Source organism: Pelmatolapia mariae, linkage group LG12 (genome assembly GCF_036321145.2).
Source record: "Pelmatolapia mariae isolate MD_Pm_ZW linkage group LG12, Pm_UMD_F_2, whole genome shotgun sequence".
Taxonomy (NCBI): Eukaryota; Metazoa; Chordata; class Actinopteri; order Cichliformes; family Cichlidae; genus Pelmatolapia; species Pelmatolapia mariae.
In genome coordinates this window covers 29,219,092-29,289,728 of record NC_086237.1, presented here as the reverse complement: position 1 = coordinate 29,289,728, position 70,637 = coordinate 29,219,092, and the positions used below count along the sequence as shown (strand labels likewise).

At 39.1% G+C, this 70,637-nt stretch overlaps 6 protein-coding genes across 7 annotated transcripts; 2 read left to right on the top strand and 4 right to left on the bottom strand.

Annotated features, from left to right (window-relative positions):
- Window positions 1–15,160: 15,160 nt before the first annotated feature.
- ptger4a (prostaglandin E receptor 4 (subtype EP4) a) lies at window positions 15,161–19,159 on the bottom strand. Its single transcript, XM_063490127.1, has 2 exons — window positions 18,071–19,159; window positions 15,161–17,703 (listed from the first exon to the last, which is right to left on the bottom strand). The coding sequence occupies exons 1-2, from the start codon at window positions 18,848–18,850 to the stop codon at window positions 17,134–17,136; spliced, it is 1,350 nt and encodes a 449-aa protein (XP_063346197.1). The 5' UTR covers window positions 18,851–19,159; the 3' UTR covers window positions 15,161–17,133.
- An 11,387-nt stretch (window positions 19,160–30,546) lies between these two features.
- mrps27 (mitochondrial ribosomal protein S27) lies at window positions 30,547–42,546 on the bottom strand. The gene is made up of 11 exons (XM_063489790.1): window positions 42,459–42,546; window positions 42,120–42,197; window positions 40,663–40,733; window positions 40,511–40,569; window positions 39,908–40,022; window positions 39,321–39,399; window positions 37,197–37,312; window positions 36,876–36,978; window positions 36,599–36,741; window positions 32,767–32,928; window positions 30,547–30,989 (listed from the first exon to the last, which is right to left on the bottom strand). The coding sequence occupies exons 1-11, from the start codon at window positions 42,544–42,546 to the stop codon at window positions 30,741–30,743; spliced, it is 1,263 nt and encodes a 420-aa protein (XP_063345860.1). The 3' UTR covers window positions 30,547–30,740.
- A 3,923-nt stretch (window positions 42,547–46,469) lies between these two features.
- znf366 (zinc finger protein 366) lies at window positions 46,470–56,828 on the bottom strand. The gene is made up of 7 exons (XM_063489541.1): window positions 56,657–56,828; window positions 52,232–53,263; window positions 51,678–51,845; window positions 51,210–51,360; window positions 50,532–50,723; window positions 47,908–48,082; window positions 46,470–47,814 (listed from the first exon to the last, which is right to left on the bottom strand). Exons 2-7 carry the CDS (start codon window positions 53,254–53,256, stop codon window positions 47,144–47,146), a joined length of 2,382 nt encoding a protein of 793 aa, XP_063345611.1. The 5' UTR covers window positions 53,257–53,263; window positions 56,657–56,828; the 3' UTR covers window positions 46,470–47,143.
- A 1,812-nt stretch (window positions 56,829–58,640) lies between these two features.
- LOC134638878 (isotocin-neurophysin IT 1-like) lies at window positions 58,641–60,221 on the top strand. The gene is made up of 3 exons (XM_063489812.1): window positions 58,641–58,760; window positions 59,035–59,239; window positions 60,076–60,221. The coding sequence occupies exons 1-3, from the start codon at window positions 58,641–58,643 to the stop codon at window positions 60,219–60,221; spliced, it is 471 nt and encodes a 156-aa protein (XP_063345882.1).
- Window positions 60,222–61,854: 1,633 nt separating this feature from the next.
- LOC134639243 (fatty acid-binding protein, liver-type-like) lies at window positions 61,855–62,560 on the top strand. The gene is made up of 4 exons (XM_063490356.1): window positions 61,855–61,921; window positions 62,021–62,193; window positions 62,328–62,420; window positions 62,510–62,560. The coding sequence occupies exons 1-4, from the start codon at window positions 61,855–61,857 to the stop codon at window positions 62,558–62,560; spliced, it is 384 nt and encodes a 127-aa protein (XP_063346426.1).
- A 1,291-nt stretch (window positions 62,561–63,851) lies between these two features.
- Window positions 63,852–69,131, bottom strand: smyd1b (SET and MYND domain containing 1b). Of its 2 annotated transcripts, none has more exons than XM_063490226.1 (10): window positions 68,989–69,131; window positions 68,012–68,188; window positions 67,596–67,809; window positions 67,227–67,357; window positions 66,998–67,036; window positions 65,973–66,168; window positions 65,078–65,170; window positions 64,824–64,987; window positions 64,522–64,690; window positions 63,852–64,062 (listed from the first exon to the last, which is right to left on the bottom strand). In XM_063490226.1, the coding sequence occupies exons 1-10, from the start codon at window positions 69,108–69,110 to the stop codon at window positions 63,898–63,900; spliced, it is 1,470 nt and encodes a 489-aa protein (XP_063346296.1). In that variant the 5' UTR covers window positions 69,111–69,131; the 3' UTR covers window positions 63,852–63,897. The 2 variants fall into 2 exon arrangements, with proteins under 2 accessions (XP_063346296.1, XP_063346295.1); XM_063490225.1 differs by having other exon boundaries at window positions 65,979–66,168; window positions 68,989–69,110.
- Between the last annotated feature and the right edge of the window lie 1,506 nt (window positions 69,132–70,637).

The following is a 70,637-nucleotide window of genomic DNA, read 5'->3' as shown; positions in this document are numbered from 1 at the left end:
GGTCATCACAAGCCTTTCACTTTTCTGATCCCAATTTATTTTACTCTTCCACAGATAAAGCCAGAAACCTCCCGACACAACTACTAATACTAATACCAATTTGTCGGCTCACCTGAAGTGGCAGCAATCATTGTTGAGAGCTCATATAATTACCCATCTGGTGGTTTACTAAATTCATTTTAGCAATCAATTCTACTTTGAGCTTAATCACTAACTGTCATTTTGTCTACAACAATTAATGCCTCTACACACTCACAGTCCACCCACACAGATGTTCTTGTTTAAAGTGGCTAATATTTTTATAGTAATGTAGCCCTCATTCCTCATTTCTCCTGGGGTAGCGTTGCCCAGTCTCTGTGGGCTGCGGTTTTAACATTGGACTACAGTTTCACTTAAAAATATCTTTAATAATAAACATCAACAAAGCGGGACTGTGCTTGATACACATATAAGTATATGTGGAAAATGATGAAGTGCTGCACTGCTAATGTACCGATAATGAAATACTTTCATATGCAATGAATTCAATTCTGCGGTCATTAAGTCATAACACTGCATAACTTAATATTGAGCATAACATGCTAACACAAAAGCTAAAGTTTACAGTAAAAACTTATCAAATGCTAGTTTGAAGACAATGTAACAGTTTAAAAGGATTAAAGGTTGATGGAGCACTTCAGTGGGTTTATTTTAAGTTAAGAGTGTTTACATTTGAAAAGTCTTTCACTGACTTGACTTATTCTTTTGTTATTCAGCGCTGTGTGCATTATATTTTAACCCAGTTGTGGCCCTTTGCTTGCTTTATCTGTCAGTTCACGCCCCTGAGAAATAATGTTTCCCACTCCTGGTCTAAAGTCATCAGTGGCACCAAAGCAGCATTCAGCAGCATGTTTGGATGTTAGCAAGTAAACAAACTGAATACTTATTATTAATTATGAACACAGTCACAGTATCTGAGGACACCAGATGCAAGCATTCGTGATAAAAACTGACTTAACTTCGATTGATTTGATTAACGATACCGTTCTACAGCATTTCCTCTTTTTTTGCATTGTCTTCACTGACAGACCGACAGAAAGAAAGAAACAAACCCTAAAACACTCAGTTGTCATGGTTACATCAGATCTCCTTCCTCTTGACCATCTGCACACGGCTCAAGTATATATAAACTTAAAAGTGGGATTTATGACTGAAATTGGGCGAGAACATTTTTGAGTACAACTCACATCAGGTTTTATTTTCTCTTTTACAATCCCACTTAGTATCACAATACAAGCTTCAATCAGCTAGAGTAATCAAGGACAGCAGTAGACCTGTATATGATTGATACTTTTCACAAAAGGTCATTGGAAAGGTCCATCCATCTTCCTCCGCTTATCTGGGGCCGGGAGCAGCAGCCTAAGCAGAGAAGCCCAGACCTCCCTCTCCTCCACCTCCTGCAGCTTGTCCGGGGGAACACCAAGGCGTTCCTAGGACAGCCGACAGATATAATTTCTCCAGCATATCCTGGGTCTGCCCCGGGGCCTCCTCCCGGTGGGACATGCCCGGAACACCTCACCCAGGAGGCGCCCAGGAGGCATCCGCATGAGATGCCTGAACCACCTCAACTGGCTCCTTTCAATATGGAGAAGCAGTGGCTCTACTCTGAGCCCCTCCCGGATGGCCGAACTCCTCACTTTATCTCTTAGGGAGAGGCGAGCCACCCTTTGGAGGAAACTCATTTCCACCGCTTGTATCTGTGATCTCGTTCTTTCTGTCACTACCCAAAGCTCGTGACCACAGATAAGGGTAGGGATGTAGATTGACCGGTAAATCACGAGCTTCGCTTTCACACTCAGCCCTGCCTTCAACACAACAAACCGGTACAGTGTCTGCGTCACTGCAGCCGCAGCACCAATCCACCTGTTGATCTCCCACTCCCTTCTCCCACCACTCATGAACAAGACCCCGAGATACTTAAACTCCTCCATTTGGGACAGTAACTCATCCCTGACCTGGAGTGGGCACTACACACTTTTCCAGCTGAGGACCATGGCCTCAGATTTGGAGGTGCTGATTCTCATTCCCACCACTTCACATTCGGGTGTGAACTGTTCCAGTGCGAGCTGGAGGACATCACCCGATGAATCCAACAGAACCACTGCATCCACGATAAGCAGAGACGATTCTGAGTCCACCCAAGTGGAAGCCTTCCACCACTTGGATACGCCTAGAAATTCTGTCCATAAAAATTATGAACAGAATCAGTGACAAAGAAAAGGTAGCCAACTTGTATTTGTACACATATAACTAGTCCTCTAAACAACTTCAAACATCTGAGAATGAAATCAGATGGTGGCGCTGATTTATTTGATAGCTATTAACTGTAGTAGTAAGCTAAATGTTAAGCCACTTCATAACATTCATATGAAGAAAGGTATTAATTTAACTTTATCTTTTAGTTTTGGTCTGCCCCAAAGTAATTGCCTTTTATTGAAAACTGTTCCAAATATTAGAAAAAACGATCACAAGTATGTTTTCATACTCTGAGCAGTTTGTGACTTCACCAGCAGAAACAAGAAGAATGTGGCGTTGTCAGCGTCAAAGCCCAGACAGAAAGACATCCTGGTCTTTGAAGAGAGTTACATAAGCTTTAGTATCTATTTCAAACTTTTACTTAATCAACATCTTTCAACCTTCAGTCTGGGCTTCCTGTTATTTTTCAGCATTTAAGATATGGGTACTTCAAGGAGATTACTTCCTCAGGGTGAGATGTGGCTTTTACGAAAGAAAATGATGGTGTTTTGTATTTATTAGATCTTACAGAGGTGAGTGTCAGAAAAAGAGGCGTACCAAAGAAAAGATCATGGAGCAGGAATACACATAAACATTTTTCCATTTTTCCAATGTAATGTCAAATATTTGGTCTTTCACAACTTAAATTATTAACCAAAAACCCCTTTATGAATCATTTAAAGTGCTGTACATTAGTGTTGAGGTTCAGGGTGGAAAAGTAAAGTGAAAAAAAAAAACTGTCCAGAAAAGTGAGCAGTTTGGTAAATACTGATTTATAAAATGTTAATAAATTATGTAAATAAATTATTTACTTCAAAATGAAATCATCATGCTTAACGTAATAGTTAGTATGAATCCTATGATGTGTGACTCAATCTGTTTATCTGCAAAAGCCTTTTTTGGGTTTGTATTTAAATGCTACAAGGAACTTGATCCAGTTTACAGAAAACTGTTGGACAACTGACAAAAAGGTTCTGTTTATTTGGCTTTTTTAACTATTTATTTAATGTCCTGAAAGGATATAAGAATTGCGTTACGAAAGCACTCCTTTTCCTCTGCGGAGAATGGTTTGGAAATTTGTGTGGGTGCAAAAGATAGTTAAAGAGAAACAGATTTGATATAAATGCTTCATGCCATCATTTCTTTGATAGTTTTTTTGGGCTTGCTGAAAGTGCACTTAGAAGCGACATCTGATACAGTGCGTGCAAATGAGCATGCTTATACATAGTCTCTGCTAAAGCACTTACACAAATGTTGACCCGTGCCATCAAAAATTAGTGGTCCCCGTTCCAGGCAGTTGAAACGAGGACACCGTTTCATTGCCTTTGGTGAGAAGAAAAGAAACTGAACCCAAGAATCACAAGAACAAGGAACCTGAGCAGTGCGGGCAATTCCCATTTACACACAAATGCACATAGAAACAAGCAAAAACACATGCAATACACACTTATTATGATTAATAACATGCCTATTAGGTACTCTTTTGAGAGTAATTTACTCATTAAATACAGAGGGGTGCACTTTTCCCACTAATTTTTTGCCCTATTGAAGTTGAAGATTGCATAAACCTTTCCAAACTGGCATAAAGTAGCAGATTTATGACCTGTGGATGTTGTTTTATTTCAGCAGCCTAAATGAACCATCCACTAAATCATGCTAGAATAAGCTACCTTTCATCAGAAGTTCCCATGCATGCTGCTGGCTCAGAAACACAACTTACTTCACCTACAGATGGTTTTCAAATAGTCGGCTAGTGCAGCAGCAACATCAGATATTTAAAGAGCCCATTTGCAGTGATTCAAAGTTTTAGCAGATTTTTTTGTGTGACTCACAGTAACCCGAAGAAAGCCAGATAAATTAAAAATCATGGTAAAATACCTCAAATCTGAATCACTTTACCCTGTACCATCATCTGGTAAAGCTCTAACCCAACGTTAATATATACTCAGCGATATTTAAGATGACTTATTGATCTTAAACTGAAGTATGATGTAGTGTGTTGAACTGACACAATTTGTTACATCTGTTAGCTCAAGGACAGGACCATTTACAAGGTGTGATCAGAAATGTCGGCACCCCCACAAAAATTCCCAAACCATGTGTTATTTAAATCTGGCCACTCGCCCTTACCACTAGTCTCCTTTGGGCGGCTTTGTTAAAAAGTTGCTGTTCTGACGACTTGCACATGAACCTCTGCAAAGTACTCTGAATTTTCTGAAATATGTCAAAGCAGCAACCTTTACATTTTCAGGTATCCAAGAAACATTTAGCTTGATGAGGCCCAAAAAACGTATGCGTGATATCACACACTGCAGTTCAGAAAATTTGCGTGTTCACAGTTTGACCCTAGGGGTCAAATCACATGGCTCTGCAAAGTGAAAAGTAGGAAAAAAACAGCAAACACGCTCCTGGCGGTGCTGTTTGTAGTGAAATTGTGGAATCATGACTCCTGGTCAAAGTCAAAAGGACCTCATGGATGTGCCTAGGTTTCTGAGACAGGGAGCTGTCTTTGAATCTGAACAGCGAAAGTTGTCTCCTATAATAAACTGAGACATAAAGATCAAATAAATCAGCATGAATAATACACATACAGGGGAGGATAGCAGGGATAATGTCTGTGTATAATGTCAGCACTGTGCACATGAATGAACCTGGGCTGTATGGTGGTGCCGTGGTGGTAAACCCTAGGTTTGCATATTCTCCGTCTGCCAGCATCTCCAAGATGTGTTAGGCAATTGATGATTCTAATTGGGCTGTAGGTGAAGAGGGAGATAAATGATGTTCTGTATGAACGGGTAAAGCATTTAGAGCAGTCAGTATGGCTAGAGGATTGCTCTACAAATTGCAAACCTGTTTTCATTTACACTATTTTTTCTGGTGCCTGCTATGTTGTAATACCCTTGACAGGCTTTAATGTGACAAGCACTTCTTTTTAAACCAAACAAATTTACAACAGTTTGTCATGTAAATCTTCAGCTTGTATCCAGCACAAAATAGCCATATTTTTAAATAACAACACTCAAGACAACTGTGAAAAAAACACCGGGACATTCATTCTCTGTGATTCATAATTCACATTCGCTGTGTCAGTACGTCTGCCTGTGATTAATAAATATGTTTAAATATTTATGGCACACTGTGCAGCTGTGCTTGAGTTATGAGACGTTGAAACTTTAAAACAAATCAGGATATAAGCAGGTTTAAGCTATCAACACTGTTTCAGAGCAACATTTATTTAAAGGAAAACCCACAGACAGAGATTCAGTAATTTGATTCCTGGAGAGCGAAGCAGTTCAGCAGTGAGTATCTAGTAAAGCTTTTGAAGTCGAATAAACATGTTTGTAGTGATTAATGGTGCAAAGGAACAATGAGGGGTCATTCCACTCAGTATGTAATAGGTGATCACAGGGGCTAATTATTATTTTAGAAAACAACAGAGAAATGTACTTATATTAGGTGACTTAAGAAAAAAAAATAGCTGAGAGCTGCAAGAATCATTAAGCGAGGCCCCAGAGTTGGCAGAAACAACGGTGAGAGTTGGGAAGCACTGCTAGCTTCCAGTATGTGAACATGTGACTTTCTGTTGGAGCACCTCCCTGATGACCTGAAGCGGTGAGCCGAGAATCTAGTATTGCATTTTTTGGGGTTAAACCACATATAAATATAGACACTTAACTTTGTCTTAATAAATCATTTCTCAATGATGTGGTGCTATTTTTATAGTTTGAAGGTTTTTACTGGCCATGGCAAAGATTTTACAATCTTTATGTTTGGACTACTGGGCTGGTTTCTATTGTTTCCCTTTTTAAGTTTCAAATTTAATAAATGACTACCTGTTTGAAGTTATTCATTAATTAATGTAGCGTTGATAAATCAGGATGACAGTTCCATGTTCTTTTTACTGCTTCCTGTTTTATTGTGAATGTTATTTCTTCATGTTGTATTTTTACTTCCTGTCTGTTCTCTTCCTGCCATCTTTATGGCTTATCTAGACTTCTGTGGTGAATGTTGTAGTGCCTATGACATAACCCATGTAACTGGTCAACACTGTGACAACATTGTTACCAGCATTCATGCTTTTGTGTGATGTTTTTGGCATTTTTTTCCCTCCTGGGATTAATCTTTTCTCTCTCTAGCCCCCCCCCCCTTTTTTTTTCACTTTTTTGTACTTGGCAATATCCTTCCCGGAATTTGGTGACATCTGTCACAGATAAACTCTAAAACTGTTGTGACGAAGTAGCTGGAAATACACAAGAGGAATAAATAGTACAGAACATCCTAATAGTTGAAGGCTGTATCAACACAACACGTGGGTTATGTTGTACATTTTCAGAGGGGTCTGTGAATATGATGTAATTACGGTATAGATTTAACTTAGAAGTATAAATCCCCTGCTAATGCCTGGTTCACTGTACCTTATTACTTATTGTGAAGTTCTCTGATGGCTTTAAACGAGTCTTTTGGTGACCATGCTCCTGTGACTGTCAGGCACATCATGGAGAGGATGTGGAGGTTTGGTAGTAGGAGTATGTGCCCTGAATAAGTGAATGTTTGTCTTGACAGTCACTTACAGCATTACTCTATGCTCTATGCTGTAATTACCAAAGAAAACAACACTTTTTGTCAGATAAATAACCCTACAAGTGTCGATGACTCACTTATTTTAACTGCTATTATTACATTTGACCCGCTTCAGCTAATTTCCTTAATAATATGACGTTTGCGCAAGCAATAAAGCAAATCTTGGGTGGTCTGTGACTCATTTGAAATGCACATTTGGAAATTACTGACTCTGTGAACTCTAAACTTGCAGGAATGACCTACTGTTCTTTGATAAATGTGACTCTGGGGACTACAGACAAACACACACACACACATGCACAGTCGTTTTTTCATATCTTTATGGGGACATCTAATTAATATAATGCTTTCTCTAGCCGCTTACCCTAACCCTAACCATCAAAACAGAATGCAGAACCCTAACCCTTAGCCTAAACCTAATCACGACCTAATTGTAATCCTGGCACTTAAACCACATTTTGAGTCTCAGGCTACGTCCACACTAGCCCGGATAGATTTGAAAACGGCGTTTTTGTCTGAATACGCTCTGCGTCCACACTATCATTTTCAGTCGTTTTCACAGAGTTGTGCATCCACATTGAAACGGCCAAAAACGCTTAAGTTCCAGTCCTGCGCATGCGTGAAATGCAAGACGATTGACCCGCCTCATTTCTGTCTGCTGTTTATTTACTTTGCTCTTTGAAATGTGCGGAAAAATGTCGAGGAAAAGCACAGAGTTTTTTAAATGAACTAACAATGAGATGGAGTTGTTGCTGCAAGTAACACAAATGTACAAAGTTGCAAAAGCGAGTGAGAATTACAGAATTTGAAGAAAAGCTATCTGGAGCATGTACTGATATTAATCTTTAATAGGGCTGTCAAAATTGAGAGCAAACAAAACTACTGCTGTATAATTCCCTCCGCTATCTTAGTTTAATTGGTCACTTGACTGCATCACATGACTAAAATGTGTCATCGTTTTCAAAAAGTCTCAGTTTTCACTGTCCACACTGGGAGGCAAAAGCACTGTTTTCAAATGTGTGCGTCTTCGAGAGCGTTTTCAAAATGCTGCGTTTTCCTTGAATGAAAACGCCGTCTCAGTGTGGACGGGAGGCCAAAATGGAGAGAAAACGATGCGTTTTCAAACGAAAACGCATTAATGTGGACGTAGCCTTAAAAATGCTTTCAAACCCGTGGGGACGGGGATTTTGTCCCCATAAAGGCTGTTAGTCCCCACAAAGATATGCAAACATGGTACACACACACACACACACACACACACAGAGGAGCAACAGTAACACATGCTGTAACACTTTCATTGTTACTCCACACTTATGTCTACTGTGTAAAACGTTTCCCAGCAACATTTATTGTATTCAGATAAGTAACTGCAGTAAGACTTTTCTTTTGTTGAAGTATTTCATTTCCCATGTAAAAACAAAACTGATTTAGAAATATGCTGAAGGACATACTGTGTTATTTTTTTCCACTGTCTGTTGCCTAACAGGTCAGCTCATGTGGTTAAGTTTTTCCTATTTGCTTGTATAACAGCAGAGATCAAAGTTACTAATTAGTTGCTGGTTTCATGGGAACTTGCTGTTGTACATAATTCTGTTTTAAAAAACTTTGAAATAAGTTGCCCTACATTCTGTATATTTGTGTGGGATTTAACACAGTCTGGAGCCCAATCCTAACCAATTTCTGCCCTGGAGCTGTTCACACTATCGTCTTCTATGGAATGATTGCTTGGAGATTGAAATTAAATGTGACAATAACAATCAGAATTTGGGGAAAAAAGAAAGAAATCTAAGTGGTCATTTAAGTACTAAAGTATTTCTTTATTTTCACTTATAATGTCTCAAGCAGAGATACGCGTTACTGTAATCTGATTACTTTTTTCAAGTAACGAGTAAATATTGAATATTGCAAAAAAGGTAATTAGATTACTGTTACTTTCCCGTAAGCACGCTGCGTTACTGCGTTACTAAAACCGTGATTTTTTTGCGAGAGTGTCTCATGACAATGACGTAAGCGAGTGCGACGATTGTGGCAACAGCTGTGTGCAACCAATGACTGTATAAAAGATGGACGACGCGACACCGCCTCCTCCCATTGTGCAAAAATGAAGCCAAAATATCCGCTTGTGGAGGCTGCCATCTTGCATTTTTGGAGCCAGAGTCTGCGCAGTAGTGACTTGAGGTGGAGCGACTGCTTCACGCTCCTGCCCACACACCGCAAACACGCCCCCCTACACTTTTTACGTAGCCCGGCTGCTCCATTTTTTTGCTGATGGGTTTACCGCGACTGACGACTTGTTAAATTAAGGTAAATACAACCACGTCACTGTTATGAAAAAGACACATAGCTTAACATCTTATAGTTCTACAATATCTAAAATCACTCTGTTGTTAATTTGTTTGCTAGATTAGCCGCTAGCATACGCAATGTGTTGGGGGCTTGTTGCTAGCTAGTTAGCGATGCTACACACCTGTTACTCTAATAGTCTGTATTATTGAATGATTCAGCACTCCTTAGGTTTTGTTATACATTTTTAGACAGCGATAAGATCAGCTACACACTCCACAGAGGCCCAGAGTTACTGTTAATATCAAAAATGTAATGCTGTCCTTTGAGATTTTAGCATTTAAGACTGTGAGTGTAATGGATCTAAAACTGTTTAATTCTTCAGAACCGTCTACAGTCAGGTAACATGGAAACTTTAAAAACAGCAGCAGAACGTTTCAGTAGTGTAGTCTAATTTGTTCTTTTCATTTAATAATAGAGTCTATATTATATCAACAGCTACATTCACCCTGGGGAGAAACTAGTGAGGCAGACCATGAGGACTTAGCTGGGTTTCTGGGTCCAGAGGTTTGGAGAAACTTCTTTCCTTTCTTTCATCACAGCTGTCCTGTGCCAGATGTTCTGTTGACCCACTGAGAGAGGCTTCATTTAAGAAACACCAGGAAGACTGAAGCTCATCGCATTGATCAAACGGGACTTATCATCTTCACCAGCAGCTCCCTCACAGGGAAATCTTCAGCACTCCTCTGTAGGCCCGCCCCAGGAGATGGATAAACCCAGCATTTCATGAACACTGTGATGGAGACCTTTGGTTTGTGTAACGTGTAACGTTATAAATACTCTGATACTCCCCAGAGTCTCCGGACTTTTACATAAAGATATTATATTCAGTCCTGTAGAAAGTTATATATTTAAAAATATATTATCCTCTCTGGTTACTCTGGTATGAATAACTCTGAATCACTTTATGGTAAATAACACAGTATCTGCAAAAAACTGTAAAAGAATTCCAGATCACAAGTTTATAGTTAAACATACAAGTGACGACCTTTGACCTTCATCAGGTTTTATTTAATTGTGTCAGAGAAACTCAAACGTGCTCTTCATGCAGCTGAGTACATAAAGTGTTTAAAATGGAAGCTGTGCAGGTCTGAGATCAGCAGCTCTCAGAAACACCAAACAGGTCCTGTTAATGCTGATGTATAGTGACACAGTTACAGGGGTGATTAATCCTTTTGACTTTTTGTCTTTAACTTTATCAATAAAACAGCTGCAGCTTTCACTGACAGCACATGTGGTACTTTAACCTTTGCACTGTTTTCATCAGTTAATTTTGCAGTTAACATGTGAACATGTTGGATGATCTGTCTGCTGTCACTGGGTGGTGCTGAGGTCCGAATCTGAGGGCAGCTCCTGTAATAACAAAGAGAACAGAATCATCACAACTGAATTATAAAGTTTATCTCTTAAATCTGAAATAAAGCTGATCCTTCTGTCCTCACACTCAGGATCTGAAGCTCTTCTCTTACATTTTTTTCAGTTCTACAGTTTAATCCATAGTTACAGATTAATGAGGAGTTACTGAGGTACAAGCTTAAAAAAATAAAAAATTGGTGTTACTCTTTACACATGTGGAGACTGAAAACATGCTGTTGTTTGCACATATTTAATAATCAGCTCTACACAGGAGCTGAAGCAGAGTGCAGCCTGTTGCTTTTACAGTATAACACTTGTAATAAAAGTATAGTAACGATAATTAGTGACTGAGCAGCCCGGGGCGTTTCTCTTGATTTCTTTAGTCAGGGTAAATTCATTCACCTGCACGGATTAGCTAAACAAACTTTACAAAACAAGTTTCCCCAACAGCCGAGTGCTCATCTTAGCTAGCTAGGTCCTGAGACCTAGCGCGGTAGTTACGGATTAGCTTACAAACACGTTTAACTTACCGAAAAAGTGCAGCGGGGCCTCGGGTCCTTCTGTCGGGTAGTCCAGTTTACTGAAGAACACCTCAGTCTGTCAGGTTAAAACAATAAGGCGTGTTTTCGTAACGTAAACGCTGGCCGTCCTCTCAGAGCCTACGCTCTATCTGCTATTCCCGAACAGAGATACGCAAGTTTCTCCGTGACTGCAGCTGTCAGTCAAAGCTGTTATGATGACGTTACACCCCAATTCAACATCACCACGGTAGGAATTAGAATCAAACTTATGGGAAAGGAGACCCCTTGGACATAAAGCAGCGTGATGAGAACTATTGATAACAAAAGAAAGAATCTTTGGAAAAAGTTAATCTTAGGAGAATAAATTTATTTTAGTCTGACCCTAGTCCCATCCGCTAACATGGAGGAGGCGGGGTTTATGACCTATACTGCAGCCAGACACCAGGGGGCGATAGAGATGTTTTGGCTTCATTTTTGGGGTGCTGTCGCGTCGTCCATCTTTTATACAGTCATTGTGTGCAACAATCAACAATGGATGATATATCGAGTGCGGAGAGAGTATGAGCATGCAGCGTTTAAAGCGTGTAAGTACTGACCTTACTTTGAGTTTGATTCTGTAAAAAGTGACGAAAACATTAGCGTCCGCTGTTCACTCCGTGGGAAGAAAACTTCTTTTTACAGTGAAAAAAACCCTTAACCTCCGAGCAAGCACCGAGTACGCTACCACGTAATGGGAAATTCACAGACAAACTCGCGGATTCTTCCACTGACCGCTGCGACACACCTGCACCAGGGCAAACATCCGCCTGCTATACAGGTGAAAATAGAGCAACAGGACCGCTGAGTCTTTGATTTTATTTATTTTCTGCTGTGTTTCACTTGCATTTATTTGAAAGACTGAGTGTAAACACACAAAAAAAAAAATATTTTATGTGCTGGAATGTGCAGAAAATAGGTTTAAATGTTAAACAAATTTCTTCCAGTCAGAGAATGTCGTATATAATTTAAAGTTTGCTTGATGCATAAAGTTAAAAGATTAAAACTAATAAAACAAGTTTTAAAAAGAGACTTTTCCATTTGATTACATTTTGTATGATGGATTATGCAGAAAAAGTAGAATTGGGCTGAAAGATCTGTTGCTTCATTACCTATTCAGGTTGTAAATCGTGTTTTTAAAAAGTAACTAAGTAATTAATTACTTTTGAAAATAAGTAATCAGTAAAGTAACAGGATTACTTTTTGGGGGAAGTAATCAGTAACTTGACCAACACTGGTCTCAAGTATAAAAAACAAGGCTTTAGCTGGAAGTCAGTTCACTGATATCAAATAAAATGTTGTCATCTTTAGGTATACACGTGCAAACGTTTTGCAGAACAGTTACTGATTTGCTCTGAGATTTTTGCCACCACTCGAAAAAATCAAGCCCTTTATTTTTGCCATGGCAGGCAGTAAACCCCACAATCATAACCCCAGCCAGAGATATGAATTTAAAATGTTGTGATGTAGTATTAGCTAACCAAAGCTAAAAACCTGCTCAATCAAAACTGACACAAAAAAATTTGAAGACTGAAAGTTGTCAAGTTGCTTTCAGTTGTTAATATTTTTGGACCGATAATCCAGCACCTCCAGTATGTCTTTCAATTTCCACGTCAGCTGTTCTTATTAACTTAGATATTATAATACAGCCTGCAAATGATCGTGCCATCTCAAACGACCAACACAAGTGCTCCTGAAGTTACATATCTACTTTCAAAGAGCAATATGAATCAATAAAAGGCAGATAGGGTGGCACTAAAGACTCAACTGATCAACCAAACTGAGCGTTTGTGTTTTATCTGGTATCATTCAAAAAAAAAAAAAAAAAGATTTTCTTTCACTTTCTGTTTACATTCATGTTCATTCATGTTCACTCTACTCATGTCAGTTTAGGTTAGAATTAAGAAAACATCAAGGACTGTCACCACTGATAGCCTGGTTCACACTTCAGAAACATTTCTTCATAAGAACACTTAAAATGTTTTCACAATAAAACCTTCAGGTTTGTTTTCAGGGGAGGATTGTCTCCCTCAGAAACATTTCTTTACAGCCACAGGAAATATGTAATTTTTCACTGACTAAGTAGTAGAACTGTAGAGTTGGTGGAGGATTCATTTAATAAACTGGCATCATGACGGATTCAGGTTGTGGTGCTCTCAGCATAAAATAAATAAAATGTAAACAAGCAATCGTAAGACAAACAAAATTACATTCAACAAATTCCTGTTTAACTTTGGGACCCCTTCATAATGATAATAATAATAGTAATAATAATAATACCACATATATTCTCTCTTTTTTTCCCCACAGTCAATCGGGACTCTGAAGAAGATCCCAGCCAGGATCTTTTGCTTGTTAAGTGATTGTATAAACCTATATGTTATTGGGCCATAGCCTAAGGTAATGCAGACTGCAGTACTTTGTTAAAATATATTTTTGTATTTTTTTAGTAGGCCATTTTAAATTCTCGTGTTACTCTGTGGAAATTAAAATATTTTAATTGTTGTATATTATATTGTTACTTTATGTCTATGTTTCAATTTGTATGTCTTTTATTTTATTGTCCATATTTTGATGTCGGGTTAATTTTTACCTCATCAAAATATTGTTTTACTATAGTATATTTTTGTTTTGTATACCATTTGTTTGTTTAATCTATTTGTAATGTATTTTCCATGTTTAACTTTATTTAAAAAATGTAATTGCTGTAACAAAAGAGGAGATTAGCACTTAGCTTGTGTGGCTTCACTGATGTCACATGGAGAAAGGATGGTTGTCACACTGATGTGAAAAGAACGGCTCCAAACACACCACAGAGGATCATATTTTCCCTTTGAATTACATTTAATTTCTCTTTGACGCCATCACCCGAGGGATGAAGCGCCCGCACTAAGACCTGCTTCAACTCCGCTTTGGCTCTGACATATTTTCAGACTCGTCTTGTTTAATTTCCTCCTTAACCGAGGGCGACAGCAGACACTGTTGAGCAACAGGTGCTTTCTGTTGTTTATCAATGAGCACAGAGGTGACAGTGCACAGACTGTCACTAGAGGACCCCGCTGAAGCAGCATCACAGCTTTGCCACTTACACAACATGTCAAGTTGTGCATCACATGAGGTCAAATTCTCTGAGCATCACCGAGATCTTTTTTCGCTGCTGAAATTTAAAGCTGATGGTCTCACCACTTACTTCTCCAAAAGTTGATTCTGTCTTATAAACAGTACATTTCCATAATTGGGGAAACCTGCAGTCAGCTGAGACTGAAGAAGTCACTTAGATGAGTGACGAAACGTTTCTCCCACTGAAAACGTCCAGATGAACAGAATCAACTTTTGGAGATTTACTTGTCTGGATGATTGAGAATGCATCAAGACGTCACCACTTACTTGTTTGCCTGTTTGGGGTTATTGAGGCAATCCTGAACATTTGTACAGGCTGTGCTTGTGCACCTGTTCACCCAGACGGTTGATTTCAATCTTGTTGCTTTTCCATTTATACATTTAATTGGGTATTGCAGACTCTGGTGAACAAAGATGATCAAATTACTGAGAATCTTTATGAATGTTCCACGTATCACCATCTCCCGCTACGGTACAATCCTGATTTTCACAGTTTAATTAAATTAACGCGTCTTGTTCCCAGAGTCTGGAGGATCCTCTCACACTCTGTCTTGTAGTCGAGGTGTTTGCTTAAGCCACTGCAATGCTTGTTTAAGCTTAATTGCAGTGAACTGGAGCTTTCAATTGTGTTTATTGTTTCAGGAGAGAAGCGCTCTGGGGCAGCTCTACTTCCAGAGACCCCTGATTTTTCTTTTCCATCAGAGCAAAGACCTCTGATTTCCTCTTATTGTGTGTGTGTCTTTCACACAATCAAGATTCAGCAAGATTGTTGTAGACTAGCAATAATCGCATTTGTGTTTATTTATCTGTAAACTTCGGAAAAGTGGTAGCACGCTTTTCTCAGGGTCATTTGTCTGAATTAATGGGGGTCATGAGATGATCTCACTAAATATAAACAAGGAAAATGTGACTGTGAGAAAGAAAGCTCATATTAAGCAGTTCTGCTTTATGGCAATAAAATATGACAACATGTCAAAGGCGATGTTTGCTCTGAAACAGTTAGTGTTCATTTACAGCTGCATCATAAATGTAGACATATATATTTCTTATCAGACAGAAGTTCTCAGTCATTTCCACTCAGTTTTTTTCTTGTACATCAAGTCATATTTACAGATATAATATATTACCACAGCAAATGAATTCAAAGCTCATACAGTATATGCATGTACACAGATTTCACTCTGCAATACAAAATGAACCACAACTGAGCATAAAGTGCATAATTTAATGACTCAAAATAAATTAAAAGTTTTCAACTTGTATGTCAATCCCTAACTTTTGCCCATACTGTACAATGTTTACAATGTTCATCGTCAGTCATTATCTGCATTTATACACACAAATGAGCCTATTGTAAATTAACAGCAAGGAGAGAAACAAGGAAAGCAACAGTCTAAGACGGTGTGATAAGGAAAAGAGGGACAATGTGTGCTTTGATGGTCTTGAAACTCAGACAAAAAGATAATTTGAGTGAAAAACTTCAAACCAACAGGAGTTCAAAAATTCAGTCTGTATAGTGTTACAATACCAGAAGGTTTAGCTTTTAATATTAAAATGGAGAATTTGCCTTATGAACGCAACAGAGAGGAGGATTACGCTGTATACTCACATGAAACTTGAGAATAATATTTAAATCTAGACTTGTGATCTTGGATAATTCATATTAGATCGGATATTGGGTGGTATCTGGTCATTTTCAAGGAGGAAAAAGGTGCTGGTACCATCTTTTTAAATGTGAGCATCATCAGACTTTTCCTGATTTTGTTTCACTGTAAACAGCATGTCTTCGACAAGAAAAACTTTGGTTTCCTGCAAAACTGAACATCTCACTTTAAACATTACACTCAAAGAGAAGTGTTACTCCTAAAATTAACCTTTAGCTTCAGTCCTAACTAATACAGAACATTTTTCAATAGGTTCTTTGATGTTTTGAGTCCTGACTTTATATATAGTGATGTTGAAAGACAACAATTTGTGAGTGTAAATACTGATCAAACTGCATGACTGATACAATTTATAACTGCACATAAATATGTCTTTTGGACGAGTAATCCTTTTGGAGCTGGAATTTATTCATTTTGACCTTCTCATAGAGAAGAATAATTATATATCACACAAAAAAATTTTTTACACAAGATCGCTCATTTAGAACTCGATTCTTCTCAAGCTGACCAATTAATGCATCTCATTAATCAGCATCTATCCACTGATTTCTAGAACATTTTCTGTAGCTGTGGAAATTATGCTGAAATTTCCCAGTCTACTGTGGAACAAGAGCCTCTGTGCCCTCGCTGTATTTTGTTTTGTTTTTTAAATAATTTGAGACAATATCTTTGTGTGTTTTCCGGGCTGTAGAACAAAAACGTCTGTGTTCACAACCTTATAAACTCTACTCTACATTAGTCATGGAGCTAACGTGACTGTGCCCTTCAAAAAGCACTGTACAGTGAGTTTCCAAATGAATCAATCCTAACAATAACTATATGAATACTCATAGTGACTACTCACAAGAAGCACAATCAGGACTATTTCATTTACTACACTGACCACAAGCTTGTAGTCAGCACAGTTTGGAGACAGTAAATAGAGCTTTACAGTAAAGGTTTCCACAATGGTTGAACAAAGTAAATGAAATTGAGAATGATAAGTTTTTTCATCAATGTTATGTGTCTAACATCTTTCTTAGGCAAAATGGCAAAATCTGCTCACACAGTCAGTCATCACTGAGGTTGCTGGGTGCTGAAACAAACAACGGGACGATATCACTCACAGCACTTATCTCTTTCCCACTGCATGGGCTCTACTAGATAGAAGAGTTACTTATTATTTATGTGCTACCTCCATTTTTGAGTTCTTCAAAAGGTCTGTTGTAGAGAAATAAAACAGTATTTCTCTGGTTGGGTCAGATGCATTTCTCCTTTACTGTCTCGGTGTTCAGCGTGACCTGAAGTGCTGGATCTTTAGGGCATGGAGATGATGGATGATCTGTGATTGCATTTGTCTCGTCTCTGGTCTGATCCTCAGCGCTGCCCTCTTGGGATGAGTAAGAAGCTTGTGAATTTCTTGCTGAAGGTGGTTGTGAAGCAGAGAGTTTGCTTGACTTAGGACATTTTTCAGTGCACATCTCAGTTTTATCTTTATAGTAGAGGAAGGTTTGACAGGTGCTGTTGCTATCTCGTTGGTCACTAGACACCAAGGAGTTAGAGTCCCTGTTAGAGATCACAGAGGAGAGCTGATAGGTATCAATACAGGGTAAGTTTCCCTGTCTCTGTTGCCTTCTTGCTCCCATTTTACAGAACAGGCACTTGATTTTCTCAATGAGCTTGATGAGAACAGCCTTGCGGAGCAGGATGTAGATCCAGGGGTCAAAGATGGGGTTAAAAGAGGCAAAACGTATTGCCCGTAGATCAGGGTTTTTGTCCAGCCGCACCTCCACTGGAGTCTTATAAAGCTGGTTTAAAAACACCTGAGCCTGCAGGGGAGAGGAGAATAGTGACTGAATGAAAAGATATGGATGTGTATGTTTGAGAGGCCACTAATATAAACATGAAAGGGAAGAGAGTCAGTTCACTTCTAATGTAAACTGTTTTACACTTTTACATAATCCTGCATACAGCAGATGTGCTGAGTAAGAGTGATTAATCTGGACTGTAAGTGTTGTGGCTGAAAAGGTGGAAGGAAAAGTTTATTCACTACAGATATTTTTTTCTTTTTCACATTTTTTTAACCTAACTAAACAGTTTTCTGCACTTAAAAAACATTTTTGTGTGAAAAAGAACCATGCGTAAATCGTGCGTAATGGTAACATGCAACCGAAAAAATAAAAATAAAAAACTTACAACAAGTGGTATAGAGCAGATGAGGACTACTGCCGATGTGCCTATGAGTAGAATAACCATCTGAATCTCTGCACCGGCCAGACGACCAAAGCTGCGTGCTCTTCTTCGCGGGTCCACGCTGCGTCCCACATCGGTGCCAAGCGACATCCTACGCACAAAGCGTCGATGCATCCGGATCAAAGCCACACACACCAGCACATTACAGATGACAGTGGCGAGAATAAGAAGAGAGCTGAAACCAGCATACATGTAGGAGTAGGCGGCATCGCTGGTCTTGTTGCTCCTCCATTCTAAAAAACACCACGTTTGTGGGTACTGTTTCTTCACCTGCCCAAAGCCCATAATTGGCAGGGCGCAGAAAAAAGCATTTGAGATGTAGATCGCTACTAGAGTCAGTCCCGCCAGTTTTTGGTCCACGTAGTCGTTGTAGAAATAGGCATGGTTTATAGCAATGTATCTCTCTACCGACATGGCACATATGATGCTGAGCCCTGCCAGCGAGAAGAAAAGCATGGTGAATCCAAAGTACTGGCACAGCGGGTCCTCTCCGGGCCACGCGCCTTTCACATAAATGGCGATGGTGACCGGACTGGCCAGCAGCGTGCCAAGCAGGTCCGTGATCGCCAGCCCACACACCAGCGTGTAAAACGTAGTTTCTTTCTGTTCTTTCCGAGATTTACAAAGGACCACGATGGCGATGAGGTTTCCAACCACCCCGAAAATGAACATAATGGACGGAATGGTGGGGACCATGGTCCTCCCTGTGGTTTGATTATTCATTGTGAAGTCCAAACGCACTTCAAGACAAGTGAAGCAACTCTTTTTATCGCCTGTATTTCCAGTCCTGAGCAAGAAACTTACCTACAAGTGAAAGAAGCCTGGGCAGCATTTTCAAAATAAGAAGGTAGCTTTTTCTTATCTGAAAACTAACCTTTAAAAAACTTACAACATCCCCCAAAGCATCCTCCGCATGCTGCCTCGGTGGTAACCAACAACTCCGTGGTGCTTTCTTATCAGATCCTCAGCTAGCTGTGCAAGACAGAAGCAGATTTCACTCACCAGGCCAGAGAGATAAAGCAGGCAACAGACACCAGTGACTTCATTGAAATGAGGCTCTGCCTTCAGGCGTCTTGCTGGGCTCAGCCCCTCCCCTTCATTTCACTTCACAGCCCTAATCAGCAGTTCAGGAAAAAGGTCTTGGGCACATTTTGTAACACAGAGATTAACCACAACTCACAGCAAATTGTTTACACCGTGGTATAACATTATTAGGTAGGGGAAAAAAGGACAAAACAACAGTGAGTCTGAAAAACAAAAGTTTAGTTTTTTGCTTTTAAAGTTTCCACAACAGGACAGAGAGAGAGGAAGAAAAGGCAAAAATCTATATTTTGCTTACATTTTAATCTGTTAGGGTGGATTCTACTTTGAGAAATGATTGATCGCAAAGATTAACCAAATGATTCACATGAAAACACGCAAGATTAGGTGATGGGAAATAAGACAATAATTCAACTAAAGGTTATACTTTGACAATCTGACTTTCTTACAGTCATTTCATATTTTGCTTACTGGTTCAAGAGTCTTTTTTGTTCCTTAGGTACTGATGAAAATCAGCAAAATGTGAAAAGGCTCCAGTGAGATCAGTTAGTCTCCAGTCTAATTCTGATCACATATGTTTATAAGATTGTCATAAAATGTCAAACAAACAGCCTATTTGAAAAAAGCCTCTGTAATAAAACTTTCTGTTCCTATGATCATATTTTAATGAGAACAGTTTATTAGTAACTTAAAATTCAGCCGCCAAACACATTTTATTTCAATTAAAGGCAAAACAAGCATCCATCATTTTCACTGTGGAGTACATAAACAGGATGTGCAGGTGAGAGCAGTAGTCTTCTTTTTATTTAATTCTTTTCAATAATTGTCAAAAAACACAAAACACATCAAAACAAAAGTGACATTTAAACAAACCAGCAGATGTACAAGGTAGTTAATCTGTAGAGATGAATTACTGAGGTAGTTAGTTGTCTAAGAACGTCAGGTATATATAATACATATAAATAGTGGAAAGTGTTAGTCATAGCTAAGTTTTAACAGTCTACAAAGGGTTTCCGGGGTTTCTGAAATTTATCAGATGAGCCACACAAACCGATTCTTCATTTCTAAAGATGAAGATGTTGTATTAAGTCTGTGAGTCCATCATGATCGGTGAAAGTTCTTCCAGTTTAGGAGAACCAATATTTATGCAATTATTATGTTTGTTTTCTGTGACTTAATACTACTACTTGATACACTGGAACATAATCCACAATCACATGCAATTCAGCCTCCAACCAGCTGCTATGTTAAACCTCAGCTGGCGAGTAAATGCCAGCTGAAGTGTACAATGTCTATGTACAGCGGCAATAAAGGAATCTTTATCTTACCTTATCTTGGAAAAGAATTGTACATGTTTTGAGTTAGCTGACTATGTAGGCATAACTGGCAACAGTAGGCCAATTTGATAGCCTTTTCTTTACTTGAAATAACAGAAAAATCAAAATGTTGTCATCTGTACTGGAAAAATCAAACAGGTTTGATCACTGTCAGTAGATGAATTTAGGATTCTACCAGCATTCTACTTAATGGCCAGCAGGGGGTGAGTCTTGGTTTCAAACAATCAGCTGTGCAGAAATCTATGGGAAAATAATCCCGTCCTCCTTCACGTGTCACCTCAGTAAATACTCTGTGATGGCTTTATAAGCTGAGTTGCAAATTTTAGGTCATACTGAACAGTACGTGAAGTTAAATTATGGTTGTTATTAGAGTAATTTCCAGGGTATGCTAACTGGCTAATGATTTGTCAAACAGAAGTCGTCAGCCAATGAGCATGCAGAGTCCCTTTGGTTCACAGTTCACTTGTCACAGTTTTTTTTAATATGAGGATTTTTACTGCAAAATGCTCGGCTTGAGGCTTCATAGCGGGAATTGCCAAGCAGTGCATTCATCTTTTATACCTACGATGAGTGTGAGCACAACAATATTTTTGGAGTATTTATAGCAATAACTTAAAAACTAGTCAGATGCACATCTAATCGCATAGTTAGTTAATGTCGTACCATTCAGTCAGCAAAAATACTGTTAGATTAAATTACTAAGGGTGTGTGTTTCAGTCACACATTTTTTTATGTATATTTGCTATTGTGCCATAAGTTACAACTGATCCTAATGTGCCACACTCAAAACTTCAGTGGCTCAAAGTAGAAGAGTGTCAGTATGGCGGCGATCGCTTTGAAATCTCTTTCATCTTTGCTTTGTGTTTTTAGCTTTATGTTCTATGTGTGTCCTGTAGATAGGGATTTGTGGTGGTGTGTGGGACTGTAGCTAAGGTTTATGTTTATAACTGGTAATTATGTGACAAAGCGTTTCAGTTTATTTTGCAGAGTAATGAGAAAGTCACATAAAGAGTGTTATGAATCACTTTATCCACTCAGCTTTAAGAATGCTACTGGATTACTTTCAAGAAAAGGAACAAGTAATGTGTAATACATTACTTTTTTTAGGTACCGACCTCAACACTGTATTTCCATGAAACACTAGAGTACTAATGGTACTGAAACACTTACATATCCCGAGTCAGGACAGTGTGTTGGAAATCACTGGTGTTCACTTGAAGTAAATGACAGCTAACCTACACTGCTGATACAGCAAGTCTGTCAGTAATCATTCCTGGGCGTGGCCAGAAAAACTGAGCTCAGCTTTTCAAAAATTTTCTTTAACAGCAGTTAATCCATGATTTAACAAGGGGCTAGGTCGCTTTAGCTAGTTTTAATTATTTAAACTTCAAAGTTTAATAAATCGAATCTTTTTACATTTTTTAGTTTCACATTGTGGATGTCTTTGTCTAATACAGAAATTAGTTCTATGATCTGAAACATGTAAGTAGGACATATGTGCAAACAACCAGAAGGAAAATACCTTTTCCCAGCACTGCATGTGAGGGCAATGAATGATTATAAAGGACCTCCATGACTGGTGACAAACAAACAGTTTCTGCCACTTAGCTTCGGTGGGTGGGGTCAGTCAGTGTGGGGGCGCACTTGTAGATGCAGCCTGACTGTCGCCTGTGCTGTGCTTAACCCTGAGCTACCCGTCACCTGTGCAAAACCAGCATGGACAAATTGTCTGCATGGAAGGTGTTTGTTTTTGTTTTAAGTTAAATAAGTAAAGATTACTGTGAATGTGCAAGTCTTTAAAAACACGCACACACACACACACACACACACACACACACACACACACACACACACACACACACACACACACACACACACACACGGGGAGAGTCCACAACTTCTGGCTGCTACTTCTTTTTAACTAGACTGTGACAGAACACGTTGAACTCTTGAGACCTTGAGTCCCCTTATCTGACGTCATCCTGTTATAGTGACCCTATCAAAACACAATCTGTTGCTGTCAAAGTTACAGACATTTTACAGCCTTGAAAATGTTTTTTTTTTTGTTTTTTTTAGCATGGCATTCATATGTAGTCCGTATTACATAATTGGCCTTAACACGTCAGCCCGTCGGAAAACACAGCTGTGTGCGTGAACATACTCATACCCTACAACCTCCAGTTGTTTGTTTCTCTGAAGTTATGTTTAGTTTCAGGGCTATCCGAATGTGCTGTAAGTAGATTGGAAAGATTAGGCTTCACATGAATGTGCTTTTCCTGGATTTGTGTATTGAAGTCAGATAACCTGCAGCATAGCTGCACTGTAACTTAGAGTAATAACCACCAACACTACTGAAATAATCAATTTTCCTCTAAATACAATTCTGTAGATAGTTATTGTAGATAGACCATTGCACAATGTGCTTTTTGCATGGGCTTTTATATTTGTACGTCTGTTTTTGTGTGAGCTTTGCTGTCTAAAGAAAGCAAATCACACACAAAAAACCCCTACTTCCCAAAAGCATTTCTTCTTGCTTTAATTCCTGTGCCAAACAATTACTACATTGTGTTGTGGAAAGGATTTATAGATTCCTATGTCCTCAAAGTATTATAATTTACGGGTGAGGGAATGCGCATTTTTCTCCCATGATTTTGTTTCCCAGAACAGTCATTTATAGAGAAGAAAAACAACAACTGCTATTACAGGTGTGTGGCACTCTGTATTTGCTACAGCATTTACAGTAGGCGTTGCTCTGGATTATTTTCCTTGCAACAATGCTCCTGTGTTTTGGTTTACTGTTAGGCTGGCTCTAAGATTATGACTGCTACCCGTAGAGCGGCATGATCGCTGAGGACAGGTAGAGACACATTTGATAGCTCGCGGGATGGGTCAAAGAAAACTGTCTTCATTCCTTGTTTAATTCCCTGTACGCAGGGATGAGCTGCCTACACACCCACCAGATTCAATGTTGTTCTAGAGCTTTGGAGACGCTTGAAAATTTTTTGTAAAAATGTGTAACCTCTCACTTTTGTCTCTCTCTCACACACTGCCTGAAGTGAAAAGCTCAGCAATTTGTAATAATGTGCTTATTCACCATTTTGAAAAGGTTTTGACAGGTTCTCAGATGTGCCATAACTAGCAGCTGTAAGTTTATGTTTGAGTTGGAGTGAGAGAGCACTCTGTGTTACTCTTTCTAAAGGTAACTAAATCCATTCAGCAGCCTTTTTATTGCTCGCTCATGTTAAACATGTTATATCTTGTTGTTAAATCTGTATGAAAAAACTTTAGCTGGGAGCTATTGTAAGATAATCATCAGAAAACGCGGCAAAGCCCGGGCTTTGTGCATCGTTAAGCTCCGGGCTCCAGAGAGTATTCTTAATTTCATTCCAACTCTATGAATAAGGGACATAACCTATTTCTCAAATTGTCAAACTATTTAAACGCTGAGTGGATTTATTGCTGAATTGAAAAAGAAATTCAAGTACAGTATTTTTTTGATTAGTTTGGAATACTTTCACGCGTCACAGAAGTGTTCACAAAAAGAGTTAAATTAATTTGAATAATGAGCAGTTAATGTGTTAAAATGTCCAAACACTGTTCCTACAATTGCAGATCTGTTTGTGAATTTAACACAAATGCTTGCAGGGAATATTTGAAATTAAACTTCAATCAATATTTTTTGCAGGTTGCAGCATGTAGCACATTTAATGAGCAGGCTACCTACAACCACTGCAAACCACCCAGAGCTCAAGAAATATCAACTTATTTCTTGAGCTCTGGGTGGAAATCTCACTAGGTAAGAATGGGTTTCTCTGGGTTTCTCTGACAAAATAATTCCCCAAATTTCTAATTAGTCATTTAAAAGTTGAGTCGAATTGTTCCTAAACTGAGAAATGAATCTTTTTTATTCTGTTTTAATCTGTTTACCATACAGCAATGTCATAGGGAGGAGTACAAAAACCATATATGGAAAATAAAAGCCAAACAAACCCACAAACAGTCAGCAGTAATGCTTATGACTCAGCAGTGCTTGTGTTAAACATTCAAAAACACTTTATCATTTCACGATCTGTTTGGTGCGATTCTTTTCTGCTGAATCAGACGTGTTTGGGCTGCAACCGAGGACAGAATAACAGTTATAAGACTGCAGTTTACTCTCCGCTTTACAGTCTTGGTTAGGCAGACAATTTGGCCTTGAAGTTCTGGAACTCTTATTGAATTACTTTATGATTTTCCCCCCCAATAATGTATCAACAAATAGCGCAGAGCTTAAGGGGCTGACCTGGTAGCTCTAAACAGAGCAGTTTACAGTTACTTTAAACCAGACGAAAGATTCCCAGCATCTCCAGGAATAAGCCCAGGTGGACTGGATTGTTGTCCTTGAGGACATTCTGCCTGCAGCTTGTTTTTAAATGTAAAGTTTAGAAATAGCAAGGATGTGTTTATCTTGAGGTCTGGTTGATTTATAGATAACATCCGTATGCGATCTCCTTCAGCATAACAAAGCCACGGCGCAGAGAATCACATGTAAACTGTTTGAACTGGCACTGAATTGCCAACTTGTAAACAGAAACAGGTCCCTTTTTTGTAGATTTTTTTATTTTTTTAGATCAGATTCTGCCAGTTTGTTTAGACTGTCGATGAAGTTGTCATAATTAATCACGTGTACCTTATAAAAATATTCATTCACAGTTCCTGAAAGCATGACCTTCAGTCAGATCTGAGACTAAAACATCCATCTAAAGTGAACATATCTCTTCATAGGGTGATTTATTCCTCAGCTGGTACGCACCACACCAGAGAAGGAGGCTCACTCTAGTTTATTCAGTCAAAATGACAAATAAGAGTCTGCGTTTTACACGTTACACAGCACTTCTCCTTCCAGAAAGTTTTTCTCCAAAGTAGATGTGACTCATCATAGCAACAGTCAAACAACAACATTCTGGGAACTTGAAGCGTTAATCCAGCCAATTGATATTCCTGGGAAAAACTGTAACTCCTACTTCTCTTAAGCTGCGCATAAGACATTATGATGGTAATCATTAGCAAGGAAAGCAAACTAAAGAGACATTAAGGAAGTTTTCTGGACCGGATGACTATATTTGGCCATTAGAGCACAGTGGAAAAAGTCTGCAGGAAGCTGTATTGCTGATGGAGCAAACCTATAGCCAAAGGGCAAAAGTAAGACAAATGAGGAACACTGCATCCCGTTTAATTAGCTTATTTATATTCCAATCCCTGAGTCTACGAATTAGTTTTGGACATGCTGGATGTTGTTTGTGAAATCCTGCTGTGTCATTTCTCTGAAATGCAGGTAACTGAATGGAAACCTTCCATTCAAATTACTGATGCTTACGCCATTAAGAAGCAGCTTTATCGAATCATTCAGACATACAAATATATATATATATATACACAATTTTATATAAAATATATAACATTTTTATTTTTTTATTTTTTTCATTTTTTCATTTGGCTTTTAATAACGTTTGCTGAAAACTTTCGCCAGCTATCCTCACATGGTCCTGTCACAGGAAGTGGGAGCATGTGAGATTTCTTTCCAGTATTTGAGGATTGATTCATATCAAAACATCCCGCTGCTTCTATTTTTGCTTCAACATCATGGCTGTAGCCCCTGCGCTTCTTCATGCTTATCAGTTCAGTGGGACAGCTGTGAGACATCTTGCCAAATAGTTATGTCATCACTGAACGCTCAGACGTGGTTAGTCCACCTCTGCTTGGTCAACGTGACTCTAAAAAGCTTTGTTGATTAAATGTTTTGGCCGCCTGTGATCAGACACTGAAATACCTAGCAACAACAGTCCTTATAAATAACAGGCATTCATCATTTGTCTCTGTTGTGGAGAAATGAATATGACTTTATTTGGTTTATAATTTGTAATTGTAATGATTTTACGACACAACTTGTGAACTCGTGTTTACCTTGTCATGTCATGTGACCCTGGAGAACCCATGGGGTCAGAGCCGACCCCATGGGTTTTCTAGGGAAACCATGGGGTCAAATTTGACCCCATGGGTTCTCCAGGGTTAAGAGAGGTGATTATCACCAGTTTGTCTGGGATTGCTGAATAACTTAGATCATTTCAGTTGCACTGAGGCCATTGGTGTCTTTGAACAGGACGCATGACAATTTTCACAAACATCAACAATTTAGATGCAGATAAAAGGAAAACACAAGTTCAAGTGCAGCTACATCTGATATTTAAAATAAAAATTTCCGATACAAGCAGCTTAATAAAAATCCAGATATTCAAATCTGGATTTTGAGGCTACTTACAGAGGGGCAAGAGCATATACATTACAAACAAATATACTAGATTACCACCTAATGAAAGGTGTATACCACAGTTAACAGCTACAACCACCTTATCTTTCTGTAATGGTTACTCCTTTATGTGCAAGCATGAAATTATACATTTTTATGCAAAAATATAATTACCGTTATCCATGACTTTTCAAATTTCAATGTTAAGCATTAATTTAATAAAGTATTGTATTAATTCTGGTCTTAAAGCCTTTTGTTTACTGTTTTAGCCATTGGTCTTTCTTCTTTTGAAACTGGAAGTTACCATGTTTACACAAAAGATCAGAAGTTAAGAGCTAAAGTTAGCACTATCCTGCAGCTAGTTTGATTAGCAAGTTGTATCTATAATCCTAACCCTGTTAAACAGGATGCAAAATTTGAGCAGTGAAAAGATGTCTAAAAACAGCCTACTTGTTGGACAAATTAAACACAATCAAACATTGGACGAGATCACAGGGCACCCACACATCACTTGGAGCAGGGTGCCTTTAATTATGCATAAATTTAAGCCTTAAAGCGGCAATTAAAAAATCCCCTACTCCCATCCTCTCAAAGCAATTTTAGGAAAAAATTATCATCTTAATGATTCAAATTAAAGCCAAGTGAATAGATTTGCAGAGGTGGGTTATATAAAACTGTATTACCTGTACAGGTGCATTGTAACACGCTGTAAACGTGCTAATTTCTACTGGGAATTTAACCATGAGCCTCTATGGGAACTGACTTGCTTTAGAGGCCAGTCTCATTTTGAGTAACTGCAATGCTGAAGGTTGCTGCTTCGTTGCTCATTTGCTTAATCCTGATTGTTACTTACTGAGATGGAAATTTCGCGTTGTTTAACAAAGACCCAAATTACACACTGTCAAAGTCTGGTGTTCAAAGTCAGAAAGTATTATTTTAAAGTTACCATGTAACTGTAGCTAATGGCTGAGAGCAAAAAATTATTTTGATTGCATTTTAATTGGCTTAAAAGGTCATATATTTCAGCTCATGGTGTCAAAATAACAGGTAAATGAATCAGACAGCAGATAAATCCAATGTCTAATTGCCGTTGCACATCACCTTAATTTATTAGTTTAATATAGGAACAATACGCCAGCGTCAGGGCACATAAAAGCCATGCATGCCCTCTAAACAAATGGACAGATGAATTAAACGTTATTTGTTTTCACTTATCTTTTTAAAGTGTTAAATATGAAGTGAGTGACCCTGATGAATAATGAAAGATTAATAAACATCTTTCTCTGGAGATTCAGTGGGAAGTCTTTAATAATAACCCAGCTGGCAGCATCTTATCTTGCATCTTTTGTGCTTTACAAGAGAAGGACCAACCTGTGCCCTCCCACCTTGGAGAAACATAGACGTTTATATCAAACTTAATCAATAAAAGGAGCAAAATATAAAAGATCAGATGGGGGGGGGGAAGCATGCAACAAGGAAAAATGCATCTGCAGGAAGATAAAACTCTCCCAAACGTGGATAAAATTAGAACATGGTGTTCAGAGATAGCACGTACTAAACCTAAAAGATTAAATAAGAATGTGTTGACTTGTTTACAAATTTACTGACCAACAAAGGCATTTTAATTCTCCCAAGGAGGTTTCTTTGTATAAGAAAAGGTTTGAATAGAAGCAAGTCCTCTGTATCCAAGCCCAGCTCTGATAATGTCTAATGCACGCGCTTTTCTCTTTGAGATTAATATTTACATCTCAAATAAACCATGACATCATAGCTAGCCACCGTCCTCCTCTCCTCCAAGAAAACAGACATGGGTGTTTTAACACACTTAAAAGGCTCTGGGCATCGGATAACCAGTGATGTGAATGTCAAACTTCCTGACATCTCACCTGTTTGACTTGATCAGCGGTGCTCAAACACCTGCAAAAGGCTTCTGGGACAACAGCAGAGAATGTAAATACTCCTGTCACTGCTGTTAACCAGCAATGTTTAACCTGCCAAAGAATGACTGATGGCCACCTATTTTTTTTTTTTTTTAATGCGGATTAGAGTTAATATATTTTCAACAGCTTTATCGCTATGAGATAAACATCACACACAGAAAAAAGGCCTGAATCTGTGGAAATAATCTGTGACTGTACAAAGATGAAAGACTTCACTGATAAGCTGGAAGAAGGACACTAGCACTTTTCTTTATGGTAATTACACTTTAGTGGCACATATTTCACCACTGTGCGACTTTGTGCAGGCATCCAAGAATCAGCTGAATTTCTCCTATAGTGTACACTCAATTGCCAGGTTATTAGGTGCACCTATTCAGGTAGTTCTTAATCCAAATATTAAGACGTTCTCCTGAGGTTTAAATCGATCATCAGAGAGAGAAAGAAAGGCGATTTAAGTGACCTTGAATGTGACCAAAAATTCATCTGTCAAGGTGGTCTAAGCATAGCAGGAATGAAAGTCAACTCTCAGACTGATGAAGATGGTTCATATACACTGTGTTGCATTCGCTAACACTTTGCAAGAGCTATATGTGCATTATTGACACTCTGTTGTCAGATCAACCCTCCTTCACTGCATCCATGAACCCTTTCTGTGGTCTGCAGCTCCGCATTCAACATCCTTTCTTCAGTATATCTACCATCCCTCTTTATACAATATAGTCTATTAACTTAATAATAACAAGTGCAATGTAAATAAAAGGAGATATTCTAATAAAAAGTCAGTGAATCCACCTCTTTAAGTTTGTAAATCTCCACTGAGTCCCCTCACATCATCAGGTGGTGCTAACATTTACACCACAAAACTGTAAAATCTTGATTTAGTAAACCTTTTCTTTTAAGAACGCAAAGTCTTAATTCATAATCAGTTATAAATCAGTAAGTGGAGCCAGAGCTGAAAGTGTGACTCAACACCTGCATGCTTTAATATTTCTCTAGGCGGTCCGATTTATGCAATAACACCATTAAGCAAACACCAACTATGACTGCAGAGCCACTCTGAGAACTGTTAGTGAGGTGCCTCGGGATCACAATGGTTCTTGTTTCAGCGTTTTGTGCTGCTCATTCATCCTGGACTGCATACCAGGCTGTTTCCCAAGCTCGTGCTCTGAATACTGAATAGCTGCAGCATAATGTAGAATGAATGCATTATCTGCACTACCACAACAGCATTTCCCCCCCCAAAGATCTATTATCTTATCTTTTGTGCAGAGTCCAAACTTCATTTGCCAGTGCCATTGCTATTAAGAGTGATATTTCTGTATTAGCTGACATTGAACTTTTATGAAGATTGTTTCCTAATAATTTAGCCTGATGTGCACTTTGTCTGGTCTAACATTTATCAGGAGCTATACAACATTATTGGCTTTTTCATGTGAACGGAAAGGTTTCTGGTCAAAACTGCATTCCTTTCTAGGCAAATAATTTGTTTTTCTCTAGATTTGCTATCAGCAAACTATCTTGTGTAATGTGGCCCGTGAGAAAAAACTCCCCAAAATGCTTTTGACAGACGTGCGCACACAGAAAACACACAAACATGTGACAAAGACGACTGCAGGCAAAGAGGAAAAGGAGTGGGAGGATGTGATGGGACGATCTTTCCCTAGCTTTTCCATCTTTTTGATTACATGAGGTCACCCTACGATCGGGCTTAACAATTGATGTGAGCATAAGTTCCAGTGATGATATCATCCCATAGTCCATGACAGACAAACAATAAATGTGAAATACAAATATGTGATAGAACTGAAGTGTGTTTTATTTTGACAGCATATTTATATTAGCTCTATTCTATAAAAACAGAGCCACAAACACAATAACTGATATATACAAAAGTAATAAGTGACAGAATCCGGTGCAATGATAATAATACACTCACAAGTATACACATTTTAAAGTACATACTCGACGGACAGTTCAGTGAGTCACAGTTGGCTCCATGTAAAAAGTTTCTACACCTGCTGAGCTGCAGCCATAGCAGCTAATCGCTCCTGTTTCTCCTGCTCAGCCTTCTCCCTCATCTCCTTCTCTCTCTGGATCAGCTGCCTCTTCTCGGCCTCCCAGGCCTGCACCCGGCTCTCATACTGCTCGAGGTCCGGTGTCTCGGCAGCAGCCAGGTTCTGCTGGGCCAGGCCGGTCACTAAATCCTGGAAAGAGGTTGACTCCACTTTACCCTGAGACTCCAGCTGGCTGCTCAATTCCTGGAGAGGCAGGGCAACAAAAAAAAGTTGAAAGCACAAAGGAATGATCTCATCACTTCATTTAAATAACTTGGGTGAAACCCTGTGACCCAGAAAAGTCACTTCCAATATGTGACGCACACCAAGAATCATGGCTGCACAGAAAAACAGTCAAGTATGATGCATTCAAGAACAACCGGACTTTCCAATAATTCCAGTGTTTATTATCTTAGCTTTGTGGTGTGAAATATCCCTTAAATGCCAAATACCAAATGTAGTTTGTTTTTTTATGATGCGCAAACGTCAAATAAACAGTTGCAGCTATTTTGTTCCAAATTTTCATCCAGCAAACATTTTGGCCATGAGGGGAAATCCCCCCCTGGATGCAGCCACACACATGCCTATAGGGGGCACCTGGCCAGTCAGCCAGTGAAATTTATCTTTACCCTGTGGCAATAATGCCATATGTATTGAGATCAATCAAAGTTTCTCTGTAAACCTACCTACTTTTATTCAGAAGGTTAATCATTTATGATTGTGGTATAAGTGCATATCCATTTGCATCATTACTACACAACAATAATTTGACATCTATGATTTTAAAATAAATAGAAAATAAAGACTGATAAATTAAACCTGGTTTTATGTGGATACATACAGCGCATGTCAGGATGCATAGTGCAGAAAATGAAATGTACTCTTTCAATAATGATTCAGATTCAGCTATTTGATAAAAACTAAACTGGCAGGTGCAGATATTTCATGTATCCAATAATAATTATGTGTGTGCACATATTCTACAGCATTTGATGTCAGAATGTACTGAAAGTCAAAGTATCAACATCTGAATTTGCAAAAAGAAGCTCTGACCACCACTTTACAGCAAACTGGACTCTGTTTTCTTTGTTCTCCTGTAGGTGCACCAGGAAGCATTATAAACCCTCATGCACGCAACTGATAAAATCCACATCCCAGCTAAGGCTTTTACACTGGTCCACAGATCTACAGGTGGTAGTTATGTTTCAGGAACGTTAATGGATCTAAAAAGCCAGGAAAGAAGAAGAAGAATGCCAGCTGAAACAATTTGGAAGAAAATGTTCTATGAGGAAGGAAATGTTTTCAGCATGGTCTCAAGAACATGCCCACTACACCTTAGTGAGTAACGACAAATGCAAACAGAAGCTTTGCTTTAATTTAAAAAGAAAAATATATATATAAATTATCGTTTAGAGAATCAACAACATAACTACCAATGTAAGAATCCCTAATTAACAGTCCACTTATTCAAAAATAAGTGGAAAATAATAATTTTATTATTTTTATTTTATTATCAGTTCAGTGGTAATACAGACAGTAGGCAGAATGGAGAAAAGCACTTCTGACAGTCAAAAAAACCCCATCTTATGCTGTTTGCAAAGGGGCAAACTTTTTAAAGTAGAGTGCAGTTGGAAAGTGTATCCTACAACCCAACAGGGTATTTTGCATTTTTGGAAAACAAAATGATTTGGATCCACATCAAATTTTTAATGGGTCTTTCCTTTGTCTAGGCTACACCTTTCCATCAGGTTGCAGCTTGGTGGTTGTTGTGTAATCTTGCTGAAAGATGGACAAATGGGAGGGAAAACATACTTCCGCCCCACCTCTTGCCTTAGAATTATATTTTAATCTGTCCCTTAAAAAAACCAAAGCATGCTGCTCACAGCAGCTTGACTTCTAAGATATAACCTCGTTTTTACCAGCATGCCCCTATAATTAAATTTGATGCAAATTTGAGCTGTAAGTACAAACAAACACCCACCTTGAATTTCTTGACATACTCAGGTAGCTTAGCAGCTTCGGCCTGATCGTCTTCATCTACAGTGTTTTCTTTCTTGTCCTCTTCACCTCCTGACTCTTCTCCAGAAGAGTCTGACTCTGAGGTCAAAGGCAGGTCGTGCAGCAAGTCATTCACATATCCCAGCTGAAAAATAATCACAAAAATTAATGTTATTTATGCAGAAAGATAACATTTTGTAATGAAGCATGTTCTGAAACAACTGTTTTCTGGTCTTTTTGCTGAAAATTACATTATGCAAGTAAAGTCTCTTACTGGAATGAAAACAGGCCAGACATTAAATGACGCAGGGTTATACACCTTACTTGACAAGTCACCTCTTAATCTTAGGAAAAAGTAAGATTAACTGTGACCTGAGGCAGCAGTCACCAGCACCTTCATTGAGATGTAATACTTCCTCTCTGTCCTATGGCGTTATCTTCTCTGTCTACGTTATTGCTGTGCTGCTGTGTGACGCAGGCTGTTCACTTTCTGTTGCAGTGATTGTCAAAGACAACCTCAGAGCTCCAGGCTCTTCAAAATCTCATTAGATGCAGACAAAGCTGAACTATTGAACTGGACAGCAGAGAGCGGATTAGAGATGCTACAGCCTGCGCATATATGTAAAAATTGCAAAATCATGACAGCGTGTGTGTCACACAATGCTGTCTGTGCCAAGCAGCCTACCTGGAAAGTAATAAGCAGCCTGTGGACTATTTGCAATGCTGCACGCAGTTTAATCCACGCTCATTTTACAACAGCAAACTAACACGTTAAGAAATACATCTGTTTGACATCAAACCCACAGTTAGGGGGCTGATATCAGGTGCCCAAATGAGAACAAAGAGCAATGCTGTCTGGTACGGCTCAGATAGGTGTTTGTTATGAACTATATAACTATAAACAGTTCTAGCATATTGTGCATGTGCATGAGCACAGAACATTTGTGTTGTATTACACAGCAGTTGTCTTACTGATATTTTTCTGCCTATATGAAAGAATAATGTATGCCATCATTGGCACCTTTTGTAAAGTTAATCAGACTCACACATGGGACATAATCAGGGATATCTGGGGTTGCATTATCAATGTTTTTGCTCTCTCATTACTGATTTTGATATTTAAGTATCTTTGAAAAATGTGCATTACCCTGCATAAACTCCAGAGGGATATTGCTGCATTCCAAACAGAGCTTGTTGCAAATGCCAGCACAAATGATTATTTTAATCCCATTGACAAAACATCAGTGCATCGGTCCCTCAACTCAATATCTGAGATGCTTAATGAGGTGAGTGCTGGCCCAGACACCAATTCAGGGATCGATACAACTTTGACATAAGAAGAAGAGTGTCCTCAGACGACATTATCAGCATGGACTCTTTTGAAGGTGGGAGAAACCAGAACTCCCAGAGAAAACCAATAAAAACACCACACCCTCTGCTCCCAATTTCTATGGGGGCCAGAAAGGCGCCAATAATTAATTTAGATGTGCTGAACTGAACTGAACTGCACAGGCCCTATTAATACCCAATTAAATTGTGAAATTAACAGTATAAATTAAGAAGATCTTTAAAATAAAGAAGTTGCACCATGTCAATACTGCAGGAAAGCTTCTCTAGTCTGAGGATATACTTATGTAAGACAGGATACGTACAAGGGTTAGGCAACTGAACAACTAAATCAGTTGTCATCAACTCATCAAGTCCATTTCAGTTCCTTTTTTGGGCCTTGTGCTCAAAGGAAATAGCATTTGGTATTTTTGGACTTAACTTGCCACTTGCACACAGAAACTGATACACTCCAGGGCTCTAGACTAACTTTTTGACATGGGCGCACTGGTGCGCCTAACTTTAAAAATTTAGGCGCACCGGCACAAAAGTTAGGCGCACTCAAATTTTTCAACCGCATCGCTTAACACCACAGTTTTACATGTGCACTTTCTTTGGGGGGGAAGTCCATACAGACAATATTCATTTCTAAATTATTAACTAACAAACTTGTGCTTAAAGTGCTTTGTCAATATTGTAGAAAATGTTAAACTTAATCATCATCTCGGCCTCCTCTGACGACCTGTTTGCTGCTGCCTGCTGCTGAAAGGCAGTGGGGAGAGGGGACACTTGAGCAGTGCATTTATTGCAGCATATAATGTGTTTTCTGGATACACTGTGCTTTTTCAGCATTCAAAGATTGATGGCACCGTGTCAGAGCACTGGCTATGAATTTCAGACGGATCAGGCCTTAACTTAACAAAAAAGTTATCAATAGTTCTTTTCATCTTTTCTTATTACCCACAGCTACATCCACTTCTCTCAGGCCTAGGCTGATCACTAGGGCTGGGTATCATCACTGATTTCTATAATCCATTCGATTCAATTTAACCTCAGACAGTCAGAAATATTATAATTCTGATCATTTATTAGTACTGATACATGTGAGACTTCATCAGAATTGTGAACATCACAGCAGATGCCTTTGTGTGAAAGTAACTGAGAATAAAACACAGAAAAACATGAAGGAGATTTTCCTGGTCTGGCTTTTTATAGCAGATAACCTTAAAAATATTCTGCAATATTCTGCAATTTTGCACAATTTTAAAAAGTTTAAATTTCTTCAGTATTGAACAGCAGAAATTAGGCTTTCTTGTCCGAGGTCATTTAAGTGAAAAAAAGAAAAAGAAAAGAAAAAGACCGCGCTGTAAACAACGGTAGACTGGTGGGTAATAAGCGAATGAATAATGCAGAAAAGATTTGAGACAGGAAACTGTTCTTGAAGTAGAGAGAGAGAGAGAGAGAGAGAGAGAGAGAGAGAGAGAGAGCTGTGCATGTAGTGTGATTTTTATCGTGATGGAAGCAAAACAGCAAAACTCAGAGCGAATTCATGACGACGTTGATCAAATGTGAAGCGTAGTTTGCTGCTTCTTTTGCTGCTGGCTCGGTGAATTTTGGTTGGAGAGACAAAACCTGCAGCTCAGAATCAGCGCAAAAAGACGTAAACACAGAGCGGACCCGACGCATTAGAATCGGTGAGCCCCGACAGCGTGTCCGTCTACGGGCCGTTGGGTGGGAAAGCCGAGAAAGACAAAGCTGATTCTGATGCGTCGGGTCCGCTCTGTGTTTACGTCTTTGTGTGGAATCCGTGTACCTGCTCTCATTTGCTGTTTGGTGGTTGTTGAAATAGTTTTGAGAGCTTTAATCTGAGAATCTGGCGTTTCTGGTAAAACACAGTTATATTTAAAAGTCGATTCAGGATTTAATGAATCGATATCGCTTTATTCAAGCTACTCACCTCCCTCTTCCACCTGCACTTTCAACTGGACCACGGCCAATCAGAGAGGTCCCGCCCCTGACTATCTCTGATTGGTTTAGTCCACGGTAGGGGCATAATGTGTGTCTGTTGTTGACCACACAGAGAGTTGCAGAGATTTTTTTTTTTTTTTGTTACCCGAACAGTTGGTCGCACCGGTGCGACCAAATATTTTTTTAGTCGCACCACTGAAAAATTTGGTCGCATTTGCGACCAAATTGGTCGCACTCTAGAGCCCTGCACTCCAAAAAAGGAGATTTTCTTTAGTTATGAGTTGGTGTCAGCTGTGAACCTTATGTTTTGCTGCTCAGGTACAAATCTGTACAATAAGACGCTGCAATGTGTCCTTCATCTCACTTCTTTCTATCATCTGTGGTTTTCAAGTCTCTTCCAGAACAAGCTGCACAAACTTTTCTGTGAATATACTAAGAAACACCAGTCAGGAAAAAAATTAATTTGTTGTTCAACCCTAACACAAAACACACACAATGAAGCACAATTTGTTTGCCCTTACTGTATCTTTGGACAGTTTGACATCACTAGAAGCAGCAGCCACTCTCTCCATAATGGCCAGCGCTCGTCCCAGATATCCTCGACCCCAGAAGAGAGGCATCCCTTTGAAGACGGCATGTATGCCCTTTAAACTTTCTACCTTGCCTGGATGATGAAGAAGGAGGAAAACAAATGAGACAAGTGGCATAATGAAAGGCTACAGGAGAAAAAACAAAACTATCAATCACAGCAAAAAAAATAACTTAAAAAAATGCAAGAAAAGAAACTCAAGCGCTTACCGAGGAAAGCATTGCCAAGCAGCTGAGCACTGAGGCCAATGGTGTTGTCTTGCTTCTGTCCACAGATAAGCAGCGATGCCCCCAGAGCCCGTTCTTCCGACACCTGATCGCAGCAAAGAACAAGTGTTTTATTGCTTCTACTGCAACATGCTAATTAGCATCGGGCATCTCTTTTTACAAAAATGTATAAAAGTTTAGAATGAAACCCCCCAAAGATGCCCCTTTTTGAATCGCAGGAAATTGATTTTGCAATTTCCAGTCATAAGAATATTCTAGAGTCATTAGTTGTCCTAACACCTTCAGAGCTGCTTATTCACTCACAGCGAGTTGTGGTCTGGTTGCTAGGTAACTGCCCAGAGCATACAGAGACAGGATCTGAGTGGAGGGAAGATCAAAAGCCTCCTGAAGCATCACCTCTTCAACCACAGAACACGCACCTGAACAATTATAAAAAGCAAACAAACAAACATTCTCAGATAACATTTCCCAATATCTCTATATGACAAACATTTTTTATATTACGGAGGTTTCATAATCTGGATAGGAGTAAGATTGTGTGTGAAAAACTGAGTAAACTCTTACTGCTTACATAAGAACTAAGGGGATAAGTAGCAGCCAGGTACTCATAATCAAATGCACACAACTATTTGATTATATGTGTGACCACCTCTATATTTTTTGGTCTAGAGATGAAAAAAAAAGAGGATTTGGCAGTTCATTCAGATGTGTGTTAACAGAATGCCAAAGAGAAAAGACATCAGCACTGATCTCAGAGAAGACTTGCTGTTGCCCATCAATCTGAGAAGGCTTATATGGCCATTTCCAAACAATCTGAACTCTGTCAGTTCACACAAAAGATTAATTACTTGTGAAAAACAGTCAAGACAGGTGCCAAACTTCCCAGGAGCCTCACCCCAAGCTAACACTGTGCAATGCTCAGAGAAACCCAAGAGCTACATCTCAGAATCTGCAGGCCCCAGCATGCTAAATGTTAATGTTCATGACAAGTTAAGTACAAAAAAAGAAGAAAAAAAAAGTTTGAGTTGTTTGGGTTGCTAGGAGAAATCTAAAACTTACACTGCACTTAGTTTTTGTTAAATAAATAATATCAGTGTAATATGTCAAATCAAATCACTTTTATTGTCACATCACATGTGCAGGTACACTGGTACAGCACATGCGAGTGAAATTCTTGTGTGTAAGCTTCACAAGCAACAGGGGTGTGCAAAATACAATACAATAAGAACAAGCAATATATAAGAATGGGAGAAAAAATAAAGGAAAAGGAAAATTAAACACTAAAACCAGCTGTTGCTTGAGGGAGCTCGCGATGAGGCTACCATACTCGGCGCCATCTTGGTGCCACTATGTGTCATGTGTGTATAAACTCTTGGAAGTGAAAAGAAGCTGTATGATAAACTACCAGTATATGGTGAGTTCGCCATTTTACAGTGGTGTCCAAATCTACACTATGATTATGTCCTGTATAGCAAAGAATCCTGGTATCCCAGAAAAAGGAGCATGAAACCAGTGGTCTATAGGACTATTGTAAACTGTGCATAAAGCAAAATGACACAAACAAGGTGTCATACAACTTGCAAAATGACAGCAAGGTGTATGACAGCAATGTATTGAAACATGAAGTTCCCCAAAGTATTTATTAACTACTTATTTATTAATTACACTCAGTATATTTGCAGGACATTGATTCATTTAGCTGATTTTTGATGCGTTGTGTTTTACTGTGCAAAAGTAATGACATTTTTTTTTCTAGGCACTGTTAACTAAGTTAAATCTTGGCTGGCCATTAGCTCACTATGTAGTCCTTTACATAGATGCCAACCATCAACTGGAGCGTCGTGGATGAGTACATAATTAAGGACACTGTAATTTTCTTTTATTGGCAAAGGATCCAAAACCACCCCAAAATTAGCTCTATGCGCCCACCCAGTTTTAATCCAAATCACTTGTTGTACAAAACATGACGGGGCATTGAGAGTTCATCTGGCAAGCCTGTAAGCTGTTGAGGTACGTCACAATAGCAACATTTGGGAACCACTAATAAAGGAAACTAACAGACGCAACCTAAAAAGTAATCCAACAACATCAGATCTGAGCTACTGTTTTGAAACTTTACAGCATATAAGCACTTTTATCAAATGGAATCAAAACTTTCACATTCAACTGAAACAGCAGCTCTGCAAGACAATTATTTACGGTCTAATGTTATTATAGAAAACATAAATAAATAGAAAAAACAAGCTTCCCTTTACCCCCGTCTTTTACAAACAAGGAAAGAAATGTTGAAATCAGATTTTGGTGATTTGAACATTTCAAGCAAACAAGAATGTGCTTGGAAACCTGCAAGGGGTTGGCCTTGTAGTCTGTGTGGTGCTTATGCTTCCCAAAGGTTAAATGAAAATTGATTTTTAAACTAAGTCTTACTTTTAAAGTCTGCATCCTTAATGAAGGAATCCATGAGGAGATTGAAGGTGAAGTCATCTGGGAATATTCCATACTGGATCTGCACATAGAGATATCAAAATATTTGTATCATGGAAAAACATCATTTTTTTTCTACATTATTTAATGACGAAGGTGTATATCACATGCAGCAATAAGACTGCTTCTCAGTGCATTAGTGACAATGAAAGCTCTTGCGTCAGAGTTGTACGCTGCCAATCAAAACAACTACAGCGGTGATTGCCTTTACCTCACTGTAAACGCGTCACTGGCTACCTGACATCTGTTTCTGGAGTAATTCAGGGATGCTCAGATACTATAACGCATTCAGGAACTGAAAAAAAGGGCTGGGCTGAAAATGTCAACCATGTTTAACATTATTTGTGCTGGTCAGATCGGTTTGAAAACACGCCTCAGTGCTTCACAATGAGTCTGTGCTGTCTCATGATGACAGCCTTGATCAGATTTCCTCTCCGATCGTTGAGATAAGGTTCATATGCAAGGCCCAAACAGTGCTCTCAGCGTAGTTTATTTCCCAAAGAATAAACTGAGTGAATATTATAGTGTACCTTGTTTTTAAGTGTGTGCAAGGCCTTATCTCTAGCCCCATATTTTAGACACTGTCTGATCCAGCCGTGAATGGTCCAGTCTCGCAGGTACCAACAGTTTGGACTGTGACGAAACCTTAAAGAAATTTACGGAAAAAAGAGTTGTTTCACATGCTTTAAAATAGAAATAGATACAAACACAACAACAAGAGGAAGAGAGGAAATCACATGACAAGTATACGGTAAACAGTTTCAGCTGCTGAACCACAACTTTATCCTGGAAATCAGAGATAGGAATAAGAATATATCAGCAGAAGCACATCTAAACTCGTTCAGTGTTTCCCGATTATGAAAATGAATGCGCCCTGAACTAGAGTGCAATTGGGAAACACACTAAATCTTGTCATCACAAGAATGGGTGCAGATTCCAGAGGAAGGAGTAAACAGGAAAGGTCTGGAGTTGCCCCGAACAAAGAAGAGCATGTGACTGAATATAAACCAAAACAGACAAACCAAACAGACAGCTCAGTCCAACAAAAACACACAGACTGGTACCACAAAAACCAAAAGCAGCAGCAGACATTTGGCACAGATGCAGAAGATGTAAAAATGATATCTGATTACTTATAAAGGTAGTACTCTGCTTGATCAATTTCTTCCCGGGATGATATGTTGTCCACAAACTGAAACAGAAAACAGTGTGCCATGAAAAATCAAGTTTACAGCAAATAAATAAAAAAATTAAATATGGTCCATTTAACGTAGACGCAGCTTACCCGTGACATAATCAGAGAGCTAACAGGGAGATTCCTGTCATATGTCCTGTCCATAGTGTTGGCGAGTACAGCTGCAAGTTTAAGAAGGATTTTAAAAAATACCAGAATTATAGTAAAATAAACTAGAGAATAAGCTTTCCAGAGTAGAATAAATTGCTGACACATTTTTTTTTTAAATATATGAGTTTTATTATGGTGATTTACAACTTTTCACAACTTCGGTATTATCTAATTAAACTGTATTTAAACTTTGGTAAACTACGAGTATAAATTATGTACACTTTGTGAAGCAGGTAAATTTCATCTGTGCACCATGAGGCTGCAGTGCTACACTGCCACCCTGTGTTGATGAAGTGTACACACAGTAATATTTGATGCTGGACTTCTGCAATGAGCATCAAATGTTGTAAATATGTCCAGAAAAAAATCTAATTTTTTTTCTGGACATATTTTCTGGTGTTCCCTTTGGGGGCCACAACAATGGATAATCTGCCTTCATCTCACCCTATACTTCCTCCTCTGTCACACCAACCCTCTGATTGCCCTCCATCACTACACCCATCAACCTTCTCTGGGGTCTGCACTTTTTCTCCTGCCTGGCAGCTCCTTCCTCAACATCATGTGTCTAATATATTCACCATCTACTCTTTTTACATATCCAAACCAAAGTCTCTAAACTGCTTGATCGGAGTTGTCTCTCTGATGTACTCATTTCTAATCCTGTCCATCCATACTGAAGCCAACCTGCTCCTGAGCCACAGAAGATAGTATCCTACGCACTCTGCCGACTCTAACTGGAAGGTCAGTGGCTGGCTTCATAACTCCTCCATTCACATTGAAGAAACCTTGGGCAAGATACTGAACCTCAAGCTGTCCCAATTGAGCGTGAACATGTGTGAATGTGTAGGGATCAAAATAAATAAATAAATAATAATAACCAGTGTGTGATTGGATGAGGAAAGTGCTAAATAGAGAAAAATATTAAATAAAATGCATTCTTGGTGGACCAGTGCAGTAGCAGCAAATCTATGTAAAGTTAAAAGTATTTCTAGAGTTTGACATGCTGTTTAAAGATGCGCTTGTATGTTTAAGTCCCAAAATGAGAAGATTTTGTTGTTTTAAAATGAAGACAAAAGCAGAAAAAACAACAACCTGTAAGTGCAGTAAACTGAATGTAGTGCCATGTTTAGTGGAAGTGGCACTTAGGTTTCTTTACACGTCTCAGGCTGCTTATGATCTGTTTTTTAAACAGTTTATTAAAGGTAATAAACTATTAATGATTTAATAATTATTTGGAATTAAGGGCATTATAGTCAGTCTTATTGCTTTATCAGTTTGACACTTCTTGACTTGGTGGAAAACGTTACGTTTCCCTGGATAATGATCCAAATCTGACAAGCCCTTTGTTTGCTTGTCTTTTTATTCTGTACTGTGAAATGTAGAGATATAACTCTTACCCAGGTTCTGAGGATCTTTCTCTCTCGCCTCCCACATTTTGGTGTCTGTGTAAGCCGCTGAAAGCAACCATCGTCGGGCTGTGAAGAGAAATGCACACATCAATCAAATATTTGGACAAATGAGTTGCTCGTGGCTTTAAAATGACAGGAAAACTCAAATGCCGCTTAGTTTAGCTTCATGTTGTTAGCTAACGTAACCATGAACTGAGGGCATTTAGCTCCACCGCCATGAACATTCAAATATTGACCGTAAAAACCAAAAAAAATAGACGTTAAACATGAAACTAAAATTAAATCATACTCTATATTGAGTCTTAACCAAATGCATGATGTGTCTACCTGAAAGAGACGCAGATAAACTTTTAACTTTGACAGCAGCAGTCGCACATCGCTTCAACACGGAGGCTGCCATATTAGACGATACCATCTCGTGGCAGGCGCCGGGGGAGTTTGATGACCGGCAAAAGTGGATTATACCAAAAGTGACGACAGGAAAGCAGAAAAGTTTTTGGTTTGGTTTTTGTTGTTGTTGTTGTTTGTTTTGTTTTGTTTTTGTTGCTGCCTATAAAAACAAAATAAAACACAAAATTTAAAAACAATACTAATAATTTATAAACACAATTCCTGCATTTTTATGACTCAATGAATTATTAATGAAGTTAAAATGAGATATTATTGATATTTAATTTAACTTAATCTAATAATTTTTACTGTTCTACCTTGCTGTGTGCACCAAGCAACAAAATACTTTACAGGAAATGTTTTGATTTCCTGAAATTTATCAGGAATGACTTGCAGATAATGTAGAGAATACTCACTTCCAGCCTACAAACCACAAGTTTCACCACAAGGTTGCTAACTTCCACTTTGGTACCAGCTTCTACCTGTAGATGAAAAGCGATAAACATTTCTTCTTCAAAATAACTTGAAAACGTTTTTATTTAACCAACACATAGTTGATCTATCTATCTATCTATCTATCTATCTATCTATCTATCTATCTATCTATCTTTAAATAATAAGCTATAATACTTTGCAGCTTGTTACATTTGGTGTGATGTATGTGTAATTCATTAATATTAGTTTATATTCCCCGAATTCTATTTTTGACATTTTTGGGATTTTTTGGATTCAGTTGTTTACATATTACTTGGTTGGCTTTGGTAATTAAAGTCACATCAAAATGAAAGAGAAGCTACTTTTGGTCACTCCCAAAATCTGTTAAACATTATTCTATGTTGCAAGCGAGAGTGAAATACTTGAGAAGAACCTGCTCTTTGACAATAGAGGGCACTGTTCATATAAGAAAGAGACAGAACAGGAAAACACACACAGCTGTAAAAGTGAAGGAGCTTCACTTTGCCATGCTGTGTTGCACATAAAGCCATGAAGAGTTCCATTGCTAGTTATTGAGCACCACTGCTTCATCAAGCTTTTCAATAGGGCTTACTAGATCTGTCCTCTCATGTTCATTAGACTGCAGGCAGCCCCAAAAATACTAGCAAACCACCAAAATTAAGCAGGAAGTTGGACATAAATGTGGAGTTGAGTTGTCTTACTTTGTTTACCTAAATGTGCATTAATTTGTCCGTAAAAAGCTGTTGCCCCCGTCACCTCTGTGTTTGTCAGCCAGTATTTTGTTCAGCTGCAGGAGGACAGCCCTCAGCTATTATTACAGTTAGCTCCTTGGCTGTGGGTCAAAGGAGGTGACAGGTTGAGACTAGGGTGGGACCACTCTGTTAAACAAAACATGGAAGAATTTTAGCACCATCTCATTTTCTCAGTGACCAGCAAAACAGGAAATTTGTACCTGAGATGCATTACAGTGTAGTCACTACAAGTAAACAAGAAGTGTACCATTCAGTTCCATTACTGGGATTTCTGATATCATCTTGTGCCTTTCTGTTTTGCCATTATGCAAAAGGCCATACAAAGTCTACAGAACCTTTATTGAAAATCACGTTTTAAAACCCACACTTCTCTCATCACGTTAAAAAAGGTATGTTTGTGGTCTAGAGATGAAAAAAAAAATCAGAAGTATTTGTTTTCAGGATCTTGCTTACGGGCATCCCCTTGCTGCTTCCCTTTTTTATTTCTCATCCATAGTGTTAGAGGACGTTGGTGCAGGTTGGTGCGATGTGATAAAAGAACTGCATTATACAGGGAATGACAAAGCATTTTGTAGGAAGGCTTTTTATGCAATAGATGTGAACTGTCATTGAACGCATGCATGCTTGACCAATAGTATGTCTCTGCAAAATATAATGGATAAATTTACAGTTACAAGTTACTAATTCTCTGTCTGGCTATCAACTCATCCTGAGTTCCTTCTTGAATGTGCATGATTTGGAAAACATTTATTGTGTAAAAAAAAACCCCACAAAACAACCCAAAACGGTTTGCTGTAATTTGCCTGCTTATGTAACAGTATTCAAATACATTCAGGATGAAACAGGATAGCAGGACAGGAACCACCCTGTAATATACAGCCTGACTTTCCAGCCAAGTGTTGTGACTCCTATTTTTTCACAAGTTTAGTTGAATTTTCTTTCCAAGACTTTTAAACTGTTGTCATTATCAGCCATTTGAGCTACAAAATGTTTTCCGAAACAGTCCTTGACTCAACTTTTTAATCACAGTATTATGAAACAGAAAACATCATAACAATAATTTATTGGACTTAAGACAGATGACAACCCTAGCACAACCTACAGTATGGTTTGGGAAAAATGGGAATAGGATTATCCTTATCAGGGTCATGGGGGGAGGGGAGCACTGGAGCCTATCCCAGCTACCATAGGCTGAGAGGCGGTGTCCACCCTGGACAGTGCTAGTCAGCCTGGCTAACACAGAGAGAAATATAACCATTTGCACTCACATTCACACCTATGAGTGTATTAGAATCACAAATTAACCTAACTCCACTAACTGCATGCCTTTAGACTGTGGGAGGAAGCCAGAGTACCCAGACAAAAACAGAGAGCACATGGAAAGTCCACACAGAAAGGCCCCGGCCTGGTGGTGGAGTCAAACTCAGGACCTTCTTGCTGGGAGGCGGTAGTGCTAATCACCGGACCACAGTGCTGCCCTGAATAATTTTCTATGTGTGTTAATTAGAATGAATATTTTCTTTGTTCCCTGATTGCAAAGACCTGCGAAAACACTTAAATTCTATTTTATAATTTTACACATTTATCTTATAGAAAAACTGAGATGTGAACACTGAACACTGACAGGAAGTGCAGTTTCACTCTTCCAGCCCGCAACAGATCAAAGTGGGCTGAATGCGGCCCTCAAGGTAAAATGAGTTTGCCATCCCTGGCTTAGAGGGTTAATTCCTGTTGGTCAGCTACTTTCTTCTTCAGTTTATAGAGCATAGCACAAAGGTTGTGTGATTTGGCTGTCTCTGAGTAACCACTGAAGGCATGATGCTTATGGTCAGTGTTTTCACAGAACTCGAGCTGTTTTTTTGTTTTTAACCACAAAATTCATTTTCCCACCAGAGACGTATTTACCTGTTCTCCCCTGTGTCTGATTCATCTTTGGCTTCTCATTGTCTCTCAAGTTTCAGTTCACAAAAAAGTGATGGACTCAACGCGATCAACATGCTTTTTCAGAGGAGATTAGATAAAGAGGAGCTAACTGCGAACAGGAGATGGTGATACGGCCGACTCTCTGTGGTTTCTCTTCAGGCAAGTGGCTGGGATTGAAACATGTAGGTGAGGAAAGGAAAGAAGAGGAGGATGTGAGAACTTCCTCAAACTGTTTGCAGTTTCGCTCTTTTGGACACGGTGGTCGTCGCTGGTCAAAATAGAGAAGCTGCTGTTCTGCATTTCATCTGACAAGAAATGACTGTTTACCTGAACTGGCATGATTATATGAGATGTAGCCCACAGCACATAGTGTGGACTGAAGCATAGTAAATAATGTTTATCCCACACAGCGCACTGTGCAATATTGCAACTTATTTAACAAGTATTCTTCCATTCTTTCATGTAGTATTTCTATTTTCAGTGAGACTTCTGCAACGAGGAGAAACAATGCTTTATTCTGAGTCATACAGACATATGAAGCCTTTGTCTGGGACACCCACTGTGTCCGTCACTGCTGTTTGATCACAACCTAAAAGAGAGAAGGGGAGAGGTGTTTTCTCTTCCTCTTCCTCTGCTTTGAAAGAGAAGCAGGAGGAGAGAGGCAAGCTTTCTGAAACTCGCAGCAATCATTTCTCGCTCGGTATGTGTGAGACGGAGAGAATCGAAATTTAGCATCTGGGCTCATATGCTTTAAAAACATTTGCAGCGATGTTTATAAGGCATTTAGTGAGAAAAAGCAGCAAGTTTGTGTATTCAAGCTTTTATTTCAGTATTTATTCATCAGAATCATATTCAGATCACCAACATTGCAATAAAACACAGAAATATCTCCTAAAAAGAGCATGTAGATAAAAAACAAATCAAGACATAGAATGTAAAAAAAACAAAATCATTTTAGGTTTTTTTCAATTGTGTCTGTCAAAAACATTTTTTCATCCAGTTTTTGCTGACTTTTAGAACAATATCATACAAACAAACAAACAAACAAACAAACAAACAAACAAACAAACAAGAGTAAAGCATGTACAATGGTGTGATCAGTAACACTTTTTAAATTTTAATATCACAGATTAGATTCCGAGTCAAAGCAGAGTTGCATATTTAAGAAACATTTCAAAATGATTCGTAAAAAACTAAAACATTAAATATCTGTTTGCATTTTATTTACATCGCACGTTTCCAGCCAAAGCTTCTGTCAGTCACTATTAATGATAATTTGATATGTTTTTTACATGCAATATTCTTCACAGCTTGTATTTATTCTTGATTTTTTGCTCTGGTAATAAACAACAAGTTCATTCGCTACTACTCACCACCCTCCCTAATCAGAGATGTTTGGAAGCATACATATTGTCGTTGCCCTCCAAAACAACCAATTAGTTTTAAACAAGAAACAATGCTACACATTTAATTATCTTCTGAGTCTTTGACTCACTTTTCTTCATGTTTGTCTTCTTCACCGCTTGACCCGTAAACCCTTTGAGAAATGCACTCGTTTTTGTTTGTCTCTTCCACATCGATGGCCTTGTGAAAGTTATCCAACTTTTCTTTTCTTTGTTTTGGTTCCTCTAGCTCTTGCTGATGTGCTTCTTCTTCTGAGTCATATTCATATGACTGTCTACGGACCATTTTTTGGCGGCACACCTGCTCACCTAATTCTGCATCTGATTCATAGGATGTCTCGGACTCCAATAGCTGCACCTTGTTACCTCTGGGAACTTTAGATTGACCTTCTGCTACTGACTCCCTCTCAAACGTCTCATCCTCTAAACTTTCCTGGTACTTCTGCTGTTTCTGTCTCTTGCCTTCCCTCGGTTCACCAGGGGATCCCTGCCTTCTTTCCTCCAGCTCAGGGATGTACTGATCACCTGCTGGCTCGTGGTGGTCTACTTCAGGGCTGTACTGGCTCCTTCTGTACAAACTCTCCTCATCCTCCTCCTCCTGACAGGAGCTTCCCGGGACACTCTCACCATCAGACTGGGAGAGACGGAGGCTGGGCAGACCTGGGGGTTTCTGGGAGAGGTCAAACGGTTCCTCTTGGCTGAAGTGGGTGAGGAGGTCCATCGGGGTGGTCAGACAGAAACGCCCTCTTTGCCTAAATACTGAAATCACAGGGAGAAAAAAAGTTACATTTAACAACAAATTTTACTAAAATACATAAACATATACATCATCAGCAGTGTGTGCACACTTACATCTCTCATCCAGGCCTCTGTCCATGACACCATGTTTAACCTTCATGTGTCTGGTGAGGTTCCCCTTCAGTGTGAACTTGCTCTGGCAGTATAGGCATTTGAAGGGTTTGCTGTCTGAGTGGAGATGCATGTGGCCCATTAGGTTGTGCATCCTGTTGAATTCTTTCCCACAAAGCTGAAAGAGAAGAGAGAGAATACATGTCCAGATATTAGGAACTCATTAAGACCTCGGGTTTAATTTGACACATTATTAACAGTGACGCATAGGCTATGCATCCTGAATCATTCGCAAGGTTTCTCAGGTAAGTACATTTTAATCTCTTGCTTTTATTTCAAGTCATTAAAAAAACACAAGTGAATATTATGTTAACAACCCATCCAGTTGCCCATTTTCTGGCTTGAAAAGTGAAAAGGCCAAGATATTTTTGTATTAAAATTTACATGTTATCAATACAATGTAAAATTCTGAATTTGAATTTTTGCTACAATTTGAATACTATTAACACACACAAGCATTAATACCTTACAAACCTTATAAACTATCTGCAATAAAAATAATATTTTAAGCTCATTTGTAACAGCTGCAGTGGTCAGATGAATTGAGTGATTAAAAACAAAGCATATTTCTCTGAAATGCAGTGAAAATTCAAAGTGCAAGAATCGAGTATTAAAGGTGATACTCTAGCTTTTCATCAGTGGCTGTAATAAACACTGTGTCCACATCCAACAATAACAGGCAAGCCCTAATTACCTGTTATTTTTCTCTCTCTACCAGATCTCCTTTGTTAGATGACTAATTTTCTCAGATGCTGAGTTGCAGAGTTTACACGTAATCATGAATGAATGCGAAGTCTTTCAGACATGCATACATACACACATTCTTTCTCCCTCCTTCTATAGTTATTTTCCTCATTTCCTCTCTGTCTTCCCCCCTCACACACAAGCAAGGACACACACACACAAGAAAAACAGAAAGAAAAAGACAGAGAGAGAGAGAGAGGAAGCAACACTGAGACAGGGCCAGGAGGAGAACAGGGAAGGGCAACTCCTGTGCTGTCCTTCCTCTGCATTCTTTTTTATTAGGGTGGTCCTTTCCTTCAGGAGGAGAGAGGGACTGTAAACTGTCCAAGAGGACCGTGAGAAAACAGGAAGCTGCCTCCAGCAGCAGAGAAAGCGAGATGAAATCTATTTGCGGGCTTGTTCTCCAGGGAGGCCGGCGAGCCATTGTTAGAGAGGCAGTTTGTGCGGCGATATCCTTCCTATGGACAAGGAGGCTCCCACTCCCATAAGCCTCTCTGCTATCTGGTCATCGTCTCAGTCCTCAAGTTGTACCAAAAAACCAAGGTCAAAACAGACAAATTCTTTAACAGCAGCTGCCACTACAAATTGCAAGTCTGGGTCCTGGCTGTGATTATCAAGACTTGGTTTGTGTAGCTTGCAAAAAGGGAGACACTTGCATTTTAGATGCCTTTATTTACTCCTTATAGTAAAATAACCTATATAGACCTGTAGCTAACAATGACCTGCTGCTTCTCATCTTACTACAGTTCGTGCCTTCTACTGATTACCAGTAAAAGTATGTATTTGCTTCATATGTAAATAAATATATATGTTTTACAGCTTGTATTTTTCTAACAGCTGTTTTATGTTTTTAAGGCCCATTTATGATGTCATGATTTGTGTATTCCTGTAAATGTAATAATAAAATAACATTTTGTGCATTACACACGTGTCTAGCTCATTAACTTAGCTTAGCAAGAAGAGTGGAAATAGCTATCCTCACTCTGCCCCCCAAAAATGTTCCACATCAAGCCCTTTGCTACATGGGATTACATTTCAGTGTGATAAGATAAATATCAAACTTTATAAGTCACAGTAGATGGATTTTATTGCTTTCAGACATACCTGGCAAGCTGTTTTGCTTCATTTTCTCTTTTTGTTGGAGGCTTAAACTGTGGTTTAGTGGTTGCTAACAGCAATTTCATAATGATATCCTACAAATGTGATGTTACACTTTTACCAGTTTGCCCTTTAGAGCAACACTGCTGAAAACTAGCTCAGTCATGTGGTGTAGAAACACTGTGGCTTGATTTTGTTGTGATAGGGCATGAAAGGGCTAGTTTTTTGTCATACTGATAATCCTGTCTTCACTTGGGTTGCCAGTTCTGTGGTTTTCCTGCTGAGGGGAGTGACTTTTTTCTGTGCAATTTACAGACTGTGGGTAATTTTTCTATAATTCAGGAAAAAATAAGAGTATCTCTATAATTAAAAAATCTTATTTAAATGAAATAATTGATTCCTGCCAAACCGACTTCATGGACGCACATATGGACACAAAATGTGCCATACTGACCTCCAACACCTCCAGTTACTAACTGAATACAGAGCAGGTTTTGACTTGCCAGGGAAAGATTCGGGTCATGTAAGTTAAATTACAAATTTATATTCTTCTTCTCCTATGGACTTTGTCACTCCATAATGAGATCACCTGACAGCGCAGACATGAGTCATACTTACTGAGGCCACTAACGTGCTTTGTCATTCGAACACGTGAACCTTTGGGAAATTTGCTGTACAGAAGGCCAAAAGAAAGAGCCACATCTCACATGCCAAACTCGACCAACCTTGCATTTATAGGGCTTGATGTCCGAGTGGACGATCATGTGAGCCTTCAGAGTCTGTTTCTGGACGAAACTCTTAAAGCACATGTGGCACTGGTAGGCCCGAATGTTGGTGTGGATGAGGACGTGACGCTTCATGTTGGCCAACAGGGTGAATTCACGACCACAGATGCGACACTTGTGCTCCTTCACCCCCTGAAGAACAAGATAACGTGGAAGTAGTGGTGTGAGAAAGATGAGTCATTCTTCTGGTTTGCTTTAGAGAGGCCAGATCGTCCCCTGATAACAAATATGCCAGGCAGTGCCAGTGGAAATGCATTTAAATTTATTTATGAAATATAAAATATCTATTTGATGAAACTATCGCTGCTACAGTTGTAAATATAATCGTATAAACAATGTTGTGCATTTTAGAGTTTGGGCATGCTAATACAGGACGTGTATAAACGGTTTGTGGAGTCAGGTGGTTTATCTAAACTCTAATGCTACTAAAGAATAAAAACTGGATGTTAAGCAGTTAAAAGTAGCTTCAGTCAAAATTCAAGAGGAAACTGCTTCATGGCTGACATTTTTACTATCCAAAATGTAAATTGGGCAAACTGATAATTCTTGGATGCCATTAAAAAACAAGAGAGAAAAAAACTTTCATTTCATTTTTTAATCCTTTTGTTATACACCTACTTTATGAGTGAGCGTGTGCTGTTTCAGGTGGTGCGACTGGATGAACTCCATCCCACACTCACTGCAGATATACGGTCTGATGTCTTTGTGTTTCATCATGTGGTTCTGAAGCTGACTGGGATACTGGAAAGTCTTCTGGCACTCTGTACACCTGCACACACAGCAACCAACATTTGCAGTTAGCCTGCTGGAATGTCTCAACAATGTGGGAAATGCCTATATAAAAATGCACTTTTGTGCCAGGAGTTCCACGAATAATTAATATTGCTCAGAAAATCTGAGGCCATAGCCAGCAAGAGGTTAGCCTAATTTAAAAAAAAAAAAAAAAAAAATCTATTTCTTGGAAAGAATTAGTGGATGTCCTCAATGGGTGGAGCTTGAGCTGCTGTGCTAAGCCAACTAACTGCTTACTTTAAACAATAACAAGAATATGAACATAAGAATATGAAAGGAAGGAAATGAGCTCACCTGTACAATGTGGGACCTCGGTGGACGGTCAGGTGCCTCTTTAGCTGTGCCAGTGTGGGGAAGTCTAGACCACACTCCACACATACATTCTCTTGACCTTTTTCATGCTTCAGCTCGTGGGCTCGAAGCTCGCTGGGATAAGCGAAACCTCGACCGCACACACTGCAGCTGGAGGTGCAGAAAAAGTGTGAATGAGCAGGAAATCTAGGCATTAAACAGCAGAAACTCTATATAATATATTGGAATAGCGGAAATGAAAGTAAAGCTGGTGTAAAGCTGGTAAAAAGTAGATTATAAGCCTAATTCTACACAGGAGGCCACTCCACAGGCTGAAAAATAGTCCAACTGTATAGAAGTCTAAGGGGAAGGGAACTCAGCTGCTAACGTGATTTGTGACCTCAGAATGTTAGGGTTAGCTTGCGTTTGACATCTGTTTGGTTTCACCCCTTATTCATTACCTCCAGCTTCAGAACACCAAGATGGTGACTGCCAAGATACTCAACATCACAATGGCTACCTCAGTCTTTGACATACCGTATGTAAAAATAATTTACCTGTATGGCTTCACGTCACTGTGCTGCATCATGTGTCTCTTCAGGTGGCTGGTCTGGGTGAAGGCCTTGTGGCACACCTGGCACTTGTGGGGCCTCATTCCCTGGTGTGTGAGTAGGTGTGTATGCAGGTGGCTCAGCTGCTTAAATAGCTTCCCACACAGGTGACATCCATGTGGTTTGATGCCGTTGTGACCCAGGATGTGTGTGACCAGGTTATACTTGGATGTGTAGGACTTCTCACACATTCGACACTTCCATCTCTTCTGGTCTCCGCCAACGTCCACATAGTAGCTGTCATCTACGTGAACATTGAGACCGAGCTTCTCAGCGCTGCTCGTACCACTTCGAGGAGCTCCTTCACGGGCGCCATGACTGGGGCGGAGGTCCTCTCTGGGGTAGAAACCACCAGGGGGGTGGTGCATGATAGGGCCAGGCATAAAGAAGGGGTAAGGGAGAAGGCTGTGGTGGAGAGGTGGGAAGTAGGGAGGGTGAAGAAGCAGAGGAGAGGGTGGCCAGATGGGGGAAGGACTGAGTGGCTCCTGTTTTACCTGCACAGGAAAATTCACATCTGGAGGTCTGTGTGGAAGCTGCAGGCTGTTGAGCTCGATCATGCCAGGGATGGGTTTTGAAGATTGAGACAGAAAAGGACGAGGTGGGAGGGAAAAAGGAATGTGCGGCAGGTCCACTGTCTTCTTACTGCTGCTTTCTTCTGCCTCCTCTGTCTCCTTCTCAGGAGATTCACCTCCCTCATGGCCATCCACTTTCAAGGGAGTCCTTTTGCGTTTTTGGGATCCTTCTTTGAGGGTGTAACTGGGGCCAAGCATGGGAAAGAAAACAGGTGGACTAAAAGCACTGTAGGCATCTCTGGTGGGTGATATGCTGGGATATCTAGCAGGAGAAAATTTGGGGGGCTGAATAAAGAGTGGAGCTGGGCTTAGGTAGAAACTGCGCTGAGATGTTTGTCTTAGCTCTGCTCGGAGAGGAGGACTTCTTCGTGGTGAGATGCTTACTCTATCTTTTTCCATCTTCTTTCTGCATGAAAAAGGAAAAGAAGTGGTTAAATATCTCCAGTAACAACAAGGAAATAAGTATTTAATCAAATATTTTACTAGAGGGAGTCCGTTAAATCTACTCGTGAGCTTACAAAGCCCACTTGATGATGCAGAAGGCAAGCAAGACATGACATAAAAATAAAGGGCTTTTTAGTTCTTCATATAAAATGTGGATCTTTGAAGTTTTCCTTTTAACTTTTGAGTGAGCCTGACAGTTTCATCATAATCACACAGAAAAACTGAAGCATCAAAAACTATCCCGATACTTTATCCAGTATAAAATGAATTTTCTTTCAGGAATTTACAAGAGTAAAAGTCAGGAATTGACTGGTTTAAGGAAGAGTAACAGTAACACGAAGCAAGTCCTGAAACCAGAACCAACTTTGAGTGATTACATGTATTTTCTTCTGCTGCCTTCAAATAATGTGCATTTAGACTTGCATCTATTCTATCCTCGCTATATGTTAGAAACTAACACGAACAACCAGTACTAATATCAATGTCGCCAACCACAGTAGAATGCAAGTCAGCAACATTGGTGTGACATCAATGATACTTGTAACATTTACAATTGCAGGCACTATGTCTGTCTGTGTTGATGACAAGGTTGATGAGAAAATAGAAATATTTGACTAAAACTACATTTAAAATGACATTTCAAAATTTCAAAAAACAATATTAGTCCAACTACTGACAGAAAGAAAGTGTCAGTTTTTTTGTGCAATACATGTGTCATGCATTATATCATACACATACATTTTTTATATATTTCACTTCTGGTCCTTTTAAATAAATATATAAATATATTCTTCACATGATCCTTTTGTGTTATTTTTGGTAGGATCTATTAATATCGGTGGTGTCTATTAATGTATGTCAGGTCAGAAATTGTTCTGTCATCGTATCGTCTGTGCATTTGAGTTAAATGTACTTTTAACTCAGTTCACAGAATCAAAATCTAGTTGGTTCTAGAATAGTTGCCAATGTTTCTGGAAAAATCAACAGAGATGTTTGCCTTGAATACACAGATTGTCTGATATCAAAATAAATTTGAAAGTACAAAGGCTGAACATTTTTTTAAAGCTACATTTTTAGTTAGTAAGGTGATTACTTTGAAGATTGCTTCTGTTTGAGATTTACCCAGTTAGTATGATGTATTTTTTCAGTGTTACATTTTCCTCCGCTTCTGTAACTATTTCCCCCATCAAGGGCTCAGTTGTAAAACTCTGGTTTCTTGCATTAAAATAGGTATTTTAGCCCTGTTCCCATTATTGACAAGATATCAGTTGTACTATTAGTTGGTGCACATTTGTGTTTTGTTTATCAGCAGATGCCAAGTGTATTTCAATTAGCCTGTGAGGAAAATGTTTAAATTTTTTTTTACATTTGTCCCCAGTATCCACTAGTTTTAAATGTTTCACACATTAACAAATATTTAATGGGACTCTTTATACACTTAAAATTTTATAAGAATGACACAATCAGAAATAACTGCTACTGACTACACAAAAATGCATCCATCTTATCATGCTTTCTTGACATTGATGGGGAAAAACATCATAAAGGTGAAGAAAGGACCTCGCAAAAACAACGTAGTGCAAAAACAAGCTGGTTAAACCTCAGAAATCTCAAGCAGGAACTCATATCTATGAGGGGCATTGCCATTTTGCAAAATAATACACTGTGAATGACTGGTTTGAAAATCAGTACTATACTTTCCATCATATGCATTTATTTTAATTCTTAATTTGAAAAATAGCAAGTAGCTACACCTGTCCAATAAAATCTATACAAATAAAACATTTAACGCCGAAAGGAAGTAAATAAACTATAAATACCTCACATTTGCTTTCACGTTCAGTTCTTGAATGTCTTTACTTTCCACCACTGCTTACATATACTTCCAGTTGTAACATTTGGAGAAATGTGCATCAAATGAAACTGCATCCTGTTTCTATTTATGACATGAAACCACTTCTCTGAAGATTCCTGTAGAAGGAATGCAAGCGGACACACGCATGCACGGTGTGGCGTTGACACCCACACCTTTCAGGTTTCAACCTGAAACCTTTCACTTCTTCCTTTCTCACAGATCTTCTCCTTGTCTGAAATTAGGAAGTTATCTGTGAGAAGTTCGCCTCTACCTCCTGGCCCCTTTTCGCTTCTCCATCTCTTTTTCTCTGCGCTCTTCATCCTTCTTTTTTTTTTTTTTGTTGGACTGATAGCCAGGAAGAGCTTCCTCTTTTCTCCTTTACTGGAGTTCAGTTAAGCAAAATCACAAAACTGCAGTTTGCATCTGTATGATATAGAAATATAGAATAGATGATTGTAATGGATGTAAAGATGAAGATAGTCAGAGGGGAACTATCTTACTTCTGCATGACATTCAAAATAGTGGTGCAGATTAATTCTATTCCTGTTAACACTGCAGTGCTTATCAGTGAGAAACTGCTGAGACCTGTACCAGTCCACTGCTTGCATGACTACAGTTTCCACTTCATGTCTGTCACAGGTTACATACCTGTTGGCTTTTTAAATGTAAACATTTTAAAAATACTCAAGGCTTCAATTTATGATTATCAAATTTTAAGAAAACACCTGCTGCAGTTTCCAGAAATTAAAGGAGACGTCTTACATTTTCTCATTTTGTCTGGCAAAAACTAAAAAAATTGTAGTAACGCAAGTCAAAGAAAAAAAAAAGAAAGCAAAAGCTCGTAATGTGGAGGTTGTAATTCCATCACGTTTTGGCATTTTTGCTTGACAAACATTTTAACTGATGAATTGAAAGCAAATGTTGATCTCAAATCAAGGATCAGCTTTCTAAGTATTTCAGCTCAACATCTGCATCCAGCTTTGCATGCATTCTTACAACACAAACCTCATAAAAAGTTATTTTGAAAAGCTAATGTGACGATGAAATGAAAACCAGTGAAACTCTGACATTTAAATCCACCTCAACAAATAATTAGCATTTTACTTCTGAAAAAACATTTAAATGACACATTTCTACCAGTAAATTTCCCTTTCACAGATACATGGATGGAAATTCATAAAAATCAATCTACAGGAATAAAAAAAACAACAACAACAAGATGCCAAATGCAAAAACTGGATTTTTCTGCCTCTTTCCAGGATTTTCAAAGAGCCCTAGACGCCTGCTGAAGTTTTGGGTCTCTCCTGGACATTGTCCTGCTCTTTTATCCTCTTCACTTCTCTTAGTTAAGTTGCTCTGTGCAGAGACCCCAGCCTGTCCTCGCCACACCACGCATTCCAAACAATCCATTAGACCCGAAGCCCCTCCTCATGTGCCAGTCAGTGCCATGTAAGTGTGCGCTGTGTGCGGTTGCAGCATATGTCTGCGTGTGTAACTTACCAGCTGAGTGTAGCAGAGTGTGTGTGTGTGTGTTTTTTCTCTGTGATGCTGGGGCTGAAGCGCTGCTGCAGTAGCTGCTGTTGTACCTGTGCCTCTCTTCTCTCCCTCCTGTTCGCACTGCAACTCTACTGACAATGAGCCGCCTGTCCACGGATAGCATTTGAACTGACTTAAGAAAGAGAACAGGAACAATCACTTTGTTCTCATTTTTCAGATGAGTACCTTCGGAGAGAAGGAAGGAAGGGAGGGGAGAGGAAGTCAACAAGCCTAGTGCCTTCCTGCAGAAAAATAAGGAAACACTAGATAGACATCTCTATTTCTCTATGAAATAGGGATTTGCATAGCCTTTGGAGGAATGTGGGGAGGAGGGTGCTGATGTTTCACTTGAAAACAGCACAATTTCTAGATTTAATAGCTGCAAAGTGACATGTCATGATGGAAGATAGCAATGCTTTCCATTAATCCAGCTCAAGGAGATGTATCTTAATACTGGCTGTTTTCATATTTATAAGCAAATAAGTATCAATTTTTTTTAGATAAAATAGAACATTTCTTGAGCTTATGAAATAAATATTGTCAAAAGTTCTTGATTGTTATGTACATGTTCATCACAGAGGGGCCGAGTGCCAGGGAGACACTGCAATGTGTAATATATCACACTACAGGAGAAAAACAAACAAACATGTGAGACATAATGTGTTTTATTCCCTTTTTTCTTTTTCTTTTTGAAATTGTATTTTTTCATGCATTGTGTGTGTTGCTCTGGTAATCAATTGCACGATCACCTTAATCAGTATTCCCATTATTTTCTCCACTTCCCACAAAACACGTGGCAGATGGAAACAGCAGCAATGAAAAATGTACAAATAGATGACATGCGTCAGCACAGCCACTAGGAGGCAAGAGTGGCCTGTCTGTCTACAATGCCACTTTATTGTCCTGTTTGTCATCATATAGCGTTTGTCGCTACCTGTCTGTGGTTGTGAAATCTGAGTAAATTAACATCCCACGCGGCTCTGTTGGCACAGAAGTTTTTGAACAATGACGATGTTAGCAGCTCTTTAATTGAGATGAGGTGGCAGTTAGTAAATCAGGAGGGAGCTGCAGTAATTGAGCTCATATCATTGAAACGGTGAAACTGTCTTTTATGAGATGTGGCCAATCATTAGCTGTGTTAATTAGCTCATGAGACCAATTAACCTCGGCCCTGGACAATGTGTGCATCAATTCCTCTGAGGAATTAAGGACTTTATTAATAGAAAGGGAAATTTCCAGGTGTGCGTATGTGTGTATATACGTTTGTGGGTATGTGTGTTTCTTGCTTTGTTGTTGAGTTTGTTTACAAGCACCCATTCTGCAAAAAGCATGGCTTACCGACATGGTGGCTCAGCAGGCCAGAAATGTTCTGTCAACCTTTAAAACCAGCTTTTTCACTCTCTCCTGACCTCCCAGGGGTAGTAATAAAAAGTTGAATCCTTAAAATTAACTTTTTTTTGTTCTTAAAAAAAAATTAAACTGGTGCTACACTCTTGTCCAGTCGTGCTTTGAATAATTTCATCGCTGCCTGCTCTTCTTGACCTCTCTGACTTTCCTAACATCTCTAACATGCACGGTCACGCAGCAGGAGCCCTTAACTAATGATCTCCAATAGGAAGAAGCAAACCAGGCCACACAATTACCAGGCCCTTTGACCTGGCCCACACAGTGGTCAGCTTCATCTGCTAAGGTGATTAAAAAGGCCTCATTAAGGATTTCTAAGTGGCTTTTAAGTTTCTGTGTCACTCTCAAATGGTGCTTTGGAAGTATATAAGACACACCAGCAACACCGTACGAGACAGAGAAGTCAGCAGTCATCCAAGAGCAACCTAAAGAGGAACTTGAGCTAACAAGTGTGTACATTTGCTCTCTGTGAAGCGTGGATTTTGTGGTCAGCCTTACTAAGTGTTTTTTTTTTCTCTGTTTTTCTCTTCCATTCTTAGCAGAAATGACCGGAGCTGCTGTGTCTGTGGGCCTGCTTTTTCTCCTGTCTGTATGTTCAGCGTGTTACATCTCCAACTGCCCTATCGGAGGAAAGAGGTCCATAATGGATGCACCACTGCGCAAGGTGAGCTCAATCAGTCAGCCAATAGGTCTTTAACTTTGCAGCTTTTGAAGCTTCTGACAATATTATTAGCAAACTGGCACATATTTCTCTTCATTCATTTATTCAGATAATGCAAAGCCTAAAGAGAGATTTAGGTGACATGCATGTGAAAAACTTGGGTCAGGGGCCAAAACCATCAGAAAGAAAATACAAACTGAGAAAGCCTAAAAATGCTTTATAAGGTATGGTGACGTTCAAAGCAACACCAAAAATAATCATCCGTTTCAACCTCTAGTGCATGTCATGTGGCCCCGGAGACAGGGGCCGCTGCTTCGGGCCAAGTATCTGCTGCGGGGAAGGTCTTGGTTGTCTGCTCGGCTCCCCCGAAACAGCTCACTGTGTGGAGGAGAACTACCTGCTCACTCCCTGCCAGGCAGGAGGACGACCCTGTGGTTCTGAAGGAGGACGCTGCGCTGCTTCAGGACTCTGCTGTGATGCAGGTCAGAAAATCCTGATGTAAATATGAGCAGTAGTAAAAGGAGTATTTTAGTCCTTTATTGAAGTAATCAATACCACTACCATTTGCAGAATACTTAGAAAAATAATCCTGCAAGCTAAAGCAAATAGCAGAGAAGTACTATATTAGCAATATTTGGTTAAAGTACAAGAAAGCAAAGTTTATAGTTTAAGCTGATCAGTCAAGCTGATTGTAATTATTATATTTACAGCTGGGTGGCTTGTTCAGTGTTCTGTGTAAGCATACATCCTATTTTATAAGCTTATTACATCTGACTTGATAAAGGCACAGTATCTAGAGTAAACAACATGAAGTAAAAAGTAGAAACTTTCCTCTAAAATGTAGTGAAGTACAATTATAAAGTGCTATAACATTGAAAAACTCTAGTGAGGGTTATCAAGTACAAGCACTTGATTGATTTGTGAAATTGTGCAGTCTCTATTCCGGTCCAAGGTTCAGTACAGCTAAACCTGCACAAGTCACAGATTCTCTAGTGTAAACATGATGCCTTTCATCCAAGCTTCCTGAAGTTGTAATCATTGTTATTTTTTATATAATGTAAGGAATAATGCAAGAATTATAAATCTTATTCCTAATAGAGCTCTGCATGCTTTAGTACCAGTGTAATTAAAGGAGAAAGAAAATCCACCTTTGCTTTGAGTGATACTACTTTGGTCATGATGACCTAATTTACCCTACCCTGCTCTTTAAGGGTCCATGAATACAGGTCACAAAGACCGATAACAACAGATCATAAAGTGTAGACGATGACCATTTTTGGTAATAACTCCTTCTGATTTGTTCTTAACCCTGCCTCAGAGAGCTGCACCACAGATCAATCCTGCCTTATCGAGGAGGAAGGAGATGAACAAACCAGCCAGTTCGATGGCAGCGACCCCGGTGACATCATCCTCAGGCTCCTGCATTTGGCTGGCCACAGTTCTCCTCATCGAGTCCACCAATGAGCTGCTCTTGACGTCAAGGTCTCAGTGCAAGCTCTCGAGCTGTAGGGATTAAATGGGACTTGTAGTTCACATAGTTGTGTTTTTATGTTTGTTGTCATGATGCTGGTTTTGCTCTTTTTCCCTGCAGTACTTCTGTAGAGTGCCTTTGTCAATATAGCCTATTTTTATGTATGAAATTAGGGGTGAATACTTGTTGTGGTCATCCTGTTATCTGCATGTTGAAATAAAGTTTGAAGAGAGTATAAAGTGCTGTCGTTTTCCCTGACCTGATTAAGTCTTTTGTGTAAAATTACAGTATTTCAAACCTTCCAAATACTTTTCCTTATAAGACAGCTTGAACCGTATTAGGGCATTGTGTTTGGCAAACAAATATACAAAGCCCACAAGCGTCTTTATCTTTCAGATAATCTTCCAAAGGATCTCTGGCAAATTCAAATGATCCCCACATGATGGTGTGTGTGTGTTTTTGTGGCAACTCTGGTGACACAATATCACTGTTGCAACAGTTGGGACTATTATCTCATAAGGTGTTCACCTTTGATCCAGTTTTGTTTCGGTTAACTTTGCAGTTCTCTGTGTCCTTCTATGGGCATGCATAGAAGGGCACAGAGCATGCAACAAAGCAGTAAACAAATAAACACAGCATGCTGAAGACTTTACACAAGTCAGCCCTCTACTCATGACAAATTATTGGCATCACATTGCAGGTTAATATTTTGTGATATCTTGTGCTTCTCTGTGGAAACTCAATTTCTTCCACGAAGCTTATCATGCTTGTCTAAAGTACCTTTGTAATCAAATATAGATTATACCTCACACTGTGTAAGTGACAACAAGCTCCAAGAGAGTTTTCTATTGGCTAAAAAAGGGCAAACATCTGTGTCAAGCCCTCTGATAATAAAGTATTATGCAGAATTATGATTTGCAGTTCAGGAAAACACTAACTTAATTATGGTTATAGGTCTAAAATCTATAATATAAATATATAATATATCAAAGAGGTTATTATGTTTTAGTTAGGAATCTGTAAACCTTTTTAAAGACCAAAAAAGGGACTTGATGCCCCCAAAATTCCCCTTACTGTGAGCAAACTAAGATTTTAGTTCTCAGAAGAATTCCCTGTTTCTAAAACCTCGCCTTCTTATACGTCCCATTTTTTATTATTCTTTTCACTTAGAGATGGGGTACTAAAATGCAAAGTGGATGGACGTCATGTAGAAAAGGTCATGTAGAAATGGATCTATTTTAAGAGAACTGGTGAAATAGACACTGAGTGAAAAATAGAAAAAAAAAATCCCAACGAACCTGACAGGGATTAGTCACGTGCATTGTCATCATATGTTGGTGTGCATGACTTGAAGCTCCTTTCACACATTGCTATGCATCAAAATGCCCTTTTACCTTTCATATTTGCTCTTTTTTCAGTGAGTGTTACCTAACTCCACTCTAGTCACTCTGCGCCCCTTTTATCTCTCTGCCCGCCCATTTTTTGCGAGCACAGCTGGAAGTAGTGAAGTAGGGACTTTCCTTACGGTAATTTCAGGCACCTGAGGTTAAAGATTGATCCGCTGTAGCTTGAGGATATAAAAGAGGCAGATACTCACCTCTTTCTTTACCTTCACTGCCGGCCACCATGTCTTTCTCTGGAAAATACCAGCTTGAGTCTCAGGAGAACTTTGAGCCTTTCATGAAGGCTGTTGGTAAGAGTTGTGCAAAACTAATAAGCTTCCTGCACTGAATGAACTGAAATAACAATTTATCTGACCAATGGTTTCCTAACTTTTTGCTTTCTGCCGTAGGTTTGTCTGATGAGATCATTCAGCAAATCAAAGATCTTAAGAGCATCTCTGAGATCGAGGAGAATGGTGACACCTTCAAAGTGACAGTCACAACTGGCTCACATGCCATTGTCAGCAATTTCACTATCGGAAAGGAGGCTGAACTACTGTCGCCCACTGGAGAGAAAGTCAAGGTAAGCCAAGATACTTAACTTAAATCTACAGGAAACCCAATTATGACAATTAAAACACTTATAACACATTTGGTCTGTATAAAATGTTATAGTTGATCATTGAGCCTTATCTTCATTTATCATGCTTGTTGAAGGGGGTGGTTCAGCGTGAAGGCAATAAGCTGAAGACCACCCTGAAGAACATCGTGTCAGTCACGGAACTGGTGGATGCAAACACACTGATTTCAGTAAGTAGTTTTTCTGACTTTCTTTTTTTTAAAGTCGTCCTTGCTGATTAACTAGCTGGTATTTAGTGCATTTTGTTCTTTTCTTGTAGACACTGACTCTTGGGAACATTGTACACAAGAGGACAAGCAAACGCATCTAACTTTCTATACCTGATAATAAAAGGAGGGTGAAAAAAAGCAACTGTCTCATGGTTTGACTTGTATGTGTATGCATACTCTCAACTAGTTAATTTGGGGGCTTTGGTTTCAGAAATTTTGCTTGCTTGTATTTTTTTTTTTAAACTTTATTTAAACAAATATAAGCAGTAACATAGTGACAGTACTAGGTTCCCAGTTGAAAAAGGTAAACAAAGTGTGGGGAATACATAATACCAAGAGGTGAAGTGGAAAAATCAAAGGAAAAGAAAATAACATAATAACCTGAAATTGACAGGAACAGTCAAAAATTAGTTTAAACCTTTACAAAATGTGCTTAAAGGATGTATCCTGTGCAGAAAACGTATTTCATTTAATTGATAATGCAGTATTTCTCATAATTTCCACGCCTCATGTAATATATGAGGCTTGCAGTACATGGACTTGAAGTGTATTTCTAATTTGTTGGGGCAAAGGTTAAAGTTGATGCGACTGTGACATTTTTGAAACTTTGTCAGACTTTCCTGCAAAATGTGGAGGCTGTGAAGAGTTAAGTATAAAAGATGCTTTCATTGACGATGTCTACTTCCTAGTGAGTCCTAGTGTTAACAAATACCTTGATGAATGTAACACGGGATACTCAAAGACCTTGCTTGAATCTAGCTGAATGCTGGCACAACACTAGAATGTCTGGCTTTGTCAAAAATGGAGATTTAGGAGACTTCGAGGCATTTTGAAGCTGCACTGTAAATATTTACAGCTTACAGACAGGAACTTAGTTAAAGCCCTTATATCAAATTTAGCATCTAGCTTATGTTGGTGACTAGCCCAGGATCTGCAAGATAGTTAGATTTTTTTTAAAAAAAATTTATAAAATAAAACTATCAAAACATCAGTGTGCATCTTTATCTGTGCAGTCAAAGATCAGTTAAGCTAGCAACATCTTCTGGTAATGTAAAACTTTACACTGGGTTAAAGTACGACATACTGTCATTGCATTTCTTGTACTGTATCTTATGACCTTATGTAGTGTCACAGCAAACACCAAAGGATGCGGGTCTATTTGATGTACAGGTGCACTAACTTAAGCCTGTTTTATTTTTGTTTTTTTGGGGTTTTTTTAAGTTTTATGAGGGCAGAGATAACAGTGCTTGTTACTTTATAATTCAATCCTGTGGTTGGATTTTGCATCTTCAAAGCAAACTCACAAGGTCAAGACATCTTTTTTAATGAAAAGACATATTTCCCTGAAAAACCAAGTGATACAGAAAATGGTCATGTGACTAAATGGCTAGGCTAACATCAACAACAGGGTGTGGCTCTCCTGATTGCTGTCATGTGATCACTTCCTCCGGTGGAAGAGATTTTTGATTCCCTCCTCCACAGACTTAGGCTCGTGCATCATGGTCATGGGTTTGTTCTTCAGAGCTGCCTCTCTCATACTGTGATAAACATACTCATTCTGCTTGAACATCCTCAGCTCCATCTCTGTCTGAATGCGCATCGCCTGTGAAGAAATCAGAACAGAAACATCAGCACTCAGTGTCCAACAGGAATTAGCTAGAGTATATATGGAGAAGGAAAAAATGCGAGCTTGTGAAGTGGTCAATTAAAAGCGTAATTTATGGTAACTTTTTGTGGTATTTGAATATAAAAAGTTCAGTACTCTCTCAGGTGTGTACTGGCGGGTCTCTTGGGTTTTTTAGCTGGTAAATGGACCATTAAAATTAACAGCCACCATAAGTTAAAATATTGCCAGTCACTTTCAAACACCATGAGGCTGAGGAGAGCTAATATCCTTAGGTTAGTTTAATCATTACCGTATAATAAACTGTTTGGAGTCAGCTCATTTGGGCTGCATCAATGTTAAAAGTCAAACTCCTTTTACATTGTGGGCCAGGTAAATTTTATTTCTATTAAAAAGTTTAAGGAGACCTAATTTGAATAATTTTAAGGTGATGCTTACATCCAGGTCCTTAGTGATGGGATGTGTTGGGCCATGGGTAACCATGAGAATGGCGTAGGCCTTGCAGATCATCCCATGTGCAACCTCAATCTGCCCAGCCTGCCAGTGGGTCACTCCTGCTCTCATGGCAGCCATGCCAAGAGCAGCGTTGTTCGGGTGGTACAGCTTCCTGTTAGAGGGATGAGACTCGATTTGTGTTGTGTTTTTAACCTTTTCAAGCTGAAAACCTGTTCTTTCTATCAACATTAGATAAATTCTGTTCACGGGTATAACAGGAAAATCCTCTGTATTTTCACACTTACATGTATCCCTCCACCATCTTGCGGGCGTAATCTGCAGCATCATAAAAGTACTGCAGGTAAGCTTGAACCTCGCTCATTGTGCTCCACATCCTCAACAGGTAGATGTGAGTGTCTGCCAGAACTGGCTCTGTCTTCTCAATGCACTCCCTGCAGATTTTCACAACCTGAAGAGACGAACCGCAATAAGAAAGATTACACAGTATCAAAAAACCCCATTTATTTTATTTGTTCGTTTAAGTGATTTGATACAATACCTCATGGTAGTCACCATTTAATCGAGCCTTCTCCATCTTCTCTAGCATCTGAAAGCAATAATCTGTTGCTTCTTTCACTTGTTCCTCTGAAGGCTAAAACATTGGACAGATTTTTAAAAGTCAAGTATTAAAAAGTGACAAAGAAATGTGCGGGAAAAAAAATGTTTCAGAGTTATTTACTGCAGGTAAGACTTTCTAGAATTATAAAGCAGAAAGTCTGGTTATTTTTATCCCTAAAAGGACCTTTGACCTGCTGGTGACACACACAGGATGTTTGATTACAACAAACAAGATTTACTTTGTTACAATTTTAATTAAGTTTCCACATTATTATTATTAGGCAGCCAATCTGGCGCTTCAAAATAGATGTGGTCAGTTTTTCAGACTTATCCTGTTGAACACAGAAACTCCTTAAACATTTTTTTGTGCTGATAGCTACTGGTAAGTTATTTATAACTTGTGACACACCCGTGTATAGTCTATAAAAGCATACAGAGCACATTAGTGTAACAACAGGAGTACATAGATTCAGATTACATCTAGCAGTGTCTCTCACTTCTGAGACTTTCAGTGATGTGACAAACATTTATGTGTATTTGGCACTGAAAGCTGGATATAAACTTTATTAAAAAATAAAACAGAAAAGAAAGTAAGTAGTAATTGAAATTAATCAGCAAATCAAGTTAAAATTGGTTATTTCTTATAATAGCTGTTTCTCAAAAGCAGGTTTGAATGCACAGAAGACTGAATCCACTTGAGACTTATCTTTGCTTAAAATAGTCTCTGTGTCACTGCTTCTCATGTTTCTCGCCTGTTCTTATCAGTTCTAAATGCAGTGGGTGGTGTTTGGTCCTTTTGCCTTGCGAAGTTAAACTGGAGACAAGCTAACACTAACCTTGACTCCGTCCTCTTCCCTTCCCCCAATCTTCATGTCATCTTTGATTCGGTTCTTGCACTGCTCACACGTGCAGTCAAAGAAATATTGTGTTTTCAGCAGCCTCTGTCGCTCCTCTGACAAATTCAAGAAGTCCACATAGGCGACTGTCAGCTCCTCGCCTTCTGCAATCTTACCCAAAGCACGCAGCTCGATCCTGGGGATGAGAATCACAGTCAAACACGAGCAGAGATGTGGAAACACATGCAGAAAGCTTTTCCTTTCATGTGTGCTGTCTTTCATTCAGAGTTTGTGATTGATGGTGAAATCCTGTTCCACAGCGTGGCTTTCAGTCCAGTTGAAGGACTAATCCTTCAACTGAGTGAGATATTAGTGAGTGTCGCTTTATTTCACACAGCACTTAAGTGGCAAAACATTTCACGTATATCTGGTTCGTTTTCTTTAATTTGTTGTAAAGTTAGTTTAAATTTTAGTCTCCTTGCATAACATGCAAAACAGTAATAATTGGTTTAATCTAACAAAAAGGTTGTATTTATATGAAAATGCTCTTTTTGTCTTATTTTACTTTGGTGCTATGCTGAGTTAAAGGTGAAACAATAGGGAGAAATGTGGTATAAAAGGTAGAAGCTACTACTACACCCACACACGGCAATCTGTGTTGGTGTGACGGACAGACGCACAAAGTGACACATCAGCTGCATTCGAATAACACTTTGTGTGGACACGACAAAGGTTTTTAAGGGCGAAGAAATATGAAGATAAGAAAAAGTTATCAGCCTTTTGTTACACTATACAAGACAATTAAAGGGTTAGAGCATTCAAGTAGCACATGTGAACATGTATTGATGTGATATTCGAGTCACATCAAACATGCAGTGCTCACCACAGAACACTGCTCGCTGATAAAAAAAAAAAAAAAATTACAACAGATTGTTAAGTGTAATGATTTAATTGTTTAATGACAGAGTCTAAAGGGTGCTCTAATAATAAATGAAACTTCAAAGGCTCAGGATGAGGCAACGCACCTCTGTTGAGAGTGAAACATAGTATTCACAGCCGATTGACTGAAAGACAAACAGGAAGCAGTTTTACACCAAGTGACACCCAACACACACACATTCACACGTAACAGCACATAAACGTGCACAGAAGCTCTGAAATTGTTAAGCATTATTCACTTTTTAATCAATTTTGAAGAATTTGGAGCTGTAGATAACAATGAGTTGTCATGAAGAGTATTTTTTGTTAACTTACTTGCCGTGGTTGAGGATTACGGTGCAGTTGGGCCAGCAGTCATGGTTCACTAGACACAAGTTGGGGAAAAGACCAACTCCTACTGCCTGGAGACCTCTCTGGTCACTCACACTGAAGCCGTTACAGTTGATCTGGAAAAACAAGCAATCTTTGATGTGAACATGCACACGTGTTGTCCATATAAGACTGCTACAGGTAAATAAAACAACTGTAAATATTTAAGGCTGCATGCCAGCTGTGAATCAAGGCATTAAGTGCAGAAACAGTGTTGTCTCAGGTAAACTGTCTTATTTATGAATCAGGTTTTCCTACTAAAGACTTTACTTTAAAAAAAAAAAACAAATATATGTTTTAGTCATTTGAACGCACCACTCCAAATATGTGTGAGATATCATCAATTGTGTGCTGTTTGCTGTTATGGGGCCAGTAGTCCAGGAAGTTGTGAATGTCCACTTTCAGCTCCTTCAAGTCGTCCTCTGGCATGTCGGCAATGTGGTCCTCCAGCTCGTCCAGCGTGGTCAGCTGCATGTCAGACACCGCGCTCCCCTCCTTGTCGAGGCGCCACATAATGCGGGCCACCAGACTGACCACACGAATGAGCAATGGAGAAATGGACGTGTAAAGTCAGATCCACATTATCTTTAAATTACTTTTGAAGTGTACTAACATTTACTGCTTTATAGCATACAAGTGCCTATTTGAATTACACATTTGTTGTCCTATAGTAAGTAATAAAGACTAACCAGTCTTTTTTATAGCACTTATTTCCCTTTCCTTCCACTTACCGGATGTTCTCATTTGGTACTTTGCCATAAGCTTTGATGGCGCTGCATTCTAGCTTGTGCTCTGCCCAGCCTGCACGCTGGCAGGTTCGGTCACAATAATGTGCAAATTTACACTGGCCACACCGCTGCAGCTTCTCTTGTCTTCGGAAACAGCTGTGGCAAATACGCTCTGCTAGACTGCAGAGGAAGAGAAGAAAGAAAACAAGGAGAGGCGTCATAATCTAAAATCTATAGCACATGCATACGACACTCAGTTATCATTTAAAGAGTGGCACTTGCACGTGTTTTGATAGTTCACCCTTTCATGTTTAACTAAAATTGCACCAATAATAAATAATCAGTGTTCACAGCTTTCATCAGTGAGTTGAAGAAGTACTAAAAACACTAGTACAAGTGTTACTGTTATAAAACTCATAATGATTGCTTGTATGGAGATTAATACTAGGATAATCTGCACTCCTGAGATAGAGAAGGACTGATATAAAGGTAGTCATTTTTAAAAGTATTGTGCACATAAATTCTTGTTTAGAGACTTTTAGAAACATTACAATTTAATATTTTGAAATTATAATGTAGGCTAATGATGGGTAATAAAGCAAAAATCTGTTTTGTTATTAAGTCTATGATACAGAAGCAGAAACCTCTGACGAACAAGATATTGTGTAAATGTGGACTTTTCTTCAGATTCCTCCACATAGTTAATGTTATTAGGGTTTGCTTGCTAAGGCTGAGTCGCTACAAGTGGCAAGGCAGCATACTCTAAGGAAACTGCTTTTATTCCATTAAACTAAGTAAAAATCAGCAGTATAGCTTTCCAAAATATAAAAACACAACATGCTGTGGTTAATTTCTAATTACAGACTAACAAAAGGCCAGAAAATCCATTATTCACATGTTCAAATATCCCATAAAAACTGCATTTGAAGCCATCCCCTATCAATGACCATCCACACCCACAACTTACATCCTCACCTTACCTGTCAAAGACAACAGCTGCAATACTGGCCTCAGAAAAAATTACATCCCCCGCCCAAAACTCCTTTGTTGCCTTTAACCCTCTCCCCTTCCCAGGTGAGTCAAATATTGCCACGGTCTCCATTGTAGGTGCGCCGGATTCTGAGACTCTGGTGAATGGATGATGGTCTGAGTGGATGAGAGAAGACTTAGTGTAGGATCTCCAATCTGTGCCTGTGTTCTTCAGTGACTGTACATTCCTCACCCAAGTTACTAAAATAGCCGAGCACCTCTTGAACTGTACCAACAGATGCAGAAGACGGGTTGGTTGGTGTTTTGTCTCTTTAGTTAAGTGAGAAATTAAAAATCTTCAGTGGGCAGGCTTGTCAATAAAACCATCTTTGTGCAAAAGTAACACAACTGAAGCTGGTTGTCATCTGTGAGATCTCTTCAGCTTTTAAAATTTATTGTCACATTTTTTGCTTTACACTGGCAGAAATCCCCTGACCCCTGATGTTGAGTGTTGGTAGGTGCCCTCTCCTTGAGGGTTATTTTCGTCCTTCAGTTGTGGCTGTCTGTCAGGAGTCAGTTGTGACGTTGAACAGCTGCGAGAAGCTTGACGGGAACAGAGTTGCTCTATCTCACTGCCTCTACTCTGTTCTGGTGCTTTCTCTATCATGCTGTTCCTTTCCTGCGCTCTGTCTCTCTCTAACTGCATATTATGATGCAACAGAGCAGGAAAACTGTCACTTACACACTGTGAGGTGGGAGGCATCCACCTGCTGAGGGCCCCCTCAAAGAAAGTCTGATCATAAAACTTGAATATCCAGTTAAAGTCTCTGTATACATACACTCTCATGCTTTCATTCACTAAGCTGTCACAAAACAGCAGAAAAGTAACACAGCTTTCCCTCCCTGTTTCACTAAGCTGTTCTTTTATGCTCAGATCAGCTGTGAAGCTGTAAAACAGCTGCTGTTCAAAAGCGAAGCCCAAGTATAACTCTCTTCATCTCCAGCAGGAGTTTCCCAGAGTGAGCTGAAGTGACCACAAGGACAGCGGAAGTGTGGTCACCAATTGGATGGACAAGAGACAATTTCTTTCATTTTTCTTTTATCCCCTATCATTTTAGGAAGCCCTCTACTTACTTGGTTCACCCATTCTGGACTCTGGTTTGACTCCAGTTGGTCTGGTGGATTCAAACCCACGACCTTTTTAATGTGCTAATCATTGCACCATAACCCAACATTAGCAGACAAAAAAAACCCCTGCATATAATTCCTATTTCGACTTCTAAAAATCTAATGTGGACTGGAAAAAGAAATCTATATCATTAAATCTTCTTCTTCTTAAACAACCTAAAAATGCAGCATTAAAGTGCTAAAAGTTACATTTTAATGTGTTAATAGTAATCTAAGGAAGTTCATTTGTATCTCACTATTACCTCTTGTTTGCAAAGATATTAAAATGTCTTTATTTTTTCTGGGGTTTGACATTAATGCCTTCTTTTGAGTCAGGTGACCGGTATAACGAAGGAAAAGTAAAGGGAGACAGCAGAGAAATAAAATGCATAAAATTAAGTTAAGTAAACATTAGCGCCTCGTGGTGGCCAAAGGAAGAACATGCCTCAGTTGAAAGCAATGATGCGCTCAGCTTGCAGCTGTATTGCAGCTG

Coding starts and splice junctions, on each gene's coding strand:
- ptger4a (XM_063490127.1), bottom strand. CDS start 18,850: ATGAATAATCAAACCACAGGGAGGACCATGGTCCCCACCATTCCGTCC. Junction 17,704..18,070: donor TCTGCTCTATACCACTTGTT/GTAAGTTTTTTA, acceptor TCTCCCCTGCAG/GCTCAGGTGTTTTTAAACCA.
- mrps27 (XM_063489790.1), bottom strand. CDS start 42,546: ATGGTATCGTCTAATATGGCAGCCTCCGTGTTGAAGCGATGTGCGACT. Junction 40,734..42,119: donor GAAAGATCCTCAGAACCTGG/GTAAGAGTTATA, acceptor TTAAACTTGCAG/CTGTACTCGCCAACACTATG. Junction 36,979..37,196: donor CAACCAGACCACAACTCGCT/GTGAGTGAATAA, acceptor TGCTGCGATCAG/GTGTCGGAAGAACGGGCTCT.
- znf366 (XM_063489541.1), bottom strand. CDS start 53,256: ATGGAAAAAGATAGAGTAAGCATCTCACCACGAAGAAGTCCTCCTCTC. Junction 51,846..52,231: donor AGTGACGTGAAGCCATACAG/GTAAATTATTTT, acceptor CTGCACCTCCAG/CTGCAGTGTGTGCGGTCGAG. Junction 50,724..51,209: donor AGCACACGCTCACTCATAAA/GTAGGTGTATAA, acceptor CTTGTTCTTCAG/GGGGTGAAGGAGCACAAGTG.
- LOC134638878 (XM_063489812.1), top strand. CDS start 58,641: ATGACCGGAGCTGCTGTGTCTGTGGGCCTGCTTTTTCTCCTGTCTGTA. Junction 58,761..59,034: donor TGGATGCACCACTGCGCAAG/GTGAGCTCAATC, acceptor TTCAACCTCTAG/TGCATGTCATGTGGCCCCGG. Junction 59,240..60,075: donor AGGACTCTGCTGTGATGCAG/GTCAGAAAATCC, acceptor ACCCTGCCTCAG/AGAGCTGCACCACAGATCAA.
- LOC134639243 (XM_063490356.1), top strand. CDS start 61,855: ATGTCTTTCTCTGGAAAATACCAGCTTGAGTCTCAGGAGAACTTTGAG. Junction 61,922..62,020: donor GCCTTTCATGAAGGCTGTTG/GTAAGAGTTGTG, acceptor TTTCTGCCGTAG/GTTTGTCTGATGAGATCATT. Junction 62,421..62,509: donor ATGCAAACACACTGATTTCA/GTAAGTAGTTTT, acceptor CTTTTCTTGTAG/ACACTGACTCTTGGGAACAT.
- smyd1b (XM_063490226.1), bottom strand. CDS start 69,110: ATGGAGACCGTGGCAATATTTGACTCACCTGGGAAGGGGAGAGGGTTA. Junction 67,358..67,595: donor TCTCACACATATTTGGAGTG/GTGCGTTCAAAT, acceptor TTGTTTTTCCAG/ATCAACTGTAACGGCTTCAG. Junction 67,037..67,226: donor GTAATCCTCAACCACGGCAA/GTAAGTTAACAA, acceptor TTTGTCTTTCAG/TCAATCGGCTGTGAATACTA.